Source organism: Ochotona princeps, chromosome 3 (assembly GCF_030435755.1).
Source record: "Ochotona princeps isolate mOchPri1 chromosome 3, mOchPri1.hap1, whole genome shotgun sequence".
Lineage (NCBI taxonomy): Eukaryota > Metazoa > Chordata > Mammalia > Lagomorpha > Ochotonidae > Ochotona > Ochotona princeps.
In genome coordinates this window covers 13,710,792-13,782,880 of record NC_080834.1, presented here as the reverse complement: position 1 = coordinate 13,782,880, position 72,089 = coordinate 13,710,792, and positions in this window count along the sequence as shown.

Sequence of the window (72,089 nt, the reverse complement as noted above, 5' to 3'; positions counted from 1 at the left end):
GGCAAAATAGATATTTGTAAATTAATTCATTATTAAAATTGTGAGCTTCAGTTAGATAGCCAACTTAGTACTTGGCTTCAAATTATCACCTTCTTGTGGATTTAGAATTTACTTCTTATGTTATTAACAGCAATTATTTAGTGTTTATGAATTCTGCCCTTGCACTTGAATAAATCTGTATTAAGTGCTTGTTTGAACATGTTTTATATACTAAAATGTTACTTTATTTATTTTAGAGTTAAAAGAATAATAGACAGGGACAGAATCCAGAAAAAATAGAGGGCGTCTTCTCAGGTCTTCAGTAAAAAAACAGAAAAAGAGGAATTCTACTGAATAACATGTTTCTTCTAATTGTAACATAATTGGGATTGTCTTTGTTCCTTTATAAACAAGTTCAACCATCATATACATTTATAGAGTTCAAGCTTGTGCAGGAAGCCACAGGCAAGCTCACTGATGCTAACCGAAGAATCAAAACAAAGCCAGAAGTACAAAGCAAATGTGGAAACTACATGCTGAGAACAGAAATACTATTAGGATCCAATGAGAATTAACCCCATATTTTCACCCATGTATATATAATGATTTTTTGCAGATGCTAGTTAATGATTTTCTCTTCTGCATTTTTCACAAGCCCTGGAATTACTCTGATATGGAAGAAGATGTTTCAACAATTCCCAGAGATTTTCTGACCTACCCAGATTCAGGAAGTTGTGGAAGTCTCCTGAGGAATCCTGCCCTTGCAATAGTTCTGGTCCATCTTGTGAACTCTGAAGAGTTCAGTCAAGGTCAGCGATAGCTATCCTTTTTTGTTTGTTTGTTTGTTTGTTTGTTTTTCTCAAAGTGTCAGTCACAGTGATAAGCACCTTGCCTATATTATGCCATTCATATCTTGTAAGATTTCTACTACATAAATATTATTATCCCCATTTAATTATAAGAACTCTGGGGTTGACTGTTTTAACTCTGGACAGCTGATAAGTGCCAGAGTTGGGACTAGAATCTAGGTTTTAAAGAATATAGTCACAACCATACGTTAGTACTATACCTCAAAATATCTATGCTTATTTAAACTTTGGTTTTAAAACATTTAAAATCATACTGTAAAGTGTTTACACGTTAACGTTGGATTTGTTGGGAGGAAGGTTGATACACTTGAAAAAAATATTCATTATTATTTTGCCATTTTTATCAGTCACAACTGAAAATTAAGAAAGTTTATTTTCATGTTGCCATGTGTGATTAAGAACAGCATGTAAAAGATCAAGTGATAAAAATATGCAAAATTATCCATATTACATTACATTTACACAGAGTATAAGAAATTAAATATCTACCTACATATCTTTTCCTTAGACTTCAGGGCATGCCTGGATTAACATCGTAGGTTCTCTCTATGACCTCACCTTTCCCCTTCCTGTTATCAGTTCTTTGCTTTCTACTTTAATGAGAATTGCCCAACAGTGAGTGGAAACAGCAGCAGAATTGGGACTGGGACTCAGATACTGCAATGTGTTACTTAGGAGTCTCAGGTAATGCCTTAACCATTGTGCCAAACACAAATTCTATGAAAAGTATGTGGTGAAGTCTAAAACGTCCATGTACAGAAAAAGTGCTTAAAAGTGATTCCATTCATGTGTTATGGCTGTTGTTCATCTATCTGACCCTAGAGCTGAGGTGTACTCTTGCGTCATTTTCACAAATGACAAGCCTTGGATTTGAGTTTATTCACATTAAAGCGAGTACAAATTCTTACACCTTTCTTTGGCCATGCTTAGGAACTAGAGTTAGTAACCAGCACACTGCTCAAAAGTCTAAGTAAAATAGAAGAATTCTGACAACTTCAGTTAGATTGTTTTGGTTAAGTATACTATTTTTGTCTCTTTACACTGTGCTAAACGCGGCAATATTCTACTTGGAAATCATTCTTGATGTGTTTTCCATGAATATACAGTCTTCCCCATGCTTCAACCTTGGTAGCACGAGAGGAAAAAGAAATGTTATTTTAGGCCCAGAAGCAAAGACTATAAAGGCTATGTGAAAAAAATATATATATTGTTACAGTGTTCCAGATCTAGCACAGCCCCAGTAAACATTTCCAGTTCCCAGAGCCCATGTTGACTCTTATCAAAGGACACCAAACCCTGTTTTTAACTCCGAAGGAGCTTCTCTATCCTGATAACACCCTCAGTGTCGGATTCTGCAGACACAGCGCTGCCAAGTGTCAACATTTTCTGCAGAAGAGTCAGAGTAGCATGTCCTCCTGACAATGTGGGCCAGCTATTCCTGTTACCAGCTCTGACACTTGAAAAAATCTGGGCTGTTTGTTATTCCTCAGGCCGGGATGAGGAGGATCTCAGCTCTGCTGTTCTCTGGGGATGGTATTACTACTCAGTGGCAGAAGAGCTGAACATTTCCAATTTTGGCAGAATTAATTTTTTTTCCACCATGTTGACCCATTCAGAACAACTTGACAGATTTTACAAGTTGCTCTCTTAGTTCATTAGGGTTTCTATCACATAACAAATTTCACCAGAAAATATTTAGATGGTATAAGCTTATCACTCACAGTCCTGGAGGCTGGAAATCCCAAGATGATAACATTAGCAGACTCTGTCTGGTGAGGGCTTGTTCTCTGTTTCAAACATGGACCTTGGTATTGCATCATCATGTAGCCAAAAGCAAAAACAAGCTTTTTTGGCCTCTTTCTCAGTGACTTCCTTACTACCTAGAGGCCTCACCTCTTAATACTGCCACATTAGGGAATAGCTCTCCTAACTGAGAATTTGGGGGGATATGATAATTCAAGCCATAACAGTTGTAAAAGTTGACTAACAAAATTGTATCAATTGCACTAAAATATAATTTTGTAGGATTTTTATGGTTTTTATTGAAACATTTATTTAACATTCATTTTGTATGAGAAACTGTAGAAACTTAGTAAAAAAAAAACATTTATTTGAAAATCAGCTTTACTGGGAGAGAGGGGGAGTGACAGAGAGGAAGAGATATTTTACCTATTGTGTCTACTCCATGGATTGCCACAATAACCAGGCTGGGATAGGTCAGAACCAGGTGCCAGAAGCTTCCTCCAGGTCTCTCGTGTGTGTTGCAGGAGCTCGAGCACCTGAACTGTCCTCTACTGCTTCTCTTAGTCTGATAGCAAGGAGCTGGTGCAGAAATGGTGCAGCCAGGACATAAACTGGTGTTAACATGGGATACTGGCATCAGAGGCGATGGTGCCAGGCTATAGCAATGCCCTGGTGATAGTTGTTTTAATTATATTCTTCTGGTAAGTGTTCCCTACACCAACTCTAACATTGTGTAAAGTGATGCTTCTTATATGTCTCAATGGTAGTCAACATTTAGCTTGATTTTAACAGTCATTCAAATACTGTTGCTGAAGACATTCAAAGTGGCAAGTAATATGTAATACCTTAAGATATAATAGCTACCCCACTAATGCATAAACAACACCAGAGCTAAGTGTTTAAATGGAAAATACATGAATTGAAATGATCTTGGTTGGCTCTCAGAACGAAAGAAGACTGGGGGTGTCAGGGACTAAGACAGTGATGGGCATAAATGCTGAGCAGCCTCTTCCATTTCATATGAAGCATCTGTAAAGGTCATATACCTTGGAGTCTTGACCACTTCTTTGAGGGTAGTGAAGGGAGAATACAAGTGGTGCACTCCTGGAATGCAGGCACTGAAACCCTTGATTCCTTAAGCTGACCCAGAGCAGTGAAGAGGAAATTCACTCACCGGGAAGAGGATGCATCATGTGTGGACACCAAAACCCATCAAGGTATGCTCTGTGTGACAACATGACACAAAATCCCTCTTATCCCTGGTTTTCCATGGAAGGATTTCTCTTTTCCGTCACCTTTCACGAGTCTTCAGGAGGAACTGGTGATACAAATGCCTGTAGAGTATGAATGGATAGAGTAAGACCAGGTAACCCACTGCGCTTTTGAACAACTACTAACACTACAGTTCTGCTCTTACTGAGAGTTCAGCTGCTTCTCACTTGCTCTGAATGATGATTTTTCTCAAAGCACAAGCATTTTGTTTGTTTTTGTAGTTTAACAAAGTGAGTGTTTATTCTTTCAGGCCTTCTGAGGGCTATGTTATTTAATGTCTAAGTCTCAATTTTCTCAATGATGGAATGAGCTGGATAATCACTGTGAATGCCCTCAGTTGATCTACATGTACACGATTTTCAGGCGTAAGGAGAAAATCCTTGTGTTTCCTTCAGATGTCTTAAATTTCAGATATGCCCAGAGGGAAACTGTTTGAAGATGGGTCAGGTTTGACAACTCTTTATTTCTTTTTTAACTCATACTTTTCTTTTACTTCTATGATTTTTTTCATTTGTTAAATTTTTTGGAAAATAGAGTGACAGAGAAAAATGCACACACAGGGAGAAAGAGAGAGAGAGCTTTAAAGATTAATGTAGTTTACTTATTAGAGTTATGCAGGGAGGGAGAGAAAGATCTTCCATCTGGTGATTCCCTTCACAAATGGCCACAATGGCCAGCGTTGTACCAGTTGGAAGCCAGGAGCTTCTTGCAGATCTCCCACATGGACACAGGAGCTCAAGCACTTGAGCTGTTATGCTCTGCTTTCTTGGACCATTAGCAAGGAGCTGAATCAAAAGTGGAACAGCCAGGACTCACACCATTGCCTGTGTGGGAAGCTGGCACCACAGGCTGAAGATTAATGTACTATGCCGCTGCCCAGGCCACAATGCTCAGATAGATATTTATCTGTTGGTTCACTCCCTAAACCATCACAGCCGCCAGGGCTGGATCAAACTGAAGGCACCTGTGTGTGTTGCCAAGTGCCCAGAAACTCATGGAAGTCAGATATCAAATTGGTGCCTTGATACAAACAGAGGCATCTTATCTTGCTGCATCGCAATGCTGCTCATTTTCTTGTTTCTGCAGAATCTTTTTCCCATTTATTTTCATTCTTCCTTCATCCTCTCCCAGGAGCTGAGTAGTGTAACAGTAGTGTGAACACTCTTGGGGTATGGTCGTTCTTGAGAATATGGACACAGTCCTCTTCTCATGTCCATGGCTCTACTTGCGTTGCAGATAGCCTTGTCTTCCAGGGGCTGGCAGATGATGGACAGGCTTTTGACTGTGAGAAGAGAATGGCTCCGTCCATCAAGGATAGTACATCTGAACATCTCAGAACATCTCTAATCCTAAAGATTCAGTCATTCGTTCCTCAGGAGCCTTTAACGCTGCTTGTCAGCATTGTGTAGTACAAAGTACATCTGGCTGTGTACTCTGTCATTTTTTTTTAATTCATAAGAAAATTAAGATTACACAGTGTTAGACTCACTTTTTATGACTCATGGGAATATTAAAATACAGATTTTTTTAAATTCCTTAATGTGTTCTGGTTGTTCCTAGACATTTTCTGCTTTGTTGTTGTTGTTGTTTTTTGTTTTTTGTTTTTTGTCTCTCTGACTTGAGAAAGACATCAAATCCCTGTTCCTATATGCTTGGAGCACCCTGCTCCTTTTCTCCTTGTCACTGGAGTAGCTGCTTGTGTTTCTCTTCATGATACCAAGAGCTTCAAAATCCAGAATAAACTCATCTTTCCAGGTGAGCTCTGGGAAATCTTTGCAGAGGAACAGAGTTTTTCTAGGTTGGTATTATATAATCTCTCTGACAGCTGATAACATCATGAATATAACAGTATCTCTATTTTTTAAAAAATGATGATGGGGAAGTTCTGAAAAGTGCTTGTTTCAATACTTGGGGCACATAGCATGTATATTAAACTGTTTCCTGGGAATATGCAAAAGTTTTAACAAATTTAGGGAGACCAAAAGGGAATGCTGTATTCATAATCATGAATAATGTTAATCCAGTTTTAGGAGAGATATTAATTATAGTCATTGAAATCCTACTTTTTCAAGCTATTATTTGGCATACATTTGGTTCCTGCAATGTGAAGAAGGCACACATTTTCATATTCTTAGTTCCCACACATGCAGAGTTTCCCCGTTATCAACACCCTCCATTAGAATACAGCAGTACATATGTGGAGATGATGGGCCTACATTGACACATCCAAATAGTCTTTCAAATCCCATGGTTTAAGGCAGAGTTTGCTCTTGGTGTTGCATGCTGTACAGTTTAGACAAATGCTTATCATCATTATGGCTATAAATACATAGACACAGCCCTCTGTACTCCATATATTCATTCTTTCATGTTTACTATCCCTTGAAACCACTCACTTTCATTTCGCTTCCTCTGGAAAGCCATAAAGCAGGACTCATAAACATTAAGCTTTTCACGCTGGCTTCTTTCACTTAATAACGTGTGTTTAGGCTTCTTCCACATCTATTCATGGCTTAATAGTTCATTTGTTATCACTGAAGATTTCAATGTTTATATATACCACCAGTTATAAATCTGTCTATATGCTAAAGAATAAATTGTGGTTACTTGCACATTTTGGCAATGAAGAATAAAGGTGGTATAAATATCTATGTACTCCTAAAAGGTTAGATGCCACGTTTGCCTAAATTTAAGATGAAATGATGTCAATATGAAAAATAGTACTTGTAAATTGTAATATTATTTCAACCTCAAACAACCTGTTTCACATGCAATAAGATATTGAGATATAATTAATGAACCAAAAATCAATGGAAGTCAGACTGCTTACAATCTACTTAAAAAAAATTGTAAAACCTAACATACTTTCAAGACCCTGTGTTATTCTGTAATGGGGCAGAGGAACAGAGAAATCTTCCACCTCCTTAGAATGTGTGAGGAAGACATGAATTATAATCTATCAAGAATGTAACAGATAATTTATAGATAACAGACTCGAATCAGCACTAGACATTAGCACAACCATAAAGACATCAGGGGGAATCAAGAGTGATCCAGACAACCTCTTTTTTTTTTTAAAGATTTATTTATTTTTATTACAAAGTCAGATATACAGAGAGGAGAGACAGAGAGGAAGATCTTCCATCCGATGATTCACTCCCCAAGTGACTGCAACGGCCGGTGCTGCGCCTATCCAGAGCCGGGAACCTGGAACCTCTTCCGGGTCTCCGACATGGGTGCAGGGTCCCAAGGCTTTGGGCTGTCCTCTCCTGCTTTCCCAGGCCACAGGCAGGGAGCTGGATGGGAAGTGGAGCTGCCAGGATTAGAACCGGCGCCCATATGGGATCCCTGGGCACTCAGGGCGAGGACTTTAGCCGCTAGGCCACACCGCCAGGCCCGTTCCTGACAACCTCTTAACAGAAGGTCATATGCACAGAGCAGGGGGGGACCCCAGAGTGGAGCAGGCAGACAGGAGGAAGCTTGTATTCCATCCCTGGAGACTCCTGGATGCTCACCAAGAACTATCAGTATGGGCACCAAGGGCTATATTCCAACTGCCTAGGAGACCACGGGGACTTGGACTGCCCTCGTAGGTCAAGAACTCTGAGGTCCTCCACTTCCTTTTGGATCTCCCACACAAGATGGAAGAAGCCCAGGTCCTTCCTCACAGGATCTAATGTCATCGTAACAATAGCTGGGAGCCCTGAGTGGACCTCAGAAACAGAAGCACAGTAAACTCGCTTTGGGACTCGGGAGTGGAGCTTTCTCTGGTCCCTACTTAGTTCCAACTTTGGATCCCCGCCCTGTCTTGCAATGACCATCAGGGTCACTCTGGAGCTCCCCCCCAAAAACATTAATAGAGTAGACAGAGAATATCAAAGAAAGCTTAGAACCAGACTGGAAACGGTCAGCTTGGACTATGGTGGACTATGTCAGCCAGTGGATTCTGGAGAAATTTAATCGTGTTCAGGATGGCGAGACTGGCAGTAATTCAAAACTGTTGAACTATTAATACCTCATGAGTAGGACCCTCAGAGCACCACCCTGGGGTGGTGTTGGGTGGCTGCCTCCATATCAGGGTGCAGGAGCATTTGGGAGGCTGGGTGTGGTTTCTCTCTTTGTGTCCCCCACCCAAGATACAGGAAGGAAAAAAGAAAAAAAGAGAATGCGGAAATGGTGATCTCACCCACCTTTCTGTAGCCCTTGACCCTTATCAGCCCAATCAACTATGTAAAAATCATCAAAAATAAAAATAATTAATGATTTTTAAAAAGTATTTGTAAGAAAGATAAAACATGCCAGCCAATAACATTCCAAGCCAAGTTTGCTTTGTTTTAAAACATTAGTTTTCCAAGTTGTAGAATAATGTTTTGGTTGATGGAAACGTGATATGCATAGTGATGTAATCTGATGAGAAAAAAACAAAAAATTCACAAAAACAAAACGTGTGCTGAGCACTAGACTAAGTCCTTGAGAGAAAAGCAGGACTGAATCCATAACCCTAGCTCAAATTTCTACAGCCCTTTCCATCCTTGCCAACCATCTTTCTAAATAAATTAGCAATAAAGCTTGCAAGAATAGCAAATGTTTTGTAGAAATGTGCTTATGTTTTCATTTTTCCATTTGAGCATCACAGAAACTAAATTTCATGGAGTGATATACAGTCTTTCATCCATGTATGTTGTGCCAGACATAGAGTGTCCATTAACACCAGAGTCAGTCTTCAGATGATGAACCATAGGGTCACTGACAATGAGAAAAAGAAAGGGAAGTTAGCACTCATGAAAGGAAGCGGAAGTTGGAATACAAAACAAGCTCTTCAGGCTCTCTGTTGTTTTCGGTAGAAATGAAGGATATGCAGACATTGCAAATATAGCTGTTTCCATTTAACTGCCTGCCAGGAATGGTGCCATCTGTAAGCCACAGAATCTTGTGGTTTCTGAGGTCTTCTCTGAAATGTCTGTCCTTCACTGTCTATCACAGGTCATGCCAACTTGTGCTAGGAAGTTAATAATGCACTCTGTGTTTAGGAAAGTAAGACTCTCTTGGGCTTTCCTAAGAGGAAGAGAAAAGTAGTTTTAGGATCCTTCAACAAATATAGAGCTTCAGATTTCTGAAATTGACCAAAGCATGGAAAGAAAATAATTACACATCTTTTTATCAAAGTTTTATAAACAGTAGGACAAAGCCAGTTTGCGATTACACTTTTAACAAGACAATGAATAAAAAACAAAACTACAATAAAGACGAAAAAAAAAATCCATGAGATTCTATTTTATCTCCATATCTACGTTTTACATGACGACCAAGTTAGTAACCTCTGTGCAGTGTCCACCTTGCTTTCTACGGGCAACAGGCAAATACACACGTGTACACTGCACTTCGTCTTTGGCCAGTGAATTGCCCTGGAAGCCGCTGCCCCACCAGTCTTGTCCCAGAAAAACGATATAAACCTGCATTTGCTTAGTTCCTACTACCGAAAATTGATATAGGTTCTAGGCACTTTTACTATGTTATTGCCTTAATCTCTACAATCCTGCCTCGAGGTAAAACATAATGCTTATTCAAAGCTGATGAGAAAGTCAGAAAGGTGAAGCTATTTTTCTAAACGATGCCCTGTGGCGTATTGGTATTAGAGTTGGGTTGAAACAAGATCTTTTTTTTTTTTTTTTTATTATTATTAATTTCATTGCATTATGTGACACACATTTTTGGGAGTATTAGAATTTTGACATGAAGGCTTGAATGAGAGTACCCATAAGAACTATTATAACCAGATTGGGTTGCCAACCAAGCCGGGACCCAGAAACTTGAGTGTCCTAGTTGGGAGGTGGTGGGCATCTTCCTCCTGGGTAACTACCCCTCTGATGGACAGGTTGAAACAAGATCTTAACCAAAAGCCAGTGATTAGTTGGGTTAAAAGGAAACAAACGTTGTAAGGACGTCCCTGAGATGTTGCCTCTGAGAACCAAAATTGCAAATCAGTAAGTGTGTTAAGGTGAAGAGAGAGTTTTCTTTCTTCGAAAGATAAAAAAAGGGGGGGGGTAAAGGAAGGGAAACTTGAATGTAGAACAAATTTAGAAAAACATTACTGCAATGAAGACCACACTTGATCGTGTACAATTTTACCCAGGGCTGGGAGAATGTCAACATAATAGTTTCCCTCTTAAGGAAAAATAGCACTTGTGGTACATATAAATGCAGTGGCAATCAGAATATAAAAAGAAATGTAGAAATTCAAGAGAGCACAGACTGATAATTTAAAAATGAGGGTCTTGGAACTCTATCTTAAAAAGCAGTATTAGGCCCGGCGGCGTGGCCTAGTGGCTAAAGTCCTTGCCTTGAACACCCCGAGATCCCATATGGGCGCCGGTTCTAATCCCGGCTGCTCCGCTTCCCATCCAGCTCCCTGCTTGTGGCCTGGGAAAGCAGTCGAGGATGGCCCAATGCTTTGGGAACCTGCACCCATGTGGGAGACCCGGAAGAGGTTCCTGGTTCCCGGCTTCGGATTGGCGCAGCACCGGCTGTTGCGGTCACTTGGGGAGTGAATCATCGGATGGAAGATCTTCCTCTGTTTCTCCTCCTCTCTGTATATCTGACTTTGTAATAAAAATAAATAAATCTTTTTTTAAAAAGCAGTATTACCAGTTTTTCGTAGTGTCTAGCAAATCATATCCAAATTATAATTAAAACTTTTGTGCAATTATTGGAAATGAATGCATGTCATGATTTGGGGGGTTTGTTTATCCACATGCAGGTACACTCTGTTGATAAACTTTACAGCCCCACATGTAAGTTCTTCACTCTAAAAAACGTTGAGGGATTCATTAAGCTGGTTTGTTTATTATGGATAGTTCCTTCATTCTGAGATTTAGGCCAGATTATTGAATAAAGTTTTCCTCTTGTCTTTGTCTTGCAGTGATGAGACCATGAATCTGTAACCAACATTAACAGTCTCTCTCTCTCTCTCTCTCTCTGCTCCTCCTCCTTCTTCTTTCCTCTCCTATCTCCTCTCCTTGCTCTGTTCTTTTTCCTCCCTCCATCCTCCTCCTCTCTCTGCCCCCTTCCTCCCTTATTTCTTCCCTTCCTTCTAGGCAACATTCACTGATAGGAGAACCTTTACTATTTGAAACAGACCACTTTGTTGAGCAGAATCTCTTCAGAAAGTCATGGAAGAGATGATGTATTTGAGTCCAAATAAGCTAGAATAGAGATGTCTAGCAAGGGCCTGGTCCAAAGTGGGATCTAAATTGGTCAACCGCAAATATTCAAATAAGTTTATTTCCTTGAAATATACACCAGGGATCTAATGTATTTAGCTAGGCTCTAGACAAAAGAGTAGTAAAAAAAATATCTGAACATGTGAAAGTATTACAGAATCATTAAAAAGTAACCTCTTAAATGTTTATTAAACTAACACTAAATTGTTCAAAATGCCTCAACTTAGAGAGTGCTGAGGAGATATACTTCACTTTAACGCTCAGTGTGGTACAGCCTGGCGAGTTTTGTTTTGCATTACCTGGGATTCTTTTCTCAGCTGCTGCTCCATCCATTGTCTGACACTGTGAGGACCTGAGTGTTCCCTAAGGAACGTCCCAGGAGGAACGTTGAACGTGGCTGTGGTTTGCATGCAGGGCAAAATAGAAGGGGAACCCACAAACATAATTAAAATAATGTTTTAAGATAATATTAAAAATAAGAAATGATGCAATAAAAAATCACCACTGAACAAAATAAGAAAAATTTAAATAAAGCCAGGCTGTTCTTTGTCTTATGACCTTGTCTTATTGTGCAACAGAAACAGTTGTTTCTAATCAGTCCACAGTTCCCAGCCAGTGCAGCCTTCTCCCTCTTCCAGGAGGGTCTGTGAAGGTTGACAGTGGTGTGTGAACACTGTTTAAATTGTATTACCTTTTACTCACTTTTTCCACTTGGTTCAAAATTAGGCATACTATTTTGTTGTTTCTGTCGCGCTAGACTATATTTTTTCTTTAGTCTCAGGCTTCAACATGATTCTATATGTTTTAAGAATGTTAAGTTTACAGCTGCGGAAAAAGTCTAAAAAATCAGAATTCACCAGGGGTTACCCTTAGATGTCAAGTTCAGTGTGTTTAATGTTGTAAGAACTAGCTTCAAATTAGAGTTGTGAGTTACTTCATGGTGGCTTTTCTTGTCAACATTTTGGAACACCAAGGTCAGTTGTGGTTCTGTACGATATCTAGCTCTTAAACAGTATCTAGGCCTGTAGTGCTTGCTTTATGATTTTCTAGGTTTCAAGGTGTGCTGAGCTGCATGTGTTTGACTAATTTCAGCTTGGAGCTTTACGGTGTTTTACATAGAGACCATCAGAAGGACCTGCAGAGAGCCAGGTCTCCAGAAAACTCCTTGCACCATGCTGTGTGGCATACTTGGGAGGTGTTCAAAGGAATTCTAGGCAAATCAACCATCTTGTCTGATTAGCTGTTTTCAACATAGCCCGATTTCCTCTTTTACACGTGGCAAGGCTCATTTTCCTACAGTTCAATGTCAAAATTGGAGGGAAATGAAAACTCATATATCCCATAAAAATTCAGTAATAGAGGATAGCTCACAGTTCAAATGTAGTTTCTATGACTACAATGCATGAAGGCAGCCATCACTCAGGTCACTTGAGGATCTCTTGCAAATGTATTCTGAGTTTCTGATATTTCTCTTTTTGTCCTGATTTTGCCAAGCATAAAACTAGCATTGTCTAAGAAAAATATAAAATAAAATTATTTGAATTTCGGTTAGTTTATTAGATTGGTAAGCCTTACACAGGATGGGAGACTCCTGGTATCATGCAAGGCGTACCACATAAACAATCAATTCAAATGCATATAGCTTTGGAAAGCAGTCAAGGAAATAACGTATTGATTAGGTGATGCACCATGTTTTTATACAGTGTAACCATCTTTGAATATGAAGAGCAGCACAAGGAAAGGTGGCTAAAGAAATATTACAATGATTAATTTTGCAGAAATCACAAAAGTATATAGCTAGCATCTAGAAAAACTGAAATCGATCATGTGTCGCTGCTTCAAGATTAGCTGGATATTTATGTGCATACCAAGTATTCAGTATTTTTTAAATTAGGCTTTAAAATTAATTATGCCTGTGTGCGGTCTGTATAGCAACTATGTGATACACAGTCTTCGATTTTACTCAGTATGAAGATGTATGTATTTTTTCCAGATCAAAATAAATTATCCTTTCTCCTTTTTATTTGGTGGTCATTAATAATTTTACCACAGTTAAAATACACTTATTTATATACTAGGTATAGCATGAATAATGAACTTGTATCATAGTTATTTCCTAACAGACTCCTATGAGTCTGAAACCAGAAATAAAATACATTGTTTATTCACTTAGGAAAAACAAAGCTGCAAATCTTTATAACACGATGTTAGTTACCAAGACAAAAATGTGGCCTTATCATGTTTGCTGTACAAAGGGAATTTGGAAGTGGATCTTTAATTTAGAATGTCCCGAAACACAAAGTTAGTTGTTAAATATTTTGGAAATTTTGAGCAGAGAACTCCTTGGCCTGGATTTTGAAAGACTTGGAGTCTAGGTCAAAAGCGATAGGTAATGAAGTACCTGGTGTGGCTCCGTCCCTAAAGGGGAAGGGGATTTCGGAAGTACTTTTCACCTGCAGTCCATGGATTGGGATGAAAGGAGGTGTGGCAGTGAACATAGTAACTCCAAACACTGGCATTGCTTCTCTTGCAGGGGTCAGTGTGCAGCTCATAAGGCTCTATTCTTAGTGAAGTCACTAACTTTTAAAGCTGTTTAACAAAAATAGATAACTAACTCCAGGTATTTAAAAACCACAGACAGTGGAATTAAAAGAGACATGTATTTTGGATTAAAATGTTGAGCACATATGCATAAAGCTGTCAACACAAAGTTCATGGGAAACAAACGTGAAAAGGCTTATTTTCAAAAATATTTTTATGTAAAGATGCATTTGTCTTTTGCTTCCATTTTTACATATATTACTTAAGTGTTTGAAATACTTCAGTGATGAAAATTTTTCTCTAGAATCTGATGAAACATGCTTCTTTTCACTAGCTGAGCTAGTAACTGATAAGTTATTTGTATTTATTCATATATTCATATGTATATCTGTATACATTTAGACATATAATTTTAATCTCATTCTAGTTGTCTGGGAAAAATAGCAGGAGGTCAAAATCAGCATGTGCAGTATTTGGAGTGTCCAGATTATTTTAGTTTTAGTTTGTCAACAAAAGAAATAACCATGTGATTACTCCAGTACAGGGGTAGGGTGGAGAACACCAGGATGTACATGAGAGAGGAGAAATGTCAGGCCTTCCAAGGCCATTAAAGGAATCTTGGTGAAAACAGTGACATTTAATCTGGTATTTAGCTGGACCTTGAGAGGTTGTCAACTCCCCAAATCAATTTGAGTTATGTTAAAAATACTTTGGTATGTGTGCCTGGTTAACTGCAGGTGTTTGGCTGGGAAAGTTAGGGAAGCTAGAACATTGTGGTTGTGTGACTGGTTCACAATGATTTGAATGAGAGCTAAGAAAAAACATTGTTTATTACTAATTAATTTATTTCTTTTTGGAACTGTCTTTGTGATGCCAAACATCTGCATGAAAAACACAAAAACCTTAGAGATTCCTTCTAAACTCTTCTTTTCATCCCTCTAATTCTTCATTTGTTCAACAAATATTTACTTGGTGTTTATTATAAAGGTGGTCATATTTCCAAAAGGTGGAGTTTTAAGGTGGAGAAAAGTTATGTACATATAACATTGTTACAGATGTTAGAAGGAAATTAGAACATGCCACATAAAAGATTTAAATTAACTGTAATGCCTGCTTGGATGATTTACATGTAGTTGGGAGATACCAGTATGTCTTAGCTATGACATGCCTTGAGTTGAGTTTTAAAAAGCAAATGTTTTTATACCAGCTGGAATTTAGGCTATGTAACAAAGTTTTTTTTAATTGCAAAATGCCTGAAACACTTTTAAAACTTAAAATAGGATCTTGGGGAGAGGGAGAAGACACATTTATTATAACAGCTTGCTTTCTATTTCCACCCTATGATTGGCATTTTTAGTAAGACCTGGAATGGGAGAAGGATGAGGTGCTTGCCTTAGCATGTGAAAAAGGAATTGCATCATTGGGTTGGTGTCCATCAAACAACAGACCAAGAAGTAAAACAGTAAAGGTAGATGAAACTGTGAATGTCCTATGAAGGATTGACAGTAGACAGGCAGAAAGGCAATGTTAAGTAAAGGCAGGAGAAGATAACAAAGGCTTCATATGTGCATGGTACAATCAATACCACTTCCCATGTAATGTGAATGTAAGTATCGATGATTTTCATGGTACTGCAAATCAAATTTGCATGTACATGTGAAAGAAAATCTAATTAAAGCACAAGAATATATTTAATTTGATCCAAGTTTAGCTTGAAGTGTGGAAAGGTTATCCAGAGGAAGCTTGAGGCAGATTTTTGGATATTCATGCTGGGTAGATACCAGAATGGAGTTATTGATCTGGGAGTTCCGCAAAGCTGATGGTACAAGTCTAACAAGTGCCAAGAGAGAAGATGATCCGTAAGACTGATGACTTACCATCAAGGCACTTGGCCAAAGCTGGATTTATTAGATTCCTAAGCTATCTGAAAAACTACTTGAATTTTCACTTTTCAACTACAAAATTTATTGTGCAGAAAGTGTGACTGATTTCTAACGTATGAGCTTGGTGCCAGGGCCTTTACAAGACTAACATGCTCTTTCTCAATCCTTATTTTTCTCAGCTTCAAAACTCCATAAAATCTGAGGTGATTTTTCTGAATGGCAACCTTAATCACAGACATGATTTATTTGGTCTTCTGTGCTTTGGCATTGCTGAAACATATTTTGATATTTTGTGTGCTGGCCATTCGGTCTACTCACTGGACCTCTATCAGACTTATTACAGAACTTTGAAGAGTGTTCTAAAAATTTACTATTCATGAATGTTACTCTTCATCATGACAAATGCCCAAGACTATGTTTTTATATACTTTGCATTAGTGCTTGGAATGAAGAATATTTAAAGAAAAACTCAGAATGGCATTTAGACTCATGGAAGTTTTCACAGGAGCTTTTACCTCTTTGTTGTGTCTTGATGTCATTCATAAAATTATAGCAGTTACTCTTATTATGTAATGCCATTGAAAACAGTTTACATGAATATTTTCTTTCACAGGTGATAAGAATTAGAGAAATATGATGTATCTCTGTGCATTTTATCTCTTAGGATGTGTTAGTAGATGAGACTCTAAAATGCCTGTATGTTTTGCTGGAAGTATCAGGAAGCTGAGCTACGGTTTGTATGGAATGAATGCCTCCAGTTTGGGGTCCCATGAGGTTTATTTGGGGACAATCCAGGACTTTTAACACCAGATGCGGTCAGAAGTTAAGGCTATTGCATCTCTGCCAGCAGAACCCGAGCTGTCCTTTTGAGTCTTCTTTGGCCTCTCAGTTTCTTACCAAGACAAGTGTGATTTTGTACTTGTTAGTAGTGATTTGGAGAAAAATAATAAGCATTGGACGGTATAATGACTGTTTTCTCATCTTCATGACCTCAGCTTAACTTAGAAATATGACGCAAAACACAAATGGGTATTAACCTTTGTGAAGCACAATTAGCAATAGTACAAAACATGCCAATTCACCAAAACTGGCACAATAATTTGTGCGTTTGTCTGAAACTCTAATCTCGCTGCTTCCCTGTTCGCATGACCTTTTCTATGTCCGTGAGGCAGCAATGATGTTAAGGGATTCTGTTCACACACCTTTAAAAAATGAAACATACATGTGAACAAACTTCTTTTTATAGGAAGGTCTGCAAGAGAAATCACAATGCACTTTCAACAATGTTTTAAATTATTTCAGAGAACTTGTTTAGAAAATTTTTCTCTTCTAATTAAAAAAGAAGGAACTGAAAGAATGTTTATTTTAAGGGAAATTTAATTATATATTTTTGGATTACCTAATTCCTTATTCACACACATGTTGTTTTGAAAAAGCTCAAAGGAATTCTTTGAGTCTTTTGTCTTAAGAATGGGAAGTTTTACTTTGCCAAGTGCCAAGTGAATGTAGGTGCCAAGAGTATCAAATTATACTCAAAATTAAGTTACAACTCGTATTTGGGGAAAACTTGGCAAGAACCTCCTAACAACGTATCATCACTAGAAAACAAAATGATGAATTTCTTAGTACCCAATAAAATAACCAAAAGTATGGTAGAGTAAATGCACATGATAGAATTTAAAAAGTGTCTTTGTGAAGCTCTGGAAAGAAACTGAAAAGTAGGAGAAAGACATGCAATGGTTCATTACATTTTACAACAACCATTACAACCGTGTGCTTGTGAGTGCCCTAGGAGGGCCAGGTGCTTGGTAAACTTAATGAAATTTAACCCTCTCCACAGCAGCAGAAGGTAGTTCCCATTGTTTGAATCACCCCAACAATGAGAAAAATGAGGAAGAGAGATGTCAAGTAGCTTCGGCCAGTTTATAAAGCTAGAGAGAGGTGGGTCTAAAATCTGAACCCAAGGAGAACAGGTCAGACACTGGCTCTCACCCATTTACTAGGTTGTATTCCCGCTCAAATACAAATGTTTATTGTCCAAGGCAAAAGCATGAATCATAATGATCACCTCAGCCTCTCTGATGAAAACTGGGTGGTAGACTTCCAATTTAGTGCGCAATGTGTAATACACAGAGAAAATGAGACTGTCCTTGATTCTAGCTTATGTTTATACCTGTGATTTGTAGTCTTTCCTTTGTGTGACTCAGTCTCCTTCAGCATTCCAACAAAAGCTGAACATATTTTTACTATAAGAAAGCACATATATGTACAGTGTATGCTGCGGGTGCAGGAGAGTCACAGTTTCTGTGCAACATATAATGCTAAATGTCCCTTCATCTTCTTTCTGTAGTATCACCTTTGTAAAGACAAAATTAAATACTTGTTACTTACCAGTATAGAAGAATAATCTTTCTGGTGTCATAAACTTCTTGTATTCTTTCGATATTTTACTTAAAACTAGTGCTTAAATACACTTGTTCTTTTCTCATCAGCTTGTGTTATTTATTTTGGATGAAAGATGTTGGCATTGAACTGTATAATTTTGTACATTCCTGAAATGCTGTCCTGATTTCAATTAAACATTAGGGATTTTGCCACATAAGTATATGGGTGCCACTAACTGAGTCACGCCTCCTAAATTAAATTACATGCCTTGAGGAAATTGGAATTGACCTTGTATCAGTCCTTGCTGTCTCCAGTCTTGTCCTACTGAGTTTTATATTTGTGCAGTATTCCCTAGGCTGTGATCCTAAGTCTCAGAATTGCTAGTTCTCAACTTGAGAAGATGATGGAAATTTTCTTTCTTCCTTATGTGGAATGTAGCTCCCAAGGGCTGTAACAACTGGGGTCATGGTATCTAAGCCTGATTTCTAACATAGAACAAAGACATTTTTTTTGAAATATTTATATTTATTTTATTTACTTGAAAGAGAGGGGCGAAACAGAGAGAAAGAGAGAGAGAGAGTCCATGTTCTGATCTGCTCCCCGTATGACTGCACGGCTGGGGCTGGGATAGGCTGGACCAGGAACTTCTTTTGGGTCTCCCATGTGGGATCAGGGCCCCAAGAACTTGGGCCATCTTCACCTTCTTCCAGGGTGCTAGATCTGGAGTGCAGCAGCTGGAACATGCACCCACATCTATGATACTGGCATCTCCGATGGTAGCTTTACCAGCGACACCACAGATCTGTCCCAGAAACCAAGATCTTTCTACATTTCTGCCATTGTGCGGGGCACATAGCTCCTCTCTGATATCCTTGGGAACCAGGCCTGTTGTTTTTTCCTGTTTATATACCGGGGGATGCAAACTGAACCAGCACCCCAAATGCTGCTCTTCTTTCTCCCACACCCTCTTTGGATGATTCTCTAACTGTGCATGAATTGATTCTGTCTGTGACTTGGTTACTGTAACAGCCAGGTGTTCATCAGCAAGTTTATAATTAGCATGGATGCCCATTATCTTATTCCCTTATGTTTCTCTCACTCCTGGATGTCTCTTTGTGCCTTAGACTCCCCATGTGAAAACAGGAGAACACCTCAAAGGATTATTAGTGGAAATTTAATGTGAAGCGCCTGGAAAAGTTATTGGCACTGTCATGGTGGTGACTAGCAATATTGGTAGTATTTTACTGCCTTAACTTGAGCTTAGGCATTCTAGGAATGATATGTGACTCATTCTCTGCCAAGCAATTGTGGCCTAAGTCTATGCTAGCCAGGTGGAAAATTAAAGTTTAAGTATCTTTATTTTTTGGTATATATTCTGTGCAAGGCATATTGCTACTGAAAACTTCCCATAGCCTAACAGAGCTATATTCAACCAATGACCATAAAGTGTAACAAAAATAGATTCAGAATTCATTAAAAACATGCCTGGTTGGGGGCCAGGTTGCCTGGCCCAGATCCTTGGCCTGCCTGCACGGTGGGTGCCAAGTCTGTGAGACCTGGGGATGGAGGGTCTGGTGTTACCCAGGTCACCTGGCCTGGGCCCTTAAGCCCATCTTACGAGCCCGGTCCTCTTAAGTGGAAAAAGTTGGGGCAGTGGTTGGCTTTCCCATATCCACATAGAGGATATGGCAGCCCACTGGGGCCTACAGAGGACATCTGTGACCACAGCAGAGGAAGAACAGAACAAATTGGACAACCACCCTTGACAAATGATGATTGTAAATATCTGGGCGAATGGAGACTCTAAGGTTGATTATGTTAACCAATGGACGTTGAAAGTGTTCCCTCATCCTTGGATCTGTGAGATTTACAACATTTCGGAAACATCAAAACCACCTGGGCAGAACCCTTGGAGAGTGTGCTGCTTTGGGTCCCTGGGCTGATACTGGGTGGCTGTTCCCTATCCCAGAGTACTGGGGCAGTTTGGAGTCTGGATGTGACTTTTCCCCTTATCTTCCCTCTCCCCCAAGATACAGGAAGAAAAATGGAAATTAGGAGACAATTATCATACCCAATTTTCCCCAACCCTCAAGCCTCTCCACCATGTTCAACTGTGTAAACAACATCTAAATTTTCTTTTTTTCTTTTTCTTTCTTTCTTTCTTTTTTTTTTTTTTTTTTTTTTTTTACAAAAAAAGCTTGCTTAGAAATATGTTGTTGGTCACTGGAGTGCATAAGATCTGCGTGTCTGCCATGGCTAGAGCCTGGGCTGAGCTTGAACCCTTCTCACAGACAGCTTCACTCTCCATCCTCTCTGTGGAGAAAGCATGCTGTACAGTTCTTTTCCATCTTTAGGTTTCCCAGACAGACCTAAGGCCCCACTTCTTTTCTTGTGATTGTTTCCAAGTGTATTATGATTATGCCACATTTTTCTAAACAGTTGTGATGGTTCCTGACATCTCCTTTTGATTCTGTAAGGTACTTTAGACTGAGGGATTTGTTTATTACTTACTATGTACCAGGGAGTAAGGTGAAGTGATGAGGGTGATGCTATTCTTTCCTTTGAGGGAACTTAGAGTTTTATAAAAAAGCCAGGCCCCAGGAAGGATATCTCAGTATGTTTTGATAAGTTTGAGCTCCTAGAATGCCTGGGCACTAGCTCAGGGCACATCTTTCTCCATGTCCCCCATTCTCATTACAGCACCTAACAGCCATCACACGGAAACCTGGTTTTCCTGACACATAATCTATGAGAATTATACTCTGAGTTTTATACTGAGATTTTCCAGTACTGGTAGTGGGTGCTAGTGAATCATTTATTTACGCTTTCTTGGCCAGTTCATTTTGACGTAAGACATATATTTACTGATGGAGAAAACACATTTGGTTTGTGAGTGAGTGTGGTGCAATATTTTTCCACTGGTAAAAGAGACAAGAGACCTCATTTCACGTTTACTAGCTACATCATTACCGTGATGTTTTAGATGAGTCCAAAGCAGTACATTTTGTACCATCCCTGTTTGTGTTTATACATGCATGTATGTTCTTCTTGGTAGAGATGGGATGGATAGGGTAGAACTCTAAAATATGAACTTGTATGAATTTCTGTAAAGAAAAGTACATCACTAATTTGGACCACTTCATGTGTATGTTACTATTGCAATTCATTTTGGCTAAAGGTTTAAACTTCTAATAATCCTTAGCAAGTATTTATGCTTTTTAAAACCTACCTGACTAGGGCCAGGCACGATAGCGTAGCTGCTAGAGTCCTCGCCTTGAACGCACTGGGATCTCATATGGTCGCCGGTTCTAATCCCAGCGGCCCTGCTTCCCATCCAGCTCCCTGCTTGTGGCCTGGAAGGGCAGTCAAAGATAGCCCAAAGCTTTGGGACCCTGCACCCTCATGAGAGACCTGGAAGAGCTCCTGGCTCCTGGCTTTGGATTGGCTAAGCTCCAGCCATTGTGGTCGCTTGGGGAGTGAATCATCGGTGGGAAGATCTTCCTGTCTGTCTCTCCTCCTCTCTGTATATTGGCCTTTGCAATTAAAAAAAAAAATCTTAAAAAAAAAAAAACCTGTCTGACCTAGCTTCATGCAATCTGTAATACAGACTAGGCATTACTTTCAGATTTATTGTGCATTGCTTAGCTAATTCTGAAATAACTTTTACTTTCTTACAGTTGTAAAGCTATGACTTTGTATATCCCACAAGGAGAACAGGGTTTCTGATTATGACTGTGGCCTCACAGACTGAGTATGCCCATATTTGATAATGCAATAGAAGATGTCACAATTTCTTACACAATGTTTTAGCTAAAACATAACTCTCTTAGTTTTCTTCCACCTTCTTTGATTACTGTAACTTGTGTGGTTTTCTTATCTGATATTGAACTTGGAAACATTGGTGTTTACCAGAAAGCTAAACTTGTTGCTGTATTTTTTCCAGAGAAGGAGTTGGATGGGAAGTCAAGCGGTTCATTTGTGATGCTAGTTTTGCATGTTATCACAATCACATAAGCCACTGTTTCATAACGTCAAATCCTCATCCCCCTCAATTGTCAGGGCCTGTGCTGGAAATGCCTTACTTTAAATGTCTCTTAACCCCTGCAGTGGGGCCTGCCCTACGTATCATGCTTCTGGTTTTAGTTCTCCCCACCCTGAATGCACATAACTTGAACCACTCGGTACCGTCATATGCATTTCTCTTTTATCCACAAAACTTTGCCCTTCCTTTAGGTAGGAAATGTCAAATCATCCAACATTTTTCCCATTACCCAAAGCAGTGCTGAAAATATAGTAGGCTTTCCCAACTCTGAACTGAATAAACAAACCTTACAAAAATATTTAGAGGAACATCAAGAAGGGCACTGTGTGATTCTTTTATCATGCTACTGTCCACTGAATCAATTCTTGATTGGTCAACTATTTTTTCTTTCTTGTTCTTTAAATCTGATGTCTATACTCCTTTTATGTATCGGTTAGTCGTGCTGTAAGTCCTTGATAACAGAACTTGATATAAACTCTATATATAAACTTCATATAAACTCTGTAATCTATGACTGATGTCTTAATATTATAAATACTTGAGGGCCGACATTGTAGCATAGTAGGTAAAACTGCCACCACCAATTGCATCATCCTTTATGGCTTGCGATTGTTGTCCCAATTGTTCTACTTCTGATTTCACACCCTGATATGGCCTGAACAAGCAGCAGAAAATGGCCCAAATGCATGTGCTGCTGCTTCTGAAATGGAAGATCTAGAAGAAGCTCCTAGCTCCCAACTCTGGCCCGACCTCACTGCACATTACAGCTCTCTGGAGAGTGAACAAGCAGCTGAAAGACTTTTCTCCTTGTGTCATTCTGTCTCTTTCCGTAACTCTTTCTTCAAATAAGCAAATCTTTAAAAAATATTTTTAACACAAATTGAATAGCCTTTCTTTAAAATAGACCCATCAGTGGAGTAGTGTTGACTACTTTAAATGCCCATACCTCTGGAGTGCCCTAGCTGTGCAGTCCTCTCCGGAGCCATTTTAAAGGCAGAAGTTACTCTATGTTTTAATTAGTCTAAGAGATAACTTTGAATCTGATTCACCTTTAGTAGAGGTTTCCACATGTTCATTCTTTTGGGGCTGAAAGTTAGTAATTAGAGGCAAGTCTTTGTGTTAATGGTTAAGATGCTGCTTGGGAAGCCTGCATTTCATACCAGGATGGCTGGGCTCAAGTCAGATCCAGGCATTGCTTCCACTTCATTCATGCTTCAGTGCCTGTGAGAAGCAACAGATGATGGGTCAAATCATTGAACCTTGATATCCATGTGAGAGCCCAGACTGTGCTTCTGACGTCTGAGTTCAGCCTAGCCTAAGTCTATGCTGGGTGTAACTGTGCTCAAAAAGATTCTTCCAAATTAAAAAAAAAAAAAAAAGCTTTACTTTTTAGAAGTGCTTTATTAAAAAAAAAAAAAGAAATGCTTCATAAATCCCAAATGTATTTCCTTTTGTGATAAATCAAACTCTAGTTTGTGAATTAAAACAAAATGTTCATTGAGGTATGGATTTGGAACAGTGCATATGATACTGCTTGGGAGCCTGTATCCCATATGACAGTAACTGGGTTCAAATCCCTCCTCGGTTTCAGATCTCTGTTAATACGCACCGTGAGGGCAGGAGGCGATGACTAAAATCTTGGATCCCTGTCACTCACATGAAGTACCTTGATGGAATTCCTGACTCCTCACTTCAGCTTGATCTGGTTCTAGTTGTGGGGATTTGAGGAACAAACCAGTGGAAGATCTCTTTTTGTCTCTGTAAAATGTGAAAATAAATAGATACATTAATTAATTACTTTAGAAAATTTTTGTTCTTATATATGTGATTAAAGAGAGGGAGAGAAGAAGAAAAGGCAGAGAAACGGAGAGAGAGAAAGAGAAACAGAAACACCAATTATGTGCAGAGGATATTACTGCAAATTTGTTTTTAAAAGAAATAGAAAATCATATTAAATGGCAATTTACATGTCCCTAAATTTTTTCTCTTCCTAATCTTATTTATTGACTATGTCAGTGGGGTCTACCTTTACTGCTAATGAATACTTGCATCATTGCTAAAACAAATTTTTACCCCAAAAATAAAAGCTATGAAAAATTAACACACTTTCAAGTTAATCCTTCAGCTAATATATGTTGAGCACCCATGTAATGGGAAGTTTAGTAAACATTTTAGAAGAATTACTTCATTTTATTATGCATTATAATAATATGGACCTGTAAATGAAACAGTTAAAAACTAAATGAGAACGCTGCTCTTGCAAGCACAGAATCTCTAAGCCATTTCATTGCTATAATAGCACAGCTTGCAATCTGATTTAATGCTTACTTATCAATGACAAATCATCTCCTTCTTGCTTGCCTTGTTTTCATTTTAGAGAATGAATAATAAGAAGGAATGATACAAAAACAGATAATATTTGGGATTACCAAAACATTTTCAGTGTATCAATGCTCCATGTACACTGAGAAATCCTGAACATTTATGAAAAAAAAAAAAAGCCAAAGAAAAGCAAAAAGAGACCCATAATCCAGCCACTTTGGCTCGTAGTCTTGTTGGCATCATCCAGCTGGATTTTTCTCAGATCTGTCGGCTCATTACTACTCATGTTTCATGAATAAATAAAAGCAAGTAAGAAACAAAGAAAAGCAAAAGCTTTTATTGGGGAGAATGTGAACTGAGCTTATGTTGAGGAAGCCCAAAGAATAGGAAAGCGCCAGTGATGCAAAAAAAAAAAAAAAAAACCGAGATTCTAGGGGCTCCACCTGACCAGTGAGCAACACACAACGCCGCACCAGTACCTTCTGGATCTGTGCTTCACCCCTTTGGCACCTGCAACGCCCCATTCTGGAATGTCTTTATGACCTTTTACTCCCGTGTGACATAGATTTTCTTTCATTTTGATTGGAATCATCATATCATTTATTATTTTTCTGCAAATTTATCTTGTTCATTTTCTTAGAGTCTCTTACCTCTTGCTTTTTTTGTTGATGCATATTACTTCTGCAGAATTTTTTTACTTTATTTGTATTTTCACAAATCACCTCACCCATTTTCTGTACATTCAGACAGTCTGACAGTGGTTTAGAAATATTAAGATGCTAGAACCCAGTGCAATAGCCTAGTGACTAAAGTTCTCGCCTTGCATGCACCGGGATCCATTAATGGGTGCCAGTTCTAATCCCAGTGGCCCCGCTTCACATCCAACTCCCTGCTTCTGGCCTGGGAAAGCAGCTGAGGATAGCACAAAGCCTTGGGACCCTGCACCTGTGCGGGAGGCCTGGAAGAGCTCCTTGCTCCTGACTTGAGATCAGCTCAACTTCAGCCATTGTGGTAACTTGGGGTGAGAATCACTGGACAGAAGATCTTCTTCTCTGTCTCTCCTCTCTCTATATATCTGACTTTGCAATAAAAATAAATAAAGTTTAGAAAAAACAGATGCTGGATACCAATTGTCCAAATAAAATCAGCTAAAACCACCACCAGAAGTCATCAATAAGAAATCTTTTTTCATTAAGTATGTTATCTTGAGTTTGAAGTACCCATTTTTTTTTTCTGAAGTGGTGCAATTGCTTCAACTGAATCCTGGATGCTGTAGCTTAGCTGGGTTTGGAAGATAGTGATAAAGATAACACTAGCATAGCTATAACAAATTTTTAAGTGTGTGCTTAAATATGACTGAAAATAAACATACTATTGATTTATTACGCTTAATTCACAATTTAGCAACACCATGCAATCTCAGCTACATTTTTTTCCCAATGGAGTAAAATAGGGAAGTGTGGTGGCTTGTTTGTGTAATAATTTTAAGTTTTAAATGCACTAATCTTGGGAGTTTCCTGACTAGCAGGCCCTGCCAATCTCCAAGGAGGTCAGGCGATAACATTTCTCAACAGCAAGAACCAACAGAGACAATCTGATTGAGCATGTCCGTTTTTTGTAAAGTAAGCACAAACTTATATAGACTAAGAAAGGGGAAGGCAGAAGGGTGTCGCTCTCTATTCTCCGGACCCTCCAAACATGTAACACATCAATTACAATATTCATGGCTGGAAGGTATGCCGCAGGTCATGTTCACCACATAGAAATGTAAGCTGGCAGGTCACATAGGCTATGGGTCACATAGAGCATGTAAGCTGGCAGGTAACACGGACCGCACCTGACTTCTCCAAGTTGCTTATCAAGGAAGTCCCAGCGCAGCTCGTCCTAGGACAGAGAAGAGAAACTGGGTGCAGCCCACCGCTCTCACCTGCACAGCCAGTGCTCAGGTCAGGTTGAGGTCTCAGTGTGCCAAGACCATTGCCAGAGTTTTCCCCAGGGACACAGTGTGCCATGTCCTTATGACTGCACATAGGGCAAGCAGGCAGAGATCCAGGGGCAAAATCCCACACAGCGGTGTCATATATATGCTTTTCTTTAGGAAAAAACAAAAACAGGGCATATATCTACTCAAACAAATTTTATTTCCTATTTGTTTGAATCACCTGGCAGGATAATTTTATCTAACAGGGCACCGGCTCTTTAGTGAAAAGTGAAGTCTTAACATACAGAAGAACAGAGAAATTATAGGGTTCTTGATCTTTTTATTTCCTCATGGTGATCCCCTTTGGCCTACTCCTGGCCGACACACCTGAGGCCTGAGACTTGATGCAGAAAGCCGAGTAATAGCAGGAGACGCTTGGCAGTGGTCTTTCAGGAGCACAATGCCTCCGGACTTTATGAGCCATCCATAGCTCCATTTTTGCAAGCTATTGTTAAAACTGCCTCAGAAAAAGGGAAGGAGAAGCAAGGCCCAAACTGAAGTATTGCAGATCACTTCAGCTGCATGTGCATGTGTGTGTGGTCATGTTTTTGGCTCAAAGAAGATTAAAACAACCAAGGGGATGTTCACTAACTCTATCCAAATTTGCTGTTTTGAAGCACTCTGTCACTTGTGATCACCAGTCTAGTCAAACATGTGCACGGAGCGCATGATTGTTGTCGGTGGATCTGAACAGCACTTCCTTGAATGGCTGATGGAGTTAGGACCAGAACACAACAGCCGTAATAAATCATCCTTGGCCCACACTCACTGCTGAAAAGAATCCAGTGTCGCCTACTCACCTCTGCTTTATAGTCGTTTCAATGTTGATCTGTACAGAATTTTTTTTTGGTTTCACATTTCCCAGCCTGCAATAATACCTTCTCCTTTCTTAATTATTGATTTGAATCCATGCTACAACTGAGTCAGAAAATGAATATTGAGGTTGCTAGGGGACACAATGGGGAACACAGAATTTTAAAATGAGAAGGAAATAGATAAAATTAATTGCAATTCAAGAAATTTCTTCTCACTACTCTGATCGAAATTGATTTCGCCCTTCATGGTTCTCCATGGCATCAGGATTTCTCAAGCCTGTGTTAGTCCTGTTTGCCACTTCTGTTGGGTTCCTGCCAGGTGTCAGAGGCTAGAAGCACTTAAGTAATACTCGTGAATCTGGCTGATGTGCTGTGTTTAAATGTATTTTTTTCCAAGCATTTTTTTTATTTTTAATTCATTAATTACATTGTATTATGTGACAGTTTCATAGGTACTGGGATTCTCCCCACCCCTCCCCAAACCCTTCCTCCATGGTGGATTCCTCCACCTTGTTGCATAACCACAGTTCAAGTTCAGTTGAGATTCCCCCATTGCAAGCATATACCAAACATAGAGTCCAGCATCTTATTGTCCAGTCAAGTTCAACAGCTTCTTAGGTAGACCCTCTCTGGTCTGAAGACAGAGCCAGCAGAGTATCATCCCAATCAATTAAAAGCTCCAACATACCATCAGCAAAAATTTACATCATTATGGAATTAATTGACATAGTAATGAGTAACCAATATGTTAAAAGTAAATGCGAGTTCTTAACCACCTTCTGTGACCACCTCACCTACACTTCAATTTTAGTTTATACACAACATATAACATACATAACATAACATGTTATACATAACATCATATCATCTTAAATTAAGGCAAACATGTGGTATTTAACCTTTTGGGATTGGCTCGTTTCCCTTAGCATTATGGTTTCCAGTTTGGCCCATTTGGCCACAAAGAACTGCATTTTGTTTTTTTTAATAGCTGAGTAGTATTCCATGGAGTAGATGAACCATAGCTTTCTTATCCAATCGTCTGCTGATGGGCATTTTGGCTGCTTCCATGTTTTTGCAATTACTGATTGTGCTGCTATGAACATAGGAGTGCATGTTGGTTTCTCATAAAACAAGTGTTCTGGTTATATTCCTATGAGTGCTATTGCTGGATCATACGGTATGTTGATTTTGAGTTGTTTGAATGTTCTCCACACTGATTTCCATAGAGGCTGTACCAGCCTACAGACCCACCAGCAGTGGAGTAGGGTTCCCTTTTCCCCACAACCTCGCCAACAAGTGTTGTTGGTGCTTTTATTCATGTGAGCCAGTCTTACTGGCGTTAGGTGGTACCTCATCAAATTAAAAAGCTTCTGTACAGCAAGGTACATAATCAACAAAGTAAAAAAGCAACCCACAGAATGGGAGAAGATGTTCGCGCACTACGTAGGTGATAAAGGGCTAATCTCCAGAATATACAAAGAGCTACAAAACAACCAAAATGTCAAAACAAACAAGCCGCTCAAGAAATGGGCACGGGAAATGGGCAGACACTTCACAAAGGAACAAACCCAAATGGCAAATAAACATATAAATGTATTTTATACATTACTTCGTTTTGTAAATTTATATCACAATTATTTTAAAATAATTTCCCCTGTGCTGGGGAAGAGAAAGATTTGCATTGTTGACTTACCAAATAATCAATGCTTAATTATTGCATTTGAAAAATTATAATTCATTGGCACACATACTGTATTCCAAGCTAATCCTCATCAAAATTGACTCCATTAAAGATAGATAGAGCTGCTAAGGGAATAATTCCTTTGCAATATAGAATTCCATTTCCATTATCCCTAGATTTACATTTTATTAAAAAAAATAAGTTAGATTTCCTCATTTGCAAATGATCATTATTCCTATATTGCTATTCAGACAGTAGAGGCAATAAAAGACTGATACAAATAAAATAACTTTCTAAAATTGAAGCTGATGTCTATTAATCCCTCAACAGCATATCCTTGAAGACAGTCACACACATTATCTTTGAATTGCTCTCACCATCTGCAATAGGTATTTTACAGATGCTTAATTAAAACTGCTGGATAATGGAATCAAGGTCTCATGGTGGGTGAATACAGTTGTGACCAGCCAACCTTGCTTGTAAATCACACTACCAAAGGAGAATTAATTGCATGAAGGATAACTTGTCATGAAGTGAAGAGAAGCATAAATGCTTTTAAATTTGGTACTTGGAATTTCATGCTAATTGTAGCAAAAATGAACGTGTAAGAAATGAAAGACAGCTAATATGCAATGTGCAATATATATATTCATGTATACTAATATATATATGAATATACATAGGCAGCAAATATAAATATTTAGCTAACAGTTTTAGTATTTTATTCTAAAATTTTTATTTGGGAGTAATTTTTGACTTTTTTAATTTAAAAAGTGACTATCTGTTGCATTTATAATTAATAAAATAAGAAATTTTCCAAAATGAAGGAAAAAGTGATAAATCTATATAGCTTCGTTTTTCAGTGGAATAATGGAAAAATGCCTTACTCTAGAAATTCAGGGGATACTAGGGACTTCTAAAATAGATTGATAAAAATGGTGAAGAGGAAATAAGATAGAATTTTAAGAAAAATGTAGTGGAGAGAAAGTGGGAGATAAAAGTTGGGAGATTGTTGGACTAATTTGATTCTCCTTCTTTCCCTCCTTTCTACTGCTCTAGTTTTGCTTCTCTCTCTCTTGAATTTTCTGCATTCCAATATAAATGCCCTTTCCTTATCTAAGACATGGCATCTCATGTCAGAATATCCAGTTTTCAAATGTTATCTTGATGATCTAAACCACTTCCTTGCAAAGATGAGGGACAGCATGGGAAACACTCTTACATGAGCTGAAGACACCCAAACAAGGACCTAGAGACACATGGCTTTGAGACATGGAATATGATTTAATTCTTTCTTTGCTATCCCTTTTTAAATCTGAGCCATGGATCTGCAACACTTCAGATTATGCTTCTTGTTTTGGTCAAATTCCCTCGTTATTTTATGATTCGTTTGTTGTTTGTGGTCCACCCATCCTTTACACTTACCCCTGCTATTCTTGCTCTTGCTTTCCATCATGGTTTCTTTTTTACAGCCTTGATAACATAATGAAGTCAGATGTTTACAGTTGTTCTTGCATATACAAAAGGTATTTGATAGAACACAGCAGTTAACCCTGTTGTGTTGTAAGCACAACCAGGACCAGTGCAGTGTTGTTGTAGGATGGCTGCAGTACCAGCAGCACATCCCGGGCATCAGTTGTGCTGGCTGCTCCACGTACTTGTATATGGCCTGGGAAAAGAGCACAGTGTGGTTCAAGGCCTTGGGCCCTTACACCTCTGTGAAAGACCTGAAAGAATCTCTGGCTGCTGTCTCCTGCCTTTGACTAGATTCAACTCTGGTTGTTGTTGCTCTCTGGGGAATAGAAGCATATGGAAAACCTCTCTCTTTTTTCTTCTTTCTCTCAAAAATCTGCCTTTCAAATAAAAATAAATAAATCTCAAAAAGGTGAGTTGAAAACAGACTGCAGAATTGACCCTTTCATGAATGACATGTTCTGGGAATCTGGCCAAATACCAAATGAACTCTAGTCATACTTTTATCTTAAGCAATTTTTTTTTTCTGGGGAGAAGACTGAATGTGTATGATATAGTTTTTACTTTTAGTATGTCCTACCATGTTATCTATTTTCTCCCAATCCTACTAATTTTTTCCACAGGTGATTATTTTAATCAACACCCTGCATTTGACCTCTGTTATCACCACTCAACAGCTCTATAACAGAAACTTCCTAACAACTTCTGCCATTTTACTTGGATCCCTTATAAGAGCCAGAGTTATACTAAAAATAGTAATACAAACAGAGGGATTCTGTCTAATATCTTTAGTGGTTGTTTCCAATATTATTATTAGCATTTTTAAATAGCATAGTTGTGAAGCTCTGTATTATCCAGGCTCTGTTGACTTCCACGGCTTCACCTCAACACTGTCCCTTATTGTCTGGCCTTTAGCCTCAATGACCTGTTTATAAGGGTGAAATGGGTCAAGCACTTTCTGCATCATGGCCGATACAAGTCCTGATCACATTATGCAAGTCTCCTGCTCCCACTCGACTCCTGGCCACACACCCTCTCCTCCAGTTTAAGATGTTTGCTTAGGAAGGACCTCTTTTGCACCTGTGTGAGAGACTTTGTGTTGTCTTCGTTACACTCCCTGCAGTCATTTTTGTTGAGCTCCACTGAACTGAGGAACAAAACATAGCTCAAACTTGCATTTCCCATACTCATGTGCTGCTAAGGTTCTGAAAGTGAATTATATTTTCTAAATAGAAGCTCTAAAGGACAGTTTGATTTAAGATGGAGTTGTCTCCCATCCAGGTACTTCGGACTACCCTAAAATCCGCCAAGTTCAGTAAAAGTTATGCTTCAACACTATAAACTGCTAAATACTAAAATGAAAATAGACAGGAGACATGGAGATAGTACCCTATAGCCATTTTAAGGAGTATAGCAGCCAGTTGTATATAAACTAAAATTGAAATGTCAATGAAGTAGTCACAGGATGTGGTTAAGAACTTGAATTTTCTAACATACTGGTCTCTCAATACCATGTCAATTAACTCCATAATGTTGTAAATTATTGTTGATGTTATGTTGGGGCTTTTAATTGGTTGGGATGATATTCTGCCAGCTCTGCTTTCAGACCAGAGATGGTCTCCCCAGGAAACTGTTGAATTTATCTGGACAATAAGATGCTGGACTCTATGTGTGGTACATGCTTGTCATGAAAGAATCATGACTGGATTTGAACTGTACTACTGCAACAAGATGGAGGAATCCACCATGGGGGAAGGTACAGGGAGGGTTGGGGGAATCCCAGAGCCTATGAAACTATGTCATAAAATGAAATGTAATTAAAACTTAAAAACAGACTGAGTTGTGAGAAAAGCAAGTTTTGCAGCATTGCATAGCCGATGCAATTCTGGGTTCAACAGGAAAGATACCAGCTTTCTAATCCTGGCAGGAGCAGGGGCTCCCATCACGGTGTGTTGTGGTGTGACTTTGAGGACCATTACTGATAGCTCAATCTACGGTTAGTGGGTTCATTGCTTATTCTGAAGGTGGTTTAGTGCTCAGACATAAATCCCTTTCTATTTAGCCTGTCTGCCACAATACTACGTATGTCGCTTAACTTGGAATGTAGCCCCTCTTCAATGTGAGCAGACCTATCACTTCTAGTTTGAAAATACAGCTGACATACTTTGAGAGTTTGTGGTCTATGTGTAATTACTTTTTTATTCATGTGATTATCCACTGTCATTAGGTTCCATGTAAGAATTCAGAAAGTATTTAATGCAAATTTATAGAAGAAATGATTAAAAGGCAAACCACCAAGATTACTGTTTACTTGTTACCTAACTACCTGCTTTTCTTAGACTCAAAAGCTACAAATGTAATAGATGATTGTATTCAGTTGCTATTAATGAGCTTTCTTATTATGAATGCTTCATCCTTTCAAATTAATCTTGTGTCATTTCACCTTACCAATACAGATGTTTCCTCTTACACCTGGTTTCATTACTGTGAACTAAGTTAGATTTCCCCAATACTCACGCTTGGATATTAAAGAATGTGTCACGTTTAAGAATATTAGATTAATGTGTTGTAGTCACGTGAAGTCTTATTTGAATTTTTCCTATATTCAATTAGAAGAAAAAAGACAAGGGAGGGAAAATAGAATTATTGTATCACGTGTTTTCCTCAGTTAAGTCACAAACCTTTTTATACTGAACATAGAACTTTGATGCTAAAGGAGAAGGCATAGTTGTAATCAGAAATTTCCAACGTGTTCTATTCACTATGAAGAAAATCAATGGCAAAACTCAGTATAAAAAGGCAATTCAATAGGAAACATGGCATCTAAATCATGGAAAGCATGAGCTACTTAACTTTAAGATACTGTTAATAATTGGCATTTCCAAGTAGGTCATACAGATATTCAACTGTTTTTAATGATGTTTGGAAACAGGACAGCTTTTCCTCCTTTTGAGTTTCTTGTAAAGTAAACCAAATTATTTACCCAGGAATCTAGACATCAGTTCGGACTTTTTCTTCTCCCCCAAGGAATTATTTTGCACCAACCAATTTAATCAATAACAAAGCTTCAAAACCTTTTGCCCGTATTTATCTATTACTTTTCTTAGTATTATTAAAAGTCTTTCAATTCATTTTCCATTTTTTGTCTTCTAACGCTTCAATCTTGAACCTGTCAAGTTTCAAATATCACCATTATACTTCTTTGAAACTATTATAGATCCTTTCATTTCTATTGGGAAGGATACAGTGCAATTCATCAATGCCCATGTACATTCTACTCTGACCTCTCTGAGAAACTTCAAGTTCCAAAACACACTGAGCTTTCTCTCTACTTACAGCCACTGATTTTTTTTTTTTTTTTTTTTTTTTTTTGCACATTCCCCTTCATCCCTGATACCTCCCTCCCTTCTCATATTTTCTCTGCCAGGTTAACTACAATTTATTTTACAAGTTTATGTTCAGACATCACATCTTTTAAGATGCCTTTCCCAAACCCAAGGACCTGGGTTGCCTGTGAGCCTCATAGTCCTTTAAAAATTCTATTGCTTTCCTGAGTTACCATGCTCTTTTATCTGCCCGTTATCTGTTAGGATTAGGCTTAGCCTAATGTTTAAAAAATGACTTCAACAGTGGCTTAAACACATTGGAGGCCCAATTTTATTTTATGTAATGAAAATTCACAGATGATTTGCTAGAAGAAAGAGATGTGGTTTAATGAGCAGACAACCAGAAATCACTGCTACCCAGCATGTCTGCTCTTCAATGGCAGAAGCACAGCATGTCCCACTGGGTCAATACTTAGATCTGAAAACTGCTTAAAGATAAAAGAGGTACAATACCTGGTATTTTAGTAGACTAGCTTGTGATTCTTCATATGTGAAATAAATGTTTTCCAACATATTTTCCAAGCTGCGTAATTTCTTTTTATTTTGCAAAATATTATCTTGCAGCCAGTATGAATGAGATAGGAGTAGAACTCTCTGATTGAAGCAGAGTGGTCCAGGTCCCGACTTGATCTCACTTTCCAGGCATTCTTTGAAGAGCTCTGGCATATGTCCTTGGAATCCCAGGGCTCATAAGCCACCATTTGAAAACAGCTGAAGTTTTTGATCAGTTTGACATATCTGATTCTAAAAGGAAGATCAAGGCACTGTCATATCATCAGAAATAATCACCCAGCAGGTTATTAATAACAGCAATGCCAACTGATTTTGTTTCTGAAAATGATTCAATGCATCCCTGGAACACTGAAATTTTCTTTTAAAACATGAAAGTCAGGGATAATGGAATTGTAACAGCAAATGAAAATAACAGCAACAACAAAAAATGAAGGTCTATACGGAATGTGAAAAAGTGGGTGTTCAATTTTCAATTTCAATTGTATCTGCTTGTCAAGGTATAGCACCTACCTTAGTCCACACAGTGCTCGCTGATACTTGTGATATTCTACTTCTTTTTTTAAATTTTTTTTTAAAGATTTATTTATTTTTATTACAAAGTCAGATATACAGAGAGGAGGAAAGACAGAGAGGAAGATCTTCCGTCCGATGATTCACTCCCCAAATGACCGCAACGATTGAAGCTGCGCCAATCCAAAGCCAGGAGCCAGGAGCTCTTCCAGGTCTCCCACTCGGGTGCAGGGTCCCAAGGCCTTGGGCCGTCCTTAACTGCTTTCCCAGGTCACAAGCAGGGAGCTGGATGGGAAGCAGGGCTGCTGGGATTAGAACCAGTGCCCATATGGGATCCTGGGGCGTTCAAGGCGAGGACTTTAGCCACTAGGCCACACCGCCGGGCCCGATATTCTACTTCTATGCTAGATGTAGGAATTGAAAAAAAAAAAAAACCAGATGTAGGAATTGAGGGTTACTGATCTACTTCCTGCAGATCATGGACCTATGTAGAGAAAGATGTAGCATGGAGGGTGAATCCCAAGGGAAAAACTAGGCAACAGACCAAACAGGTTTGAATGACTCTCATCCAAAAACATCAAAAAACAATAAATGCTGGTGAGTATGTGGGAAAAACTGTGTCCTAATACACTGTTATGAATGTAAGCTAGCACATGTGGAAGATACTATGGAGATTCTCCAGAACTCTGAAAATAAATTACTATATTACCTAGCTACTCCACTCCTCAGAATTTATGCAAATGAAATTAAATCAACATATGTATAATATCTGTACCCTCCCTTGTTTATTGCAGCTCAATTAACAATAGCCAAGATATAAATTAACCCAACAATGTTGACTGGATGATGAAAATGTGGTATTTACATATACCACACAATAACTCAGTCGAGAGAAAAATGGATGCAACCAGAAAATGTTGTAATTTAATGATCCAATTCTAATATCTTTTTTCCACGATTTTTGGTACCTGATGTAATATTTATGAGTGAAATTGACATCTTAAAATTTCATTATTGTTTATTGCCCTAACAGGACAGGGATTTTTTTTAATCATTCAATAAATACTAAGTAAAATAAAAGTATGTCATGTCAAAACTGAAAGATTATAAGAAAGGCAGAGCTGGTATGGAATTATTGGTGGGAAATGCCATTATGCTATTAAATCTGTGTGTATTAAACACATGAAATATGTTTATCTTACATCAATAAAAATTTAAAAAGAGAATTCGAAGTAGCTAGAATGTAGACATTGTCCTCATTTTATCAAAATGGAAATTATGGTTTAATAAAGAGAAATAAATTCACCTCATCTTTAATGACAGAGCATAGAATTTGCTCTTGGAATCTGGTATATTACTCTGGTGCATTCTCATTTTCTTTGCAAAAACAAAAATAATGATGGATAAACTATAGTCCCTTAAGAGAGAATGCTCCTCTTGGGTCAGTTTGGCTAACAGTTCTTTAGAGAAATATTTCGTACTGTTTCTATAAATATTGCTTTCAGAATGGACAGCTTAACGTGGTATTTACTGATAATTATTTCTGTTTACTGTCAACCTATGAACTCCGAAGTCTGCACAAACATTGACTCACAAGGTATGAGATCATGGAAGCTAAGCAATATTGGCATTTGTTATTTTCATAAGCCGTCTATCTCGGCTCTGGATCATTTGCAAAACAGACTGTCACATGGGAGTTTAAGCTGGAATTAGGCAAAGTAAAAAGATGCTGGAGAATGTGTTTTTTTTCCCTGTTCCCACGTAGTTACTTATCTAATGCATTCCTCCCTGCCTGCATGTCTTCCCACCCACCACCTGAGATCAGGGTGAGTCCAGCAGTGACTAAACATTTTGTCTACCCCATCTCTACCTATTTCATTGATTGACTGAAAACCAAGTGTTCTCTTTTACCTTAAAGATGAATTATATCTGTCTTTTAGGGATTGTTCATGAATCAAGTGGCCAATGAGGATGCCATCGAGAAGGTGAATGGTACCAAAGCATAGACAATTATTCTTTTTCCTTAAAGAAGTTGATAGGCTATTGCTCAAAAATTTTTTCACTTATGTACATGAGCACTGTAGGAGTGGTACACGATGCTGTTTTGCAGGCTGCCTTAAACCTCTCTCTCGTTTGAGTCCACTTGCAAAGAAAGAAGGCCTGGTGTGCCTTTCCTCCACTAACGCTTTCCTTTTGCTCAGGAGAGCATCTTTCCCAAGCGTTCTGTGCTCCAAATCTTCTAAGAACCAACAGACATGTGGAGTAAGAAATAACTACTGCACGATTTTATCATTAAAGCATTAGATGAGAGATTCATACAATTTTAAATGAATAACATGCTTGCATTTGAATTATCCAAATATTTTAAGCAAAATTGTTTATAACTTCAAAGATACAGTCACTACCTCAAGTCATTCTGGGTGATGTGAGATCATCACTTGTTTAAATATAATAAATCAAACAACTTGATTTCTATATTCAAAATCACAAGTATGTAAACATTAAAGCGCCTACAAGGAATTTATAACACAGGAGGAAAAAGGACTTGCGTGTTTGCATACCCCAGCCACTTCTCATTTATAGACCATGTTAGCAAATTCCTTGGCATATGATAAACTAATATCATTCAGTGCCTGAAATGTTTTTTATTTCCAAAAATGGATATTTTTTGGTTATCCTTGATTGTACTATTTATTTATTTATTTATTTAATCACATTTTGAAAATTTTGAATTTTATGGTACTATTCCATATGGCCAGGGATTCCCCCTCTACAATTTCCCACGACTTGACAGATTTTCTCCATAGTATTACAAAAGCATAGTCTTCCACAAGCTGTCATATGTCCATCAGTCTGTTATTTAAGTGTACCCCAACATTGCTGGTACAGACAGTGTCAGGCAGTCTAAGCATGATACCGGGCAGATTATTGGTACTCAGTGAAAATGTGCTTAGAGAGTGACCTGGAAATTTCTTAAATTTATATTTTAATTGGCAGCATAAACAAATATCAAACATCTCTTACTGTGATGATGTTATAAACTGTTTTGTGGAATAAAATGTATTTCATTATGGAATATCTAAAACACAAGCTATACTAGAAGATTTTTAAAAATTACAGAAGCTTAAATTAAATGCACCTGAGTGTCTCAATTGTCCTGAAAATCCTTTTCAGTCTGCACGTTGTAAGTAGAGTTTCCCCTCAAATAAGCAAGAATTTAAAATTAGGCACAAATAAATCCAGGCAGGATAGATTTAAAATTTGACTTCCTGCACTTTACCATGTTTTTACACCAAAGGGGAAGTTGTATTTCCCTTGACTCTCCATTAACTGGCAACTTTTCTTGGGAATATATTTTCCTGGAGAAATTCTAGGAACATTTGTTCCCTTGCAAGGATGTGTGACTTTGCTGATGAATGCTGATTTAGGAAGAAGATTAAAGAAATATAGATTAGAATAGTCCTGGGTTCTGTGATGGGAAAGGGAGCAGAGAGGAACTCCTGTTTGTTAAGGACTGACTTTAGCTAAATGCTTGGCATCTAACCCAACCATTACTATGCTAGGTGATGCTATTGTCTATTTTGTGGATGAAAAAAATCATGGAAAGGCAAATGAAGCTGATCACAGTTTTTACCCTATGGTAGGACTTGAAGTTAGGTTGAAAAGGACTGCATGTTTGTTGAGAATGAGGATCAATGCACAGAGTAGCTTCTTAGGGATTGGATTTTACTGGGAAGGTAACAAGTTCTGTACTCCCTCCTAACCCACATCCCTTCACTACCCTCAAGTCCACAAAGCACTCCAACATTAGTGCTAAAGTCAGAGAAGTTTAACATGCAAAAAACCTGGGAAAAGCAGGACACAGCTTTTTGATTGTTTGCTTAATCGAAATAGGAATGCTAATAATTACTATATGACATGCATACATCAAAAACTTTACATTTAATTTTTATTTGATTCACAATAACTTACAAAAAAAGGTTGTTGTTTCTATTTTAAATACAACGCATTGGTGATTAAACGAGCATAAATAATGTTCAGACAGTAAGTAGAACATCCAATATTTGAAATCCAATGTCTATTCATAAATCTAGGAGCAACCATTTACTGCTGCCAGATATAAGCTTAAAAAGGCTGACTATCTGATAAAGTATTCCATTTCTTTTTTTCTGTTTGGTAACGTTATCCTCCTCTCTCCACTCCAGGCACGTGTGCTTTTCAGTGCTGACTCCAATTTATGCTGTGGAAGGGGGGCCTATGTTGCTTGAGGCCAGGCAGTAAGCCGCATCCATGTGTTCACAGTGATGGGTTCAAGAGAGAAACGTATTCAAATGAAAACCAGTGATACATGAAACATGCTGGCTGCAGCTTCTGGGAAACAGAAACGTTCCACATGCATTCCTTGTGACAAGGGCACATTACATATTCTGGAGTTGCAGTTATTTTGTGATCATCAGAGTGAACCTGCTGCTTCTGGTAACAGCCACTCGACATATGAGCATGATGAATAGAGCAAGCCCTTCCAAGGAGTAAAGGGAGAGCCATGGGACCGTTTTTCCTTCTAGGAAGCTGTCTCTAAAGTCTCAGGACCCAGAGAGTGCAATTACATGTGATCATATTTGTTTAATTTTTTCTTCTCTGGTGATTTTAGTTTTCTATTATTCTCAATGGAATGAATTATGTTATTTAACATTACCACAAATATCACTGACCAGAAAAGAAATATTTAATAAACCGAATTAGATATAAGAGCATCTGGACATGAAAGATCATCCTATTATTATTTTTAAAACACTTTTAAAGTTGTTCTTGATATTTTCTCTGATACAGCTTTGTGCATGTAGGGATTCATCCCTCCTACTCCCCTTCCTTGCTTCCTGTGTTCCCTCCCCACTATTTTATGCCATGTTGTTACAGCAGTATAGTACTTCAGTAACAGTTACAAGTCCAACATTCTGCAATTTAAGTGTATTATACAGTGCATAGATAATGGTAGGAAATCTACTATTACGTGTCAAGTTTATTTAACAGTTTTATTAGTGGTCCTCCTTTTAGTTGGGGGTAATAGAAGCAAACTGCAATGTAATTTACATGTTCTGATAAGCTAGTCTCCATGATAGAGTTCATCTATTAGAATATATTTTGCTTATGCATATATGTGTAAGTATAAATACAGACATTGTTTTGCATTTTGCTTAAGGTCATCGGTTGTCATATCAGAGATAATATATGATATTTGTTCTTTTCAGACTGGCTTATTTCACTGAGCATAATGGTCTCCAATTGGGACCATTTTGTTACAAATGGTGAAGTTTCATTGTCTTTAATGACTGAGTAGTATTGCATAGAGTAGATGTACCAGTTTCTTTATTCATTCCTCTTTTGACATATAACTGAGTCATTTTCATGTCGTTGCTGTGGTGGATTGTGCTGCTATAAACATAATGCTGTAGGCCACTTTCTAATATTCAGGTGTTATTTCTAATATTCAGGATATATTCCTGAAAGTGGGATAGCTGGGTGATATGGTAAATCCATTTTCAGTTATCTTAGCACTTTTGTATATTGACTTCCATAGCGGTTTTGCTAGCCTACAGTCCTACCAGAAGTGCAATCGTCACCATTTTCTCCACATCTCACAAGCAGGTGTTGTTAATGGATATGTATTTTTAGGCCAGCTGCACTGGAGTTAGGCAGAATCTCTTTGTAATATTTACTTAAATTTCCTAATAGCTAGGGAACCCTGAGCATTTTTTTTCTTTTTTTCTTTAATTGTTTTTTGATACAGTTTAGTTGGCACTGGGATCTTCCTTCCCCCTCCACGAGTTCCCTCCTCTTCCCTCTATTCTCCCCTCCAGTCGTAGAATGGGTCTCTTTCATGAATTTTTGCAAGTCCATCATGCTGCCCCTTGGGTGTCTCCCATCAATGTAGGAGATTGTCAGTCTTTTGTTGTGAGTCCATCCTTGTAGTGCATGGATGAGGAATTACTTCTCTCTGTTTCCAGCTAGGAACATCTTAATTTCTGCTACATTTCCATGATGTATCCCCTTGAGTACAGTCCACTATGGGGAGAAGGAAAAAAAATGATAGTGAACCTTCATCCACACTAGGTTAATGAACATGTAACACAGGAATCAATGTGACTCTGGGGTGCTTTAAAAGAATGTCCAGCATCTTCGCATAGGAATAAATGTCAACATGTGTCCCAAAGCACTATTGAAGGTACAATGAGGACTAGATCCTAGTTACTTATGGGCAGTCGCAATAACAGTGATAAAAGGGAGTATTTTTTTCATATGCCTATGAACCATTTGTATTCGTTCTTTGAAAAGTGCTTGTTCATTTCCTTTGCTCATTTCTTCACAAGGAGTTGTTTTTTTTGCTGTTGTTGAGTTTCTGAAGCTCAATGTAAATCCTGGATATTAGTTCTCTAGCTCCTTCGTACTATGCAAAGATTTCCTTCCGTTCTGTTGTTGCTTCTTCACTTTGTTGCCTTAGCTGTACAGAAGCTTCTTAGCTTGATGCAGTCCTACTTGTTTATTTTGGTTTTGACCGCTGGTGCTTTGAGTTTTCTAAGATGTCTATTTTGCAGATTACTTCTTATGTTTTCCTCTAAGAGTCTGATGGTTTCTGGGTGAAGATTTTAGGTCCTTGATTGATGTAGGGATGAGTTTTTACAAGGTAACAGGTGGGGGTCTTGTTTCTTCTGTAGGTTGCTATCCACTTGTCTCAGCCGCATTTGTTGAGGAGCCCAAGTTTGACCCTGGATTATTTTCAATTCTCTTGTTGATGTAGCTGCCTGTACATGTGTGGGCTCAGTTCTCGGATTTCTATTCTGTTCCTCTGATCATCTTCTTTGTTTCTGCACCATTACCAGACTGTTTTGATTAGTACTGCCATGTAATATGTCTTTAGGTCTAGAATTGTGATTTTTCCAGCTTTATTTTTGTTCTTCAAGATAGCTTCGTCTATTCATGGACACTTCTATTTCCGTATGAATTTTTCTATCATCTTCCCAGCTCTGAGAATAATGTTGCTTGGATTTTGATTGGAATCACTTTGAATCTGTACTTTATTCTTCATAATATGAACATTTTGCTGGTGTTAATTCTGATCTAGGGACATGTTAAATTTCTCTATCTTTTGTTACCGTTTCTCTTTCTTTTTTCCAATGATTTGTAATTTTCATTAAAGAGGTTATCCAGCACTTTGGCTGGGTTGATTCCAAGGCATATAAGGTTCTTCTCTGCTGTTTTAAAGGGGACTGTACTTGCAAGTTTTTCCTCAGCCATGGAGTTGCTTGTGTCTACTAGGGCCATTGAATTAAGATCATTAAGTTTGTATCATGCTATATTGTCAACTCTCTTATGAGTTCCAATAGTCTCTTAATTGAGTCTTTTGGCTTTCCCATATATAGAATCCTTTCATCTGTGAACAGGGATATAATTTGACTTCCTCATTCCCAATTTGCATTCCTTTAATTTCTTTTTCTTGCTTAATAACTCTAGTAAGGGCTTCCAATACTTTGTTGAATAGCAGTGGTGAAAGTGGACATCCTTGTCCAGTTCCAGATCTTAGTGGAAAAGCTTCCAGTTTTCTCCTCTTTAGCGTTATTCTAATGTTTGCTTTTTATTATGTTGTTCCGGTTGTGTTGTAGAATGTCCGATGTTTTTCTGTTGTATAAATTTTATTTTTGATAATTTTTACATATTTGACTAGGGTGCAGAGTGTCAATGGCTAGAGGAAAGGTGGTAAGATCTATCTTGCTTAGGTTTTCTAGCATGAAGTGCTGTTGGAGTTTATCAAATGTCTCCTCTGCGTCTATTGTGATGATCATATGGGTTTTATTTTCATTTTGTTGATTTGGTGTAGAATGTGTATTTTTGCATTTACTGAATCATCCCTGTGTGCCAGGGACCAATGTCACCTGTTCTGGGCGAATAATCTGATGTAATGTTGTATTCTGTTGGCTAGTATTTTGTTTATTTTTTTACATCTATGTTCAACAGGGATATCTGTCTGCTGTTTTCTTTCTGTATCTGGCTTTGATCTTTAGTCAATGTTGACATCATGGGAAGAGTTTGGAAGGATTGCCTTCTTTTTAATTGTTTTTAATTGCTTGTGGAGGATTGGAGTAAGTTCTTGAAATATTTGGTAGAATTCTGCAGTGAGGCCATGCAGTCCTGGAAAGTGTTTAATTGCTGACTAACTCGCTATCTTGATTATAGGCTTATTTAGATTACTTATTGCCTCATGGTTCTTTTTTCTGATATTGTATGTGTCCAGTCTGTACATATTTCTTGTTTGTCTTCTGAAATGTTGGCACATAGTTGCTTATGATAGTTCCTGATTATTCTATGTACGTCTGTGGGATTCTTAATATATTTTGTTTTTAATCTCTGATTCTACTGATTTGTATCTTGTCTCTACTTTTTTTATTATTGGTTGGGCTAGTGGGAAATATATTTTGTTGAATTTCTCAAAGAACCAGCTCTTTAATCTGTTGATGTTATGTATTGTCTTTTGGTCTCTATTTGGTTTATTGTTTCCTTCTTTTGATAATTTCTGTTTTTCCTGCTAACCTTGGATGATTTTGCTGTTGCTTTTTCTAGCTCTTTTACATGTATCTTTAGTGTATTTTCCTGGTGCCTTTCTAGTTTCTGGACATGGGCACTATTTTCAATAAATTTTCCTCTTAGTTCTGCTTTGATTGTATCCAACAAGTTTTGATATCTTGTGTTGATGCTTTCATTTATGTCAGACAGACTTTTTTGTTTCTTCTAATTCAGCAGCTCCTGCTTCAGGCTCCACAGCAAGTGCCATGTGGTGTTTCTCACTGCTCCATGTGCTCCTATAAGGCAGCACCATCTTCTATTTGGCCTTTCTCCCATCTGTTGTTCTAGTGGTGCACAGAACTGGGTGGACATCAGCTGTGTAAACTGTGTAGATCACAGGGCTATTAGAGCCACCCTATTCCCTGCTGGTTCTTTGTCCAGGACTCATTCCATGCAGCACACAGTTTAATTTTTCTTCTTCCTGGAACCCTATATAAGGTAGTAAAAGGGAAATCCAGACCTATGTTGTATGGAACCCATGAGATTCCAAGTTGGTATTATTTCCCCGATGGGACCAGTGAAATTCATTCATGGTGTTAGCTTGTATAGAAACTCTTAGAGACAGATGTGGTTTCTCCTTGAACTTCTTGCATGCACAACTTACCGTTGTCCACAACGGCTTTCCTGCCATTCTCAAAATGGTGCTTGATGTGCCACCGTTGGCAGAGGTGGGACGCTGGGATGCGAACAGCATCTTTGTCCCTTTGCCTGCCCACAGAGGCTCTGCTTCATCCCTGATCAAATTTTAAAAATCAGTGGGATCCACAAAGTTATGGCTTGATTAACTTCCTGCAATCCCAGAGTTCTCCCCTGTCTTTATACTGTCTGATGATTGAGTAGAGAAAGTTTTATTTGAGGTTTTATTCTTTATGTGGTTTCTTGAGCCATCCTTGAATATAAAGGATATATCTAACCTGACGTGTGGCTGGATTCCATTGGTTAGTATTTTCTTAAAAATCTTTGAATCTATGTTCATAAGGGATATTGGTGTATAGTTTTCCTTTTGTGATGTACCATTTTCTGGTTTAGGAATTAAAGTTTTGTTGGCATCAGAAAGCATTTGTGAGAATTGCCAAACAGTTAAAACAACCTTTAAAAAAAAATAAAGTAGGAAATGCTACACTCCCTCTTTTCAAAATAGATTGTAAAACTGTGGCAATCAAACCAGCATTGTACTGGAATAAGAACAGACAAATCTGTAAAAGGAACAAGATAAAAAGCTGAGATATACATCAATATGTCTATGGTCGATTGATTTCCAACAAACAAACCAAAAGTAGAAGGTGGGTGAAGCCAATATTGCGATGTGTCAAGTAAACACTGGGCCTGCAACAACACCCCATTCTGGCATCAGTTTGAGTCCTGTATCCCGACTTTCCATTCAGATCCTAGTTAATGTGTTTGGGGAAGCAACAGAAAATTAGCCAAGTATAGAGGCCTCAACACTCACCTGGAAGTCTTGAAAGAAGCTCTGCCCTTCTGGCCTTGGCCTGGCCCACCCGGACTGCTGTGGCCATTTGAGGAGAGTAGCAGCAGATGAAAGAGACTCTCCTCTCTGTAACTATGCCTTTCAAACAAATAAATTAAAAAAATATTTTTAAGAATTTATTTATATTTCAAAGCCAGATATACAGAGAGGATGATAGAGAGGAAGATCTTCTGTCTGATGATTCACTCCCCAAGTGACTGCAATGGACAGTGCTGCATCAATCCAAAGCTAGGAGTCAGGAGCTCTTCCGGGTCTCCCTCGCGGGTGTAGAGTCCCAAGGCCTTGGGCCATCCTTGACTGCTTTCCCAGGCCACAAGAAGGAAGTGGAGCTGCTGGGATTAGAACTGGCACCCATATGGGATCCCGGGACGTTCAAGGCGAGGAATTTAGCCACTAGGCCATCATGCTGGGCCCCATAAATCTTTAAAAATTTAAAAACTAATACACACTGGAAAATGTGCTCATCTTCAAAAAACCATATTGGGAAAACTAAACATCCATATGTAGAAAAATGAAATTTGATCTTCATCTCGCTCTATATATACCTAGGCATCAACTGAACATGTTAAAGGCTTAAATGCCAGAAGTGAAATTAAAACCCTGATGATAGCAATAAAGAGGAACAACTTCATTACACTGGTCTGAGCTATGAGTTCTTCTGTGTACCCTCCAAACACAAGCAGTGAAACTGAAAATAGGCAAGTAATACTGAATCAAACCAAAAATTAAATCAGTGCAATTAAGGAAAAATTAATAGAAGAGCCAAAGAAAAAGCAGAATGAATGATAATCTGTGGGATAGTGTAATACATCTGCAAACCACACATGTGGTAAGAAACTAAACAAAAATGTTAAAGAAATTCAAGCAACAACTCAATAACAAAAAATTCCAATTAAAAAAGAAAAATGACTCAAATTTATTAGAAGAAACATAAATGGCTAACAGCTGTATGAGAATATGCTCAATATCACTAATCATTAAGAAATATAAATTAAATCACAGTGAGCAATCATCTCACACTTGTTAAAATGGCCAGCATCAAAAAAATGTTGGTGATTATGTAGAGAAAACAAAACTCTATGCATTAGTGATGAGAAAAGAAATTAATGTAAGCGTTATGGGAAACAGCATGGAAGTGCTTTAAAACAGAAATGGAAAATGTGGCTGTCATATGACCTAGCAATCTCACGTGTGGGTACCTATATAGTGTGTCGAAGCCATAATCACACTCTCTTGTTCATTTCAACATTACGTAAACTAGCCAGAAGTCATGGCCCACTTTGTATTGTTACTATAAAGTGCCTGGGATTGAATACTTGAAAAGGAAATGAGGTTTATTCGGTTCACCATTCTTATGATGCTCTGGGTTCTGGTCCAGTCAGCATCAAGCTTGGCAGGAGCATGAGGAAAAGAAGGAGCAAACCATTGCAAGGAACCTGAGCTTGCATTTTTACCATGCACACTAAAGGTAACCAGTTCTGACCTGCGTTACCCAATTCATTCCCACAAGACAGACATTCCTTTTCAGGGTGATGACTCAACGAGCTGATTACCTGTCTTGAAGCCTCCACTACCTCAATATCTTTATACTGTAAGTACAACTTCTAGCTCATGAACTTTTGAAGAATGCACTATATCCAAACCATATTTCCAAAATATGAAATCAAGGATAACTGTTTATCAACAGAAATGATAAAGAATTAGTGTTTCCCCTCTAGACACTCTCCCACACACAACATACATGTTGGAATGATATAAAGTTTTGGAAAACAAGAAGATTCTGTTACTTGTAGTGTGGATCAACCTGGGGAACACTATGCTGTGATATAAACCAGGCTCAGAAAGGTGCTGCATGATCTCATATGTAAATATTAAAAATCTCATAAAAGCAGAGGTAGAATGTTGGCTTACAACTTGCAGGGAGTGACAGAGTGACTGAGAAAAATGTTTGTTAGAGTAGAAACTCCTGGTTAGGAGAAATAAGGTTTGGTGATGCATTTCACATTAGGGCGAACATAGTTAATAATACTGCATATTCCAAAATTGCTAAAAAGGACAGAATTTAAACATTCTTAGCAGTTATTTACATCATGAATATGTTGATTAACTGAATCCTTCGGCAGTGTATACCTAAATTAAGACATCACGTTTTATTGCACAAATACTTATTTATCAATTAAAAATTTTAAATGAACATAAAGTTCTGTGCCTTTAAATTTTTTTCATTTGAAAAATAAATTTACTTTTCCTTATTGTCTGAATTGCCAATTTTCTCTACATATTTTAGGGCAACTATTTAGTGTGCTAGTTAAGAAACTACGTAAATCACATGCTTGGGTTAATCCTACTATTGTTTCCAATTCAAGATTCCTGTTAATGCACACCCTGGAATACAGTGGGTCCCTGCTCCTTGCTTCCAGGCTGCTGACTTTGGTGTGCCCCAGTTGTGGACATTTGAGCTGTGAACCAGGCATGGAAGATCCCTCTCTTTCTCTGTCCTTAGATCTTTCTATTTCTCAAATAACTGAAAACTAAAAGAATCATTTATTCATTCAGTAGACTGGCACTTGGTTTAATGATTTGCTACATGTTTTTACTGTTAAACATTATTTTCCAAAAACAGAATGACTTTTAAAGAGATCAAGATGAAGGTCCAGGCTCCTGGCTTCAGTCTAGCCCAGACCTAGATGCTGTCGCCTGTAAATCAGTGCACAAAAGATTTCTGTCTCTCTCTTTCCTTCTCCCTCCTTCCTTGTCTTTTCCTCTTTTTGCCTTCATTGTGCCTTTTAAAGATCATTTTTAAAATCTGAATTCTAAACTTTCCCCTACTTCAAATCAACTGCTTAGAAAGTACGCATTGCAGAATAAGGTGAGAGCATGTTAAATTGGTCGGAGAAAGTTTAGCAGAGAAGGAGAGAACACATATCTGAGAGAGTGGGAATGGGCAGGCCAGTAGCTGAGCTAGGGACCTGTGGACATGGAGAAGCAGCAGAGACAGCGGAAAAGCACTGCAGTGAACAGATACTACAATGGCAATAGATGCAGAAAAAGTGTTCAATAAAATTCAACATGCCCTTACATTCAAAACCTTAACCATCTTTTGTGATTGTGTGTGTATGAATGGGCATAGATTCAAATTCCAGCTGCTCCACTTTTGATCAACCTGGTGATATGCCTGGGAAATCAGTGGATGATGGCTCAAGCCTTGGGCCTTTGCACCCCTGCAGAAACTTGAAGATGATTCTGGCTTCTCACAATAGATGAGTCCAGCACAAACTGTTATGGCCATTTGGAGAGTGAACCAGCACATGAAAAATCTTCCAATCTTTCCATGTATCTTTCTCTCTTTGTACCTCCCTGTCTCTTTCTTTAACACTGACTTTCAAATAATTAAATAACATTTTCAAAAAGGATAAAGAGATGAAACAACTAATTAGTATGATCAGTTTATGTTTTTGTATGTACTGAAATATTTTGTTATATTCTTTGAAGCAAGTGAGGGGGAGCCTTTACTTTGTAGGTGCCATTGGGATATTATAACATCAATCATGGGTCACAAAAAATTATGGGTAAAATCTACCTGCTATAGATTTATTGAGTTTCAAATCCCACCTGCTTTTGTTAGTGACATGAACTGACCAAATGATTTTGCTTGCCTTATGTGACCCCTAGGGTGAATGTTTCTTACCTCTGTGGCTTAAAAAGTACAATTATTTTTAAAAAGGATTTTTCTTAAATTGGAAATTCAGATATATATAAAGGAGGAGAGACAGAGAGGAAGATCTATCCGCTGATTCACTCCCCAAGTGGCCACAATGGCCGGAGCTGAGCCAATCTAAATCCAGGAGCCAAGAGCTTCTACCAGGTCTCCCACACGAGGGCAAGGTCCCAAGGCTTTGGTACGTCTTTGACTGCTTTCCTAGGCCACAGGCAGGGAGTGAGATGGGAAGCAGGGTTGCCAGGATCAGAACTGGCACCCATATGGGATCCCGGAGCTTGCAAGGCGAGGACTTTAGCAACTAACCTACCATACCGGGCCCAAAATATACAGTTATTAAACATGATTACAGAATTTAGAAACAAGTTTTAAAATGTCAGTTCTGTGGTTAAATTCAGGATGGTATATATATGCACCCAAGACAGGATCATCCAGCCTGTTGTTTGTGTAGATGTAGGCTGTAGCTCATTTCCCTCTGCTATTGCCCACTGAGTGAGTGTGGACTTTCTGCACAGTGCTGGAAACACTCATATTTTCCACAACTACATCCCTCCTGTGTGTCCAAGAGTGCCTCTGCTTGAGCTTTATATCTGTAGTTTCTCATTGCGATCTCCAGAACTTGAAAAAAACTGGTAAGGGTTTAATTTCAGTCTTTCACATGAAGCTATCGAGATGAAAAGATGGAAAAGGAAGAAGGGAATATGTATATTCATGGGGATAAATGAACAGATGACCAGAAAGAAAATTCAGTAAGTCTAAATTTGGGATGTTGTTGAAATATGATGGATGGATTATTGTAAGTAATTTACACATCATCGTTATTGAGACATTATTGGGCAAAATCTCTGGGAGCAAACATTTGTTGATCCTAAATTATCCAAGTAAATGAACACTCACTAATTGCTTTTAGTTGTTGTGTTTAACTTAGAATTTCCAGATGCACTGCTCCATTAAATCAAACATAATTACAGACATGGGAAAATATAATTAATCTAAAATCCCACTAACCTGAAAGATTACATGTGTGCTTAAGAAGTAGTCATAAATTTTGTGGTAATATATACTAATTATTTTGTTTGTACTTCAAAATACTGAGTGCCATGTGAAGGGCTTTCAAATATATTAATGAGTAAATAACAAAAATAATCTGGAGAAGATTTAAGCATAATAGTTCTGACCTCTTAAGAGTCACTTTTCCTGTTAAAATCCAGATTGGTTTATGAGTCAAATATTTCTTAAGCCAAAAAATTGAGCAATGGATTTCCAGTAATTTATGGTAATTGTTTCAAACTCATCTTTTACCTGGCTCATTCCCTCACTGGCCCAGTTAGTTCTCAGATGTTTCAGAATTATGCCGCTGCATCTTTCATTAGAATTGACCAGGACACCTCAGGTGTTCTCCAGAAAATAAACCTCTTGTCCTATCATTTCAAACATCCATTGGATTTATTAACTTTTTGTGGGAGAGGAGAATTATTTGACTTTGCTAAATTTTTCAAGCATTTTGTTATGATTTTCCTTTCAATGATGGTGTTGTTTTAGAAAGAGATGCATGTGTCTGAAAGTCACAAAGGAACAGCCATCTGTCTTTCTTCTCTCCCTTTCTCTCTCTCACACGTACACACACACACACATGGGTGGGAGTGAGAAAGAGAGAGAGAGAGAGAGAGAGAGAGAATCCATTTTCTTGTTCTCCAAATGGTTAAAACTACCAAGTCTAGTCTACTGATTTTGTATATTGCTTGAAGGTTGCCTTATATCAGAGAGAATATAAGATATTTATCCTCTTGGAATTGACTTATTTCAATGAGCATAATGATCTCTACTTGGGTAGAATTTTCATATATTTTATGGCCGAGTAATATTCCATGGAGTAGGTATACAACAGTTTCTTTATCCACTCCTCTTTTGAAAGCGTTTGCACGGTTTTCGTGTCTTTGCTATTGTAGATTTTGCTGCTGTAAATAGAGTATTGCAGGTCAGTTGCTCATGAGCAGATTTCATATCTCTTGGACATATTCCCAGAAATAAGAGAGCCACATTACATGGTGTTTCAATTTTCAGTTGTCTTAGCACTCTGCATTTGACTTCCATAGTAGATTCAAAAACCTACACTCCCACCAAAATGAAATAGGGAGCCTTCTTATCAATTCCGCCATGGTAGATGTGGTTGATAGAGTTCCTTTATCATTGGAATTAGGTAGAACATCAATATGGTTTCTATTTCTATTTCCTTGTTAGCTTGGGAGCCTGAGTATTTTTTCATAAATCTGTTACCATCTGAATTAGTTCTTGGAAAAATGTTCATTTCCTTTTCCCATTTCTTCACATTAGGAAGGGTTGTTGTTTTGCTGCTGTTGAGTTTCTGAAGCTCAATGTAAATCCTGGATATTAGTTCTCTAGCTCCTTCGTACTGTGCAAAGATTTCCTTCCATTCTGTTGTTGCTTCTTCACTTTGTTGCCTTAGCTGTACAGAAGCTTCTTAGCTTGATGCAGTCCTACTTGTTTATTTTGGTTTTGACCGCTGGTGCTTTGAGTTTTCTAAGATGTCTATTTTGCAGATTACTTCTTATGTTTTCCTCTAAGAGTCTGATGGTTTCTGGGTGAAGGTTTTAGGTCCTTGATTGATGTAGGGATGAGTTTTTACAAGGTAACAGGTGGGGGTCTTGTTTCTTCTGTAGGTTGCTATCCACTTGTCTCAACCGCATTTGTTGAAGAGCCCAAGTTTGACCCTGGCTTATTTTCCGTTCTCTTGTTGATGTAGCTGCCTGTACATGTGTGGGCTCAGTTCTCGGATTTCTATTCAGTTCCTTTGATTGTCTTCTTTGTTTCTGCACCATTACCAGACTGTTTTGATTAGTACTGCCTTACAGTACATCTTTGGGTCTAGTATTGTAATTCCGCCAGGTTTAATTTTTTTCTTCAGGAAAGTCTTGGCTATTTGTGGTTTCCTGTGTTTCCAAATGAGCTTTTGTATCATCTTTTTGATTATGAAAAGAATTTGGCTATAATTTTGATTTGGGTCACTTTGAATCTATATATTACTTTTGGTAACATGGATATCTTGATAATGTTAATTCTACTGATCTAGGAACATGGTAAATTCCTCCATCTTTTGATGTTTTGTTTTGTTTCTTTTTTAATGATTCATAATTTTCATCACAGAGGTCTTCCACATCTTGGATGAGTTTATTCCAAGGTATTTAATGTTCTGCTCCATGGTTTTATAAGGGACAGTATTTAGAAGTTCTTCCTCTACTAAGGAGTTGCTTGTGCATACTAGGGCCACTGATATATGATCATTAAGTTTGTATCATGCTATATTGTCAACTCTCTTATGAGTTCCAATAGTCTCTTGATTGAGTCTTTTGGCTCTCCCATGTAGAATCCTTTCATATGTAGAATCCCATATGTAGAATCCTTTCATCTGTGAACAGGGATATAATTTGACTTCCTCATTGCCAATTCGAATTCCTTTAATTTTTTCTTGCCTAATAGCTCTAGTGAGGACTTCCATTACTTTGTTGAATAGCAGTGGTGAAAGCGGACATCCTTGTCTAGTCCCAGATCTTAGTGGAAAAGCTTGCAGTTTTTCCACACTCAGTATGATGTTTTTCATATAATGGCTTTTTCATATATTGGTTTGATTATGTTGTAGAATGTTCATTGTATGCCTATCTTATTTAGGGTTTATAGCATGAAGTAGGATTGGATTTTATGAAAGTTTTCTATGCATCTATTGAGATGATCATATAGTTTTTATTCTTTGATTTGTTGATATGGTACATCACATTTTTTGTATGGTAAACCATCCTCCATGCAAGGAATAAATCCCATCTGCTCCAGGTGAATGATCTAACTAGTATTTTGTTTATGATATTTTCCTCTATGTTCATTACAGATATCTGTCTATAGGTCTTTTTTTTCTGTTTTCTCTCTGTATATGGTTTTGGTCTTAGGTTAGATGTTGACTTCATGAGAAGTTTGAAAGGACTGCTTCCTTTTCTATTGTTTTTAGTTGCTTATGGAGGATCTTGAAATCTATGGTAGAATTCGGTTGTGAAGCCTTCTGGTCCTGGGCTTTTCAATTTCTGTCCTTTTCATAGGTATATTTAGATTTTTAATTGCTTAATGATTCAGTTTTTATAGCTTGTGCATCCAAAAATCTTTCCATTTCTTCTAGGTCTTCTGATGTATTGGCATGTAGTTGTTATAGTATTTCCTGGTTAATCTGCTTTTGTCCAAGGGATCTGTTGACATATTTTATTTCATTCGCAATCTATTGATGTGTACCTTCTCCTTCTCTTTCCCTCTTTTTTTTTTTTTTTGTTAGTTGTGCTACTGGGGAATCTATTTTGCTGATTTTCTCAAGGAACCAGTTCTTTTGACTCATTGATCTTGTGTATTGTTCTTTCTATCACTGGTATATTTCCTCCCTTATTTTGTTTATTTCATTTTTCTTGCTAGTTATGGGATTTTTTTTCCTATCTCCTTCAGATGTATGATAAGCAGCTTATTTGGTGCTTTTCTAATTTCTTTATATAAGCATTGCTTGAAATTCACTTTCCTATTAACATTGCCTTGATTATGCCCCTATGTTTTGTTATGATGTGTCAATATCTTCGTTTGTTTCAAGCATTTATTTTGTAACTCATTGTTCATTTAGCAGCATACTGACTCATCTCCAAGTATTTGTACATCTTCTGGGGGTATTTTGACTTGTTGATCTCCAATTTCACTCCATGATGGTCTGAGTAGTTGCATGGTATTATTTAGATTTTTTTTTTTAATTGTCTATAGTTGTTTTTTGCCTTAATTCCTGGATGCTTTTATGAGCTTCACTCAGTTCCTCTTCCAGCCTTTTGCATATATTAGCATTATTGAAGGATGTGTCTTCTAATTTTGAGATTCTTTTGCCTCACTCATTCTACTATTGAGGTTTTCCACTGAATTTTAAATTTTCTGTACTATGTTCTCCACTTCAAATACTTATAAATCCTGAACATTGCAGTTTTACTTCCTATATCTATAGATTTCCTTTCAAGACTTTCTAAAAATGCAAATGGAATCACAAGAGCTGTAGCCTTTGTGTTTAGCTTTACTTTCCTAGTGTTACAATGGATTATTTCATGTTTGCTTTAATATATATCAAATTCAATATTTTTGAATGTAATTCATTAGTACAAATAATCATATGGACAATTGATTTGCCCATTCTGTTGTTTTGGACACTGAGGCTACTTTTAGTTTTCATTGTTCTTTACAACTGAATAATATTTCATTGTGACAAAACACTGTGTATCACTCTTCCACTTTTCAACTAGTAGTCATTTGGGTAACTATCATTTTTTGGATATTGTGAATAGTGGTATTGTGAACATTTGTGTAAAAGATTTTTGTGAGCACATAATTTTAGGCCTCTTTGATTCATACCTGTGAATGAAATTTCTGGAGTATATGGTAAATTCTGTTTCATCAGGAATTTGGAGACTGAAACAGTACATGGAATCTCTCTCTATCTCTCTCTATCTCCTTTTGTCTCTCTCTCTCTGTTTCATTCAAGTAACACAGCCATTGATATCTGCCTTAATGATCTGAAAGTACAACTCTAAAGTTCATATGAAAACGAAAACTTACTGCACTGAAAGTTACTGTCCTTTCTTCACACCTGTTCTTATTTTGCCTGAGTATGTTTGTTTTTCATTTTCCTTTCCCTGCGCTAATACTCAACTGCTAGATGAGTGGCAATCAATTACAAGTAATGTATTTTCTAGCCTTGAGATATTTTGGCTCTTGGACTAATTTGGAGACACGTTTCTATTTTTATCTGAAAGACTGTGGTTGCCTAAAGATCAGGAGTTGGAAAACACTTTTTTTCCTGTGAATGGACAGATGGTAAATATTTTAGGATAAGTGGCTACATAAGTGATTTTATTCAAACGCTATTATTTATTTTATTATTTTAAACCAATCCTTAAACATTTAAAGTATTCTTATCTCATAGACTATATATTATTGGCTAAATTTTGGTTTAGATCACAAACAGCAAAGGAATTGTCATCTGTATATCTCTATGATATTGCCTACCTAGACACTTACATTCTTACTACAAAGGGCCACACTTCAAATTTTCAGTAACGGAAGTTAAATACATCCAAAGAGAACATGATAGAAAACTATTGTAATGGTCAATAAGGCTTTGATTTCTGTTTTTATCATAAATACTGCCGAAATGGTTGGAAATTTTGAAAAAAACAATCAATTTAAATATACTACTCTATGAAGAAGTTCTAGAACCAGGTGTCAGAAATCATAACTCACAAATTATATTCTTCAATAGATCCAAACTTATACTTTATTTAGAGTAATTGCTGGGTAGTTCTAAGTATCAAAATAAAGACACTCCTGTTGCAGTTATCAGAGGAAGCCTTTCCAGTAGTAAGACAGAAAAGCAGGTAGTTTCAAAGTCAACATGACGGGCTCTTAAGAACCACTATTCATCACATTTGACCTATGCTAGCATAAAACTTCATTTATGGCTGGCAGATATGATGTTCACTTATTTTTAATTGTGAATAGAAATGATCAACCTTTTGAGAGTAATAAACTGAAAAACGTTGGGCTTGGCAGCGTGGCCTAGTGGCTAAGGTCCTCGCCTTGATCCCATATGGCTGCTGGTTCTAATCCCGGCAGCTCCACTTCCTCTCTGTCTCTCCTCCTCTCAGTATATCTGACTTTGTAATAAAGATAAAATAAATCTTAAAAGAAAAAAAAAAGATTTATAAACTGAAAAACGTGACAAATTTGTACATGGCCTTTGTTAATTTACAAATCTTGCTTGTTTGGCATTTTATCTTTTTGGATGTAATGTTGACACATTGATAAACAGCTTTGTGCTTCTGCGACTACCCCAAAATATTGACTGAATTTTCCAAGGTCTAAGCAATAGTGTTCGCTTTATATTAGTAGAGTGCTCATAGTTAGAAAGAATATGATTTTGCTGTGTAGTATGAATAAGTCTCCAGACCATTTATCATTGACTCTCTTGGACCATTTGGTCTTGGGCAGTATCATCAATCATCTATATAAATGGTTTACTATTTCTGTTCTGCTTCTTTGCACCTATAACAAAACAATATATAAACAACCTAAGTATAAATCCAATATGATTCTCACACAAGCATTCTCAAGGAGGAACTGCACCAAACGGCTTTTAATACTCCTGAGCAGAAAGTTTGTATAACCTCTTTCTATTCCTCAAAATATAATGAACTGGCAGTTCAGCACTCTTCATTGCAGATCTGTGGTTTTAGTAAGTGGAGGAAAATCAATTGCATACTCAGATATTCTAAGGGAGATTTTTACCTAAGGCTCTCAACTTGCAAATTGTTCCATTTGTGAAAAATTATTCTAGACTGCCTAGTACATATTAAAGCAATCTTTTAATATGGATAGGTTAGCAGGCTTCAATCCCATCAATCTGATTTTTCTTTTATTTGGTAACATGTATATCCATTCAACAAATTTTGATTGCTCACCATGCCTTATGGTGTACCAGATTAAAATTACGGATTAACAAGGTGGATCACAGATGGATCTTATTGTGAAAATGCTTAATTCTAGAAAGGAATACAATCATGAGATCCAAGGCAGCATGACAAGAAGGGAACCTGTCATTTCAAATAGTATAAACAGAAGTGTTTCTACGCTTGTTATTCACTGGGGTAATTGGGTGTTTCACAGTAATTAAGCAGCTGTCATCCAAATGGTTATTCATTGCTTTCTTTTTTCATGTTTGAAGATAAGAATTTTCTTTCCTTGAAGTTAGCTGATTAAATATGAGGGAGAGACAGGCACACAGATAGACACAGAGCAAATAATTATAAAGTAGACATAGAGTAGCAAGCGTCTCCAACGCCAATTAAATAGAAAATTAGTAGCAATGCTTTATCAACGTTTGAGGTGAAGCATTCAATCGCATTAAGATTTGCTAATGTTTTAGTGCTTTTACGTAAGTTATTTTTACAGAAAAGGATTTGCTATATTTTATGATTCAATTTTAAAATTATTTTCTATGCTGTGGAATGTGTAAGGAATCATTACACATTTGGGGAGTAATTACTGCTCAGTGTCATCATTCTAGCCAGTCCTTCCAGACAGAACCATAAACAGTCTAAGGCGCTGTGGGAGACAAGGAGGCAAATGCTTGATTAATGTTTGGCCTCCCTGGCAGTAAGAATCCAAACAATTGGAATTATACCTCAAGAAATTCTGCAAGGCCAAATCAAAACACCGTCAGAGGATACAGGGATGTTAACAAAGACATAGATGCAGAATGAACATTTTAATTAAAAGAATTAACTGAATTTAAATAGAAACTTGCAGAATGCAAAGTGGGAAAGGGGTGGAAGCAGTTCAAATGAAGAGCTAGAAGAGCACTTGCTCCCATGAATCTCTTTCTTCTTCTGTTTTGCTGGTTCCTTCTCAGACACCCTTCCTCCAGATAGGGCTCCCTAATATACAATTCTGCCCTTTCTTGTCTAATAGAAGCATCTTCACATTTTGCTCATTTGCTTTGCCATGGTTGCTGACTGCTTTGTTTTCTGTTCTGGAAGACACTTATTTTTAGTTTTTAAATACTTAATTCTTGATGTTTACTTGAAAGGCAGAAAAACATAACTTAAGATGATGCACTGCCTCAACAGCCAGGACTAGACCAGGTTCAATGTGGACTTGGAACTTAACCTGGGTCTACTATGTGAATGTCAGCTAGGCACATTCCCGTACCGTCTTTCCTGAACTGCCTTCAGATGTACGTAAGCAAAAAGCTGAAATTGGAAGCAGAGTCTGGATTTGAACACAGGCACCCTGATGGGGAATATAAGTGTCCCAAGCAGAGTCCTAAACACTACACCAAAATGTGTGCCCCTATATTGCTCTGGTGTAGGTGAGACATGTTTCCTAGTGCTCAGAGAATAGAATGTGCCAATAGAATGTTGTCACTGAGCAGATGAGCCACATAGCTGATACATCTCGTCAGTCTCAGGGGAAGCAAAGAGCTGCGTTTTGGAGTAGAGTTGGGGTAAGAGTAAGCAGTACATGTTAGTAAATCTGGCTATGTTGAATGCCCTTGCCAAGCTAATGTTGTTTGATAAAAGACTGTCTTAGTAAATGAGGCATTATGGAAGTAACAAAACGTAAAAGCTTAGGAAAACGTATATTGAACTCCATTCAACAAACGGGTCATTTCATTAATAGTAATGAGAGGCTAGAATACAGAAGTTGCTAAACTTCTTACCAAATGAGTGGCTGAAATACAGAAGTTGCAAAACTCCTTGCTTACCCAGACAAATGGGAACTTATTTTTAGAACTTGGGACCGCAAGAACTTATGATCTTGATGTAACCTAACCTCGTGGTCCCCCTCCCAAGTTGCCCAAGTTGTGGTTTTTGCCTTTAAGATGTGTGCTAAGAGATTGGTCGGGGCTCTGGATTCTGCCCTCCTGCGAGAGGTGCCGGTCCGAGCCCCAGCGCGCTGGTAACCAAATAAACCGTCTCCTTTTGCACCAAGCTTCGGCCTCGGTGGTTTTTGGGGGAGCTCACCTCTCGGGATCGTTGGTAAGGTAAATCCAGGGTTGGGACCTTACAGTAAGAAAGTGTTATTTAATAACGATCTTTTAGAAACATTCATTATCTATGTTTTAATATAGAAATGATTGAGTTTAAATTCTGATTCTTAGAGATCATGACTATCCGAAGAATGGTTACCCACTTGGTAACAACATATTTCAACTCTAATTTAAAAAATCATTATGTAACTCCCCAAGAGGTGGTTATGCAAAATGCAGGTTATTTGTTCAGTTTACTGTTAACCTAAAAATTATAGAAGTTTATGCCATAGGCATTGGGAACACACTAATAAATGAGAAAAGCACAGATTCTTCCCTGGAGGGAGGGAGAGAGAAAATAAAACCACAGTTGATTCTAAGAGGAGAAATTCACAGGGGATATTTAAATCTGCTTTCAGTGCTCAGAGAGAAACCTAGATGCTTTAGCAGAGGTGGTATTAAAATGCAACTAGAATTTATTATTATTATTAGCAGTAGTAGTAGTACTTTATATGACATAGTTTTGTAAGTATGGAGATTCCCTCATCCATCTCGCCTTCTTTCCTTTCCATTCTCCACCTCCCCCCACTGTTTTCTCTCATATTCTTACAATAGTGTAGTCCATCAGCAATAGTCACGAGTCTAACATTCTGCTATTTAGGAGAATCATAGCATTGTAGGTATAAATAATGATAAAATGTTTAATACCGTGTGGTCAAGATATATTTAAGAGTTTCATTGGGAGTTGATCCTCATTCAAGAGCAGAGATGCATGCTGTAGTGTATCTTCATTTCTTATTATGCCAATCTCCATTACACATTTCATCCAGATAGAAACTTGTGATCTAGGTTAAAGTCAAAGTATGTGTCTCCCAAGTCTAAGGTACTGCTGGAATTGAAAGTAGGAGCAAAGTTAGGTAGAAACAGTGTGACCATAACACAGGTTCACAGGGGACACAGAATGATGACACAGGATACATGGCTAGGGAGGCCTTGACAAAAATATAGAAGGGGAGCATGGGATGGAAACTCAATGGAGGGAGGGACACAAGTGATGACAAATAGGAGAATCAGGCACTGAACAGGATCGATAAAGTTGACCAGTGGACCTATAGATGATGCAGCTTAACAAATACTCCCAAGGAAAAGAACTGTTAATCAGGATCATATCATCCTCTCTGCTTCTGCTTGGCTGATCTTTCTCCATCTGTTTTAATCTGTCCTCACCCTATTCTGCCATCTTGCTCTCCTAACTGGAAATTGTTTAAGTAAGTAGAGTGTTCAAATTTGCAACCTGGGAAGTTCCTGCTAGAACCTGTGCTCTGACAAATGGGTTAATTGGCACTTACAACACTGCTGTTTGCTATTAGAGTGCCAGTTCAAATTTTGACTGCTTTCCTTCTGATCTAGCTCACTGGCAATATACAGCAGGAGGTGAATGGTTCAAATATGAAAGACACACAGTCACAAAAAAGGAATCACACCGCTGCTGGGCAGATGCACCACACAGCCATCTATGGTCAGTCCCATGGGTAACAAATGTAACTCCACTTTGGAATAGAGTTGAAGTGAAAGTAGGCAGTGCATGTTATTAAGACCTGTTAGGTCTGATTTCCTTTGTCAAGCCAATGCTCTTTGACTAACAGACTCTTTTGGTAAATGAAGTGTTCTGGAATCTGGAAGCAGATAAACTTCAGGATGACACATGCTGACTTATACTCAATAATTGGATGATTCTAAACTACTTCATTGATAATAAAAGAGTTCCTCGCACCAGACTTTAATCTCAAATGCCCACAGCTGGCTCAGTCACTTGGAAAATGGACCAGCAGATGAAAAAGCTTGGCTTGTCTCTATTGCTGTGGTTTGCAAGTATATAAATAAATCATTTTTAAAAATCTTATTCGTTACAGTTTATAAAATACAGGCAAAGAGGGTCCCAGTGTGGTGGCCTAGTGGCTAAATTCTTCCTTTGTAACCACTGGGATCCCATATGGATGCTGCCTCATGTCCCAGCTGTTCCACTTCCCATTCAGATTCCTGCTTGTGGCCTGGGAAAGCAGTAGAGGATGGCCCAGGGCCTTGGGACCCTGCACCTACATGGGAGACCAAGAATAGATTCCTGGTTCCTGGTTTTGGATCAGCTCAGCTCCAGCCCTTGAGGCTATTTGGGAAGTAAACCGCTGGATGGAAGATCTTCCCTCTGTCTCTCCTTCTCTCTGTAAATCTGCATTTCAAATAAATAAATCTTTTTTAAAAAATAGAGGCAAACAAGAGGGGAGGCATGGATCTTTCTCATAGTTCTTCAGAAAGTTTTGTTCTAAGATTAGGCTGTAGCTAGTTGTTGAGAAAAGTGGAAGATATTCAAGATATCCAAGAACAGGAAAAAAATCAAGTCTTGTTAAATATAAGAAGTAAATGAACAAGAATACAAGAATGAAACTCAGTTATGGGCAACTAAGTATAGAGTCAATAAATAATGTTCAGTAAGTAGATGATTTTTGTGATGTAAGAACAAAAACTATGGGCAACGGGGCAGCAGTCACAGCACATTAAACTGCTATGTATTGTGTGTGTGACAGGAATTAATAACCTAGAAAGCAGCCCAAGTCTTTTTTTTTTTGGTGATTGTTAATAAGAAGGCAGCAAATTATTTGCACTTCCTTAGGATTTTATATAGCTAGCTTTTTCTTTTGTTTATTCCTTTAAAAATTATTCACAAAGACATTACTTATTTATGACACATTCAAATGTGACTTAACATAAAATTTTCAAATTACGAACACTTAAGCAAATACATGTATATCCTAAGAGGAAATGTAAATTATAGCAAAAAAACATATATTATTTTATTCAGGTTTTATTTGTTTAAACATTACTGAAAACATTGCATAATGTCAGTCTGATGACTTGATTATACTCAGACTTCAAAGCAAACAATTCACCAAACATTTATTAAAAACTATTTGCAGTTTTCACTAACTGAGGCCCAAGGGAGTTGTGTAAGCATTGACAGTGCAAGGACACAAGTCTGATGCCCCCACTAGGATTCCCAAATGCAGTCTCCCCCATGACCTTTCCACTGTATTTAAGTAGACTTACTGCATCTGGCAGATATTTGATAAGATCAGGCAGACATTTGATGAGAAATTGCCTAACCTTCCTCCATTGCCTTCCAGCTTCCCAGAAAGGGCAAATCCTAAGTTTGGAGGCACCCTAAAAAGTTCCCACTCACGTTCCCATTTCTCTGAACTATCCCATTCCCTAGAACATTCTGTGTCCCCCCGTACTATTAAAGACTCAGCCTCTTGAGGACCCGGACCTCTGTCATGTGTTTCTGTCTGCATGTTGGGAGGTGCTCACCTCTTTGGGTTTATTTTGTTGAAATTAAAATCCAGTTTGAGTGTGAGTCTATTTCCCAACTCTTCTTGATTCTGCATGTCTTTCTCTACAAAACTGTATATAAGTAGCTCATGAAATAATGAATTTGAGAAGTTAAGTCTTGACAGTTATTCTAACTTAGCCAGATTGAAAATTTTCATAGGCTAATTGAGCAATCAGATAAGGTAATTTGCTTCATTTAATATGTCACGTTTAACAAGCATTCCCCTCCATTTTGCTTTAACTCATCTATTCATGTCTTCCCAGTGTTTATCTTTGCCTCATTTTGCATTTTTGAGTTCTACATAATTTAGATACGGTAAATATTTTGAGATACATTTTAAAGTTTTCAACATTTCTTTATCTTTTTATCCACATTTCATTCAAAATAATTAATTATCTCTGGAAAAGTGTGATGTAATGGAAAGCTGTAGTAATACTTGCAGCTTTTAGATCTCAAAAGCCTGTATTTCAAGCTAGTTTAGAGAAAATTAAGAACATAAAAATTGATTTAAAGGGATCTATGACTGGTCAAGAGGCACACATTTTCCGTACAAAGATGAGATTAAACATCTCTTGACTGGGAAAAAGGAGACTCCAAGGAGAATCAAGAAAGCTGAAATATTGAAGGATCCCTCAGAAAGCTCTCTGACTCCTTCACTTTCTCAGTAAGTTTACTGTGCTCAAATATGGACTATGTCCCAGGCAGATGCTAAGCTTCAAAGAGAGCCTAATTTCTATACTTCTTCTAGACTTCCACAATTCTACATCATTAATTAAGATAACAAGTTGCTTGTGTTATAACTCAACATATTAGGCTGCCACTTGTAATAAACACATCCAGAGCAATGATCCAAGTGATAATCACTTGTCTCTAATTCAGCTTCCTGAGACGGTGTCTGACTCAATGACCCAAGGAGTCAAATTCCTGCCACACAGACAGGTGGATTTCTTCAATTCTGGATTAGGCCTTGTCCTGTCTTGGTTGTTGTGGTGGGTGTTCAAGAGGTGAAGCTGTGTGTGGGATATTTCTCCTCCTTCTTTGCCTCTCTCACATTGCCTTTGAAACAAATGAGTGAATTCTGAAAGCAAACGAGAACAGAATGAAGTTTTGACTATGAAGGTTTCCAGGCAAAGCCAATAATTTAAATTTTTAAAATCAAAGTGTGAAACTGGTGTGAGAAGAAGAGTTGTAAAAAAGTACTTGGATCTCCAAAAATCTGGAATTGTTAAGGTCTGTGCTGACTTTTTAAAAAATCAAATAGGGGGTCATTATGTCAATTAATGCACGACCACTTCAAGAAGGTGACAAAATAAATTCAACTTGAAAGCTTTGCATGCTAATTAATCTTTGACAAGAGAAGGGAAAATAATCAAAGAAAAAGATTGGTCTCCTCAACAAATGTTCAGAAATTGGATATCAGAATGCAGAACTAAGAATCAAGACCCCACCTGTCACCTTACGCAAAAATTAGCTCTAAGTGTCCCAAGAACCTAATTCTGCAACTAGAAACCAACAAACTGTTAGGGGAAAACATCCAGGGCACTCTACAAGCTATATGCATTGGTAAAGACATCTTAGACAAGTCACCAAAAGCATACACGCAGGCAAACCAAAACAAATGGGACTGCAACAAGCTGAGAAGCTTCTGTACAACAAAGGAAACACTCAACAAAGCAAAGAAGCAACCAACAGAATGGGAGAAAATCCCTGCACACTAACAACAGCAGGGGACTCATACTCAGGGTTTACAAAGAGCTTCAGAAGCCCAGGAACTGCACAACTAATAAGCCTGTGAAGAAATGGATGAAGGAAATGAGGAAATGAATGGGCTTTTCCCCCCTTTTTTTGCAAAGAACAAATTCAAATGACCAATAGACATAGTTTTTAAAAAATGCTCAGGCTACCTAGTTAATAGAAAATATAAATAAAGACCACATTGAGGTTCCACCAATGAACCTTCAGTGAGATTGGTCTACATTCAGAAATCTACTAATAATGCCTGCTGGCTTGGTGAGAGGGAAAAGGTATCCTACTGCACTGTTGGTGGGAGTGTAAGCTAGTGCTGCCATGATGGATGTCAGCATGGAGAGTGCTCAGAGAACTAAACATCCAGCTACCCTATGACCCAGGTAATTTGAAATAACAGAACAATTAGAATTCAATCATTACTTTTGGAAAAAAAAAAAGATAGTTTTCAATGGCATAATTTTCAAATGGGCTAAAATATAAGTTTACAGAAGTTAAACAAAAGCCTATTAAATTATGATGGGATTATTGACTGTTGAATTTGAAGTTCTCATAAATATAACATGGTAAGTAAAAGAAACAATAATATCATATTAGGAAAATCAGATGTCATGAGTTTTAACTCAGAAAAATCTAAAAAAATATCTAAAGCTGAATTATTAATGTTGGCAATATAAGTTGTATTTTTAATACTACAAATAAATGCCTATAAAATTTAAAATTTTGAAGTATTATTGATACAATAGCATAAAAACATCAGTCCTTAGGAATTAATGTCATATTTGAGGGGTAAGACCTATGAGCAGGAACCACTGTCATGAGTGAAGTATTTTAAGAAGTTCAAGATAAATTAACTGAAAGATTAGATACTGTAAGAGTTCATTTCTCCCTTTAGTGATTAACAGATTTTATGTGCCTCCAGTAAAAGTGCAAAGAGGTCATATATGCAAATTGACAAGATGATTTATAAGGAAATGCAAAATGCCAGGAGGAGTCGAAACATTTTTAGAAAAGAGAGATGCAACATAGGGCACACGTTTTTTGGATTGCAAAAAATTAGGATTTTTTTATCCCAATTTCACTTTTAAATGGTGATAAGATTTTTCTCCTTAGACATCTGAAATGATCATCTACCCCAAATTTGCAAATTCCGCCTTTACAGATGGGAATGGTGTGGACACAGATACTACTTACCGGGAAATGTCCTTACTCACAGTGATTGTGAACGTAAATCAGTGTCTAGTGGATTGAAGCAGCCTAAGGCTCGGCCAGCGTCCCTTGAAGGTGCCCAGGTCACTTGAGCATTTCATTCTTTTGCTAGCTGCCACACATGTCTGGATCCCCGTCTTTACACTCACAATCTACAGCAGTCTGTTCCAGAAAGTGCTTCTCCTTTGTAGATTGATGTCAGGCATACCAGGCTTTCTAGGTGACGACATTGTTTCATAATTTTTGCTACATCTTTGCTTAAGGTGATTCAGCATTACTGTGAATTGATTTCTGATGTTGTCATTGCTCTTGGGAAAAGTTACTGAGTTCTTTGAAATCTAGAGATGTTCAATAATCACGAAGGTGCTTGTAACAGGAACTGTACTTGTATATGACTGGGTCAGTAATAAGTATGAGTTTTGAGTTTAATTTTAGTTATCAAATGACACACATTTTTGAAACTTTATTTCAATCTTACACTTTCAGTTAACTTTCTTATTCAAATTAAGTGATGCTGCCATATCTTCTCAGGAAGGAAGTTCACTGCACAGTATATAATCCAGTGACATTAACTGTGGCATGTGAGTCCACAAAAGAAGAGAGACTGTTGATAATATAGGCTGGATGTTTGGCTTCAAAATGTCAAACAATCTATGCACTCAGTTTCATGTACAGCATCATTCAAGAGCTAGAATGACTTGTAATTTCTGTTTTCAGCATATAATTCAGTCAATTTGGTAATGTAACATTTATATAACAATTAGGTAGGCATTAAATCAATGAAGCTTTTGGTGGCTGCTGCCACTATGATTATTAGTGAAGCAAAAATGTTATAAACCAGAATTTGCAAAAATGTAATTCTATACCATTAACCAAGTAACAGTATCCAACTGCAGTATTTGACCTCTCAAGATGCATTACTGCTGGTCATTACAAAGGCATCCATTGAGAGCACATATTTGTTGACCTGTGGGAGAGCCCAAAGGGAGCCTGGAGCAAAGCCAGCTGCTATATCAGAGCTGGTGGATTGTGGCAATTTTGAATACGGTGGAATGTCTAGGTTTTCTAGGTGGAGTGGATTGGCAATGTTAAGGAATGGGTCAAAGAAGCCAGTGACAAAGGTTGTCAGCTATATAATTAAAAGCAACCTTTAAAAAATTACCACCTTTGCCTATACTTGTCAAGAATGGTGGAGCTTTTGTTGTTGTTGTCATTTGCTTGTTTCTGGCAGCTATTTAACTCTTTTTTTAAAAAAGGTTTATTTATTTTTACTTAAAAGGCAGAGTTATAGAGAAGAGAGAGAAGGAGACAGAGAGAGAGAGAAAGAAATCTCCCATGTGCTAATTCACTCTCCAAGTGACCACAATGGCACCTCCAGTCTGAAGTCAGGAGCCAGGAGCATGTCCTCCAGATCTTCCAGGTAGGTGGATGAGTCCAAGTCCTGGAACCATCCTCCACTGTCTTCCCAGGCCACTAGCAGAGAGCTGGATTGGAAGCAGAGCAGCTGCACATAAAGAAGCTGCCACATGGGATGCTGGCTCTACAGACAACTTTATCCACTATGCCACAGCACAAGTCCCATGTTTAAGACTTTGTTGACAGCTTGTTAAACCTGTGATTGCAGAGTGAACTGAAATTATGCCACAAGAAGTAAAGGAGGAGGAGGAGGAGGAGGAGGAGGAGGAGGAGGAGGAGGAGGAAGAAGAAGAAGAAGAAGAAGAAGAAGAAGAAGAAGAAGAAGAAGAAGAAGAAGGGAAGGAATGAAGGAATGAAGGAAGGAAGGAAGGAAGGAAGGAAGGAAGGAAGGGGAGGGAGGGAAGGAAGGAGGGAGGGAAGAAAGGAGGGAGGGAAGGAAGGAGGGAGGGAAGGAAGGAGGGAGGGAAGAAGGACTAAGAGAAGGAAGAAAGGGATGGAGGTAAGAAGGAAAGGAAAAATGCAAGCAGGAGGGAGGGCAGTGTAGGAAGTATCACTGTGTTCCTAAATCTGTATTGTGAAGTACATGGAATTTGTTCACATTATATACATAACTTAAAATGCAAAAAAAAAATCACCTTTTCTTGATGAGAATCAATCACCCAGAAGACTACTTGGAAGCTATAAAGGAGATCCTTTACTAACTTATGGTCACAAAAAGGGCTACCGACATGAACCAAGATGGACCACACATCAGCCTTAGGGATCTGGGCAGAATGCAAGACCATGAGTCACCCGCGGGAAGTCACAACAACTGTAGCTAGGACAAGACTGGTCAAGACATTCACTCCCTCATGCTTATGAAGGGTCTGGTGCATGGTAGGAAATATCAACCCCCGGAAAGCCTGTTTGTTTCTGATCTTCTGTTCTGGATTTTACTCCCAGACCTTTATGACCTGACAAATGCAGATTGCCTAAGAATTGAAGCACCCTCTTGAAAAAAATAAAATGCTCTCCCATTTTCCCCTGACCCATTTTCTATTGTAATTTTCCATCCTCTTAGTATTTCTTATACCTGATACATCTTTTTGCTTCTTCCTTCTCTGTTTATTCACATCAGAGAATGTTCCTATAAAACCTGATGCTAAGCCCCAGTCCTACTACAATGTTGACAGTGGGAATTCATTCCATCTGAGGCTAACCCTTATTTGTGTTTCTTCTCCTGTTTAATTTAATTTCTCTGCCAAGTCACGTAATGCAAGGACTTTATTGTCATCCTGGCCTCCTCCAGCTCCTGCACGTTTTGCACGCCCTGTACCGCACTTTTCATCCATCCTCTGGCTGGACTGGAACCAACTCTCAGCCCCTCACCACTGCTCAGAGGCCAGAAGCTATTCTCCTCTCTGTCTCTCCTCTGGAGGCCACAAGAATCATGTCTGCAGAATGAAAATCATAGAACGTTATATCCTTAGTTTAAAATTGTTAATGAGTTGGAAAAGAATACAACTGATATATACAACTTGGAGCAAAGTAATAATCAAGAATGGTGAATGGGAGCTCGGTGAACCATCTGAAATTACATTAAAAGGCTCACTTATGAACATTGGGTATGTTTTTCCTATAAGAATGGTATCAGTAGATTTTAACATTCCCCATGGAGTCTGCACTAAACATGTTCCACTATTGCTTCACCAAATACAAAATTTCCAAATTGATCATTGCAGCAGGCAAGGATCTTTCTGAGGAAGTCCACCACAGTAGCATAGTCCAAGGTGGAGTAAATCTGAAGGGATGCTGTTGTTATCATAAATCATAAGGGTTAGTTTGGGTTTGATTTTCTGACTGCTGGTCAAATCAAAATGCTGTTTTTTTTTTCTGCCTGGTCTGTAAAAGGACAACATTCATATTGTTACAGTTCTCTTTTGAGTACTAAATTTAGTAACATTCAAATGTGACTGGGAAAAATAGACATGCAGAGAATCACAGAATTTTAATATAAGTAAGTCCCTGTATATCAAAATATAACTTTTTGTAAAGTACCATAATGCTCCCTGATGATAAATCCTCCATTTATTGTTGGTGGTTGTTTGTGCCTCATGTTTTTAAGAGCCCACAAGTTACTGATTAAAGGAAATATTCATTAAGTGGAATGTGCCTTATATGTAGCTGGAAAAGTTCACAGGCAGAGTAAACTTCAGATATAATTGATATAGGACTCTGCTCTTAATATTCTTTTATATTCCCAGCTTTGTCCTTGTCTCTGTGTTTTCTCTATAGACTGGTTTTCCTCATTGACACAGTGATTACAGACTGCACGCTTGTACCTTACATGACCTAGAACAAACAAAAATACATTTGTGCTCTGTAATTCTTGCTGAAGGTACTGGACAAAAGTTGCTCATCACAATCAAATCAGTCTCTGCAGCCAAAATCAGATCTTGAGCCTTAAGCGTCTCCTGAATCATTTACAGCTCACAGGAAACTTGGGCCATGGTGAGAAATAAATATTCAAGATATTTAATGATCAGAATGACATGAACAACATTAAGCTGAACATTTATCAACTCTTCAAAAAGGACCAGGCACCAGACATGAGAAAGCAGTCTGCCTGGGCTGGTGCTGCTGCAGACCCCATTCTGCCTCAGGGAGGAATGGGAGTGAGAATGGTTTGCCGAGAAGGTATCTGTTAGCGCTCAGTATGCATGGCTGCTCAAGAATGAACATATCTCCATGCTGTCTAGATCAGCCTCACTAGCTAGGAAATCAAGATTCAGCTGTGCCACCTGGGAATGAGCTTCCGTGAAAACATGGAGTGTACAAAGAAGACAAGGTGGTCATTAGGTTTCCTGTTATCTCAAAATACATCCTATGAAAGAAAAAAAAATATCATGCATTTTAACTCTAAAAACATCTCTTTAAAAATTCTACTTTAAAACTTTCAGCTCTAAATGGATCAAGAACAAAAATCTGTGCCCACAAGCCATCAAACTATTAGAGGAAAACATAGCAAGCTCTCTACAAGGTATAGGAATTGGGAAATATCTCGTAGAAAAGTCATAGGCAGTCAAAGACAAAATAGATAAGCGGAACTACATTAAACCAAATGGCTATTTTACAGCAAAGGAATTGGTCAACAAAGTGAAGAAGCAACCAACAGAATGGGAAAATAACGTGCAGACGACACAACTGATAGGGGACTAATATCCAGGATCTACGAAGAGCTTCAGAAACTCAACGACAGCAAAACAAACAAGCCCATGAAGAAATGGGTGAGGGAAATGATCAGACATTTTTCAAAACAACTAATTCAAATGAATAATAGACATATGAAAAAAAATGCTCAGGCTCCCTAGCTGCCAGGAAATATAAGTGAAAACCACACTGAGGTTCTGTTTAAGTTCAATGAGACTGGCCTACGTTCAGAACTCCACTAACAACACCTGCTAGAGACAATTTTAAAATATTTTGAAGTAAATAAAAGGGAAACCAACTTCTCAAAAATGGGGTATATGTCAAAAATTATGCTTACAGGGAAACACACATTTAGCGCAGATCTTAAAAAAATCACTCAAATTATCTGAATGTGCATCTTAGGCAGAGGCAAGCAAATTAAATACAAAGAAAATAAAGAAAAGACAAAATAAACCAAATCATAACAGAAAGCTTTGAAATTGAAAACAGTAAATCAATAGAGAAAAGTTTTAAAAGTGATTATTTAAAAAGAGCAGTAAAAATTGGTAAACTTTCGCCAGGCTTAATATGAAAAGTAGCTAAGGTAAGTTATGAACAGTAGAATGGTAGGAGAAGACATCAGTACAGATCCAATGAATTTTAAAGATAATAAAAAATACTTCTTATAATTCTCACAGAAATTTTTCAACTTAGACAAAATTGCACAATATTTTGAAATATAAAACTTCCCAAAGTTACAATAGAAGAAATAGAAAATTACAGCAAGAATGAGGGTACAAGGTTACTATAAAAATGTCAACTGGCAAGCAGTGAATAAACAGACTTTGAAACTGGAACAAAAAAAAAAGGTAAAAAAGAAAAAACCACCACCATTTATATTGGCATCTTCCACAATAAAATACTTAAGGAGCAATCTAAAAAATTTGTACTAGAGAAATATAGAATGGATTTAAAATATCATAGGATAAATAATTATATGGAGAGATACTTCATGTTTTTGAGTACAAATACTGAGTAGTCAAGAGGTATTTCTGACATGATGTAATGTATTCTCATTCAAATTTCTATCATCTCACTTTGTGATATTAACAAACTTATTCTAGAAAGCTTTTTTGAATAAAAGGCTATAAAACTTCTAGAAGACAAAGTATGAGGAAAATTGAATAGCCTTGGATATGGCAGCGAACTTTAAAATGATACCAAACACATCACGTGTCAAAATCAGCAATTAACAAATTTCATTTAAATAAAAAAAACCTCTGCTCTGTGAGAAATAATGTCAAGGGAATTGGAAAGTCAGCACAGAAAAGGAAAAACTATTTGAAAGAAACATATGGTTAAAAGCTGTTATATAAAATATATAAAGGATTTTTGAAACCGAGCAATAAAAAAAGAGCAAAAAGTAAAAATGAGCTAAGTACAGAAATGGACACTTCAACCAAGAGGATATTACGTGTAAAGCAAGTAAATAACAAGACTACATCACATGACACCAGGGAAATGCAAATTAAAATGATAACAAGATAATTACATATTTATTGGAACAGTCATATTTCCTAATACTGTCAGAAATGTCCAACAGGAATGCTGAGTACTGGAACTCCCAGTTATGAGTGGTGAGATTCATCTTATCACACATTTTGGAAGCCACTTACACAGCTGTTTTTGTTTACTAACAAAGCTAAAAATGTTTTTGTCATAGACCTCAACAATCATATTATCCAACGTTTAATCAAGGATGTTGAAAATCTAGGTACACAAAAAAACATGCACATGTATGTATATTTTTATTATTCTTTATCCATGATTTATAACTAGCAAACTTATAAAGCAGCTAACATGTTCTGAGGTAGATAAATGGATGGAAAATATTATAGTACACTCAGAGAATGGAATATTGTTCAGTGCTGAAACTAAATGTTATCAGACTAAGAAAAACATTTTGTAACCTCAAGTATTCTCAGAGGTTTCCTGCCCAACAGACCCTCCCCCCCCCGGGACCACCAAAGGGTGAGGTGACAATGTTCTTCAACCTGAAACAAACTGGTGAAGCCTGTTCATTTATTAGGGAGAGCTTACAAGCTTACAGAGAGTAAAAAAAGGGGACGACAGAAAGGTGGTCCCAACAATCCTTGCGACTGGCTGATAGGAAAGCCTGTCTGGACCCTCCAATCGCAGATTTAAGGTGGAAACTGTGCCTCAAGCCATGGGCAGGTAAGCCAAGTTTACGCGCACACAAATGAAAACTATGCATCGGGGTGTATTCATCACACATGGCTGATGAACAGAGTGAGGGTCCCATTTCAGAGTTAGGAGCACAGTTCGTCCAAGGACAGAGAAGAGAGACTGGGGAGCATCCCACCCATCTCGCTGCAAGACCGGTGAACCGGCCAAGCTGGGGTCTCAGTTAGCCAAGCCCAGTCTCAGGGGTTCCCCTGGAAACATGGCGTGCTGTGTGCCTAAGGCCTCCCACATAGACTAAGGAGACAGAGATCCAGGGGCCATCTCCCACAAAGTTTGTATTACTATGTTACAGAAGCCAATATGAAAAGGTTAAATACTATGAAATTTCATCTATTTAACACCTTGGAAGAGTCAAAATCATGAATATAGTAGAAGGATAGGTGGTTGCCAGGCACTGGGGAAGCAGGCCATGAGTAGAGGGAGCTCAAAGGGCTTCTAGCTTAGTGAAAAATCACTGTATGGAGCTACACTGATAGAGAAGCATCCTTTTATGCAAACACCTGAGATGTACAACATTGAGAGCAGGCCTAACTGTACACTATGAACTTTGAGTCACTAAGATGTACAGCTCTGGCAGGGGATTTCAATAATGGATTGTGAAGATATGATGAAAGTTGCCCAACTGATTTTGAACAAAAGCAATAATGAACTAGACTATTAATTTATGAAAAAACACAGGATCCTCATGATCACTAAACAGTTCTTCAAAGGTTAAAACATATCCAAGCCGGACTGCTGATAGAATGCAAAGATGGGTAGTGACTATTAGGAAAATGTTTAAGTATGCATACTATGTGTGCAAATAAAATTAGATTTATAGCTCTTATTCATTTGGCAGGATATCCAAATGTATTG